Below are 71,933 nucleotides of genomic sequence, written 5' to 3'. Positions count from 1 at the left end.
CTGTCTGAATTTTAACCAGCTGCATGTATTACCATTTTAATTTGGGAAGGGAAAAACTAAAAGCCCCTTTAATGTGCCTAGAAGATTAGGACATGCTATGAAGCTACTGTACTGCCCAGAAGGTTAGTTTTCCCCAAGTTTTGGAATCCTTCCCGAAGCCTACACGAGAGTATCACAGCTGATGAATTACTCAAGCTCATGAGCCATTGATTTGATAGTCACATTTAATAGGGCACTCTCTGCAATGCTCAGGGAAACACTATGACAAACAGGAAATCCCAAGTCCTCGTTCTTATTGTACTTTTATTTTGGGGGCACTCTCTATGCCCACGTAATTGCTTCCTCCACTTCAAAATGGGTTAGTAATGAGGTAGAATATGTACTCAGTCACAGATCTCAGAAAGAGGCAAGGAAGCCTCAGCCAGTAAAACTGGAATAACTCTCCTCAGTGGCAACAAGTGGAAGGAACACACAGCCCAATGCGGGCAGAGGCCACAGTACCTAGCAGGCGCCTGAGAGCTACCCATTTCCTACAGCTCGGTTTCCCCGTTTGCAAAAATCCTTGTGACTGAGACTTAGCATACTCTTAGTTACCCGGAGATATTCTGTAATTCAAAAGGTATTTGAAAGCGAAGGTTCTGATGTCCTGAGAAGGCACTGTGTCTTAGGGAGTTCAGGAGTCTCAGTGCTGGAATGAGTGGCTGGGAAGATGCGATACGCTGGTGGTAACACAAACCAGTGGTGGAATCTAATTCTAATTGTTCTCTTTTTGCTCCTCTAGCTCTAAAAGGTGTGTGTGTGTGTGTGTGTGTGTATCCCCCTACTGCACACACATACATTTTTTGCTGACTTGTCCTGCTTGCATCTTCTGGCTCCATGGCCCTTTGTCTCTGGTGGAGTTCAGCTAATGAAAGGCACCGACAGGAGTCTGCAGGGCGGACTGAGAAAAAGATCAAGCCTTTGGTTCCCTGGGCTCCCTCCCTGTGGGGCTGTGGGCTGACAATAGCTTTATACTCCACCTAAGGCCATAGCTCCTCTCCTATAGCTCAGCTCTCCCTAAGTCCTGTGACCCATTCCCTCCCCCATCCCTTCAGGATGTGTGGCCTGCCTAATGTATCAAAGCTAGCCCTGGGGTGCTTCAGCATCCTCTATTAATCTCCTTTAATTCCACCTTTATAGTAATGCCTTTAACTCTCTCCAATCATTCCTTCTGAACATTCCATTTGTTTCTTGCCAATATCCTATGTGATACATCAATGGACCAAAATTTCACTTGGGCTAAAAAGATTAAAATGCCAGAAAGTAAATTTAGAACGCTGGTGATGAATCACTCATCCAACAAACATAAACATTTGTCCTCCTGCTTTTTAACACAAACCCTCTGGTATCAGTAAGAAATGCTTTCAGCTATAAGTGACAGCAAACTCAATTTACAATGGCTTAAACCACATGGGTATTTATTATTAATTACTCAAAGGATAGATGTAGGCAGTCTTAGAATTGGTTTTATAACTCAAGGAGGACAGCAAGGACCCTTGTTCTTACCATCCTTCTCCTTTGCCTTCCTTAGCATGTTGGTTTTAAATGTTCACACTTGTTGCCTCATAGCCACAAAATGGTTGCCACAACCCCAGTCATCAAAGGCAGGAAACAGTAAACAGAGTAAAAGGTGTTCTCCTTATGAGGCTTTATCTTTTTATCCAGGAAGAAAAATCCTCTCCAGAAACTTCCCCACAAATGTCCCTGATTGTCCCATTGGCCAAAACTTAGTCACATGGCCACCTCTATCTGTAAGAAGTGTGGGAAAGCAAGCATCTGACTTTCCAGAATCTATAGGGGGAGGTGACAAAAGAAAGGAGGGTTGGGAATAGAAATTTAGTAACCAACCAACACTGTTTATCACATCCTATGCTGCCAATGAATCCCTCAGCCCAACTGTCCCTCTCTGAGAAGCTGCTTATGCTGCCTCGCAATAAGAAATGTCTGTTACCTCTTCCCCACTGTTTCTCTAAATGGTAATGAACTTTAAGGCCCAACTCCAATTCCTTCAGCATCTATTTATAACCTTCATTGAATCACCCTGACATCTACATAATCTGTCTGGGATGGCCATCCAGAAAACTGTACTAACTATATTTTCTTAATTTCTTATTCTTGCTGCTCTGGTATCTGGGGCCTCATTCCTAGAGAAAGCAAACAACTTGCCTGGGAGCCTGCCTTTCATATGTACACTAACCAATCCAGAGTACAGCCCCCCCTCCCCCCATCTCTTCTCTCTGGCTCTTCTACTCCAGGCTAATTTCCCTGCCCTAATCACCCCAAGGGCCCAGTACCAGACAACTTGGGACATCCCCTCTACCCCAGAGCCTGCTCCAATTACTCAAACTAACCAATCCTAAGCCTGCTTACTCTGCCTTGCCTGTCCCTTCCCATGGAAACCACAGTAAAGCCTTTGCCCATGTTTTCTTCCCGCTGCTTCACCTCCTGACGGAACCTGGTGCTTTCCCATATGGCCTCTGGGCTGGGCAGTGTCTCCTCCTCTTGGGAACCATGAATAACAGTTTTTTCAATGGCAGTCTTATGTGTTGATCTCACCTTACCCGAATAATAATAAAAGGTACATTTTTAATGAGTTTTTTTAAGATGTTATTTATTCATTTATCTGAGAGAAACAAAACCCTTCTCCCTAATCTACTCCCCTTGGTGGTTTCCTACCTATTGCCCTTTCTATCCGGGGACCAGCTCTGTAGGGTTATTGTTCCTGGACTGCAGTTGGTCACGTCTTACTGTCCTTCCCTAGAATAGACACATATTCCCCATGGTCTTCCCACCAGAGCTCCTACAAGACAGATCCATCTTTCCCTGCTAATGTTGCCACTGCTGGGAAGTATAATTTAAGGTAGGTCAAGGACCACATGCTTTCAGCATTGTGGAAAAAGACACAAGGGGCATTATAGGAAAAGAACACCATCTGCTACAAACTAAATTATTTAATTTTACCATAACCCCAGAAATGATATATTGTTCTCATTTTACAGATGTAAAAATGAGACTCAGTGTATAAGTTTGCTACTGTTGCTGTAACAAATTATCACACACGTGGTGGCTTAAAACAGCAGGGATTTATTCTCTTACAGGTGTAGAGGTCAGAAGTCCAAAATCAGTTTCACTGGGCTAATGTCAAGGTGTTGGCAGTGCTGGTCCCTCCTGGAGGCGCTGAAGGGAGAGCCCACTTCCCGGCCTGTTTCAGCTTCAAGCGGCCATCCGCACTATTGGGTGTGTGGCCCTGTCTTCCGTCTTCAAACTATCACTCACTGGTCTCTGCTCTCCACATCTCATCACCTTCTCCTGTTACTATGGAAACATAGTAAAATGTCCCTCTGCCTCCCTTTTACTTTTCTTCTTTTTAATCGAAGTGTAATTGACACACAATGTTACATTAGTCAGTTACAACACGGTGAGTCCACAAGTCTATACTGTATACTGTGCTCACCACGAGCGTAGCTGCCGTCTGTCCCCATATAACGCTGTTACATTGACTATAAACCCTGTGCTGTGCCTCTCATCGCCATGACTTATGCATTCCACAACTGGAAGCCTGTATGCCCACTCCCCTTCACCCCTGCCTCCCTCTTACAAGAACACTTGTGATTACATTTAAGGCCCACCCAAATAATCCTGGATAATCCTCCCATGTCAAAATTTGTCATTTAATTATAATTGCAAAATCCCTTTTGCTATCTAAGGCAACATTCATGGGTTACAGAAATTAGGACTACATAGTTTTGAGGGCAATTATTCAGCCTATCACACTGAATTTCACTGAGCTGAAATCATAGTGTCAGCATTCCTGCATGCTGCAAGGACTGCATCATTCTGGAAGGTCTAGGGGAGAATTCATCTCCTTACCTTTTCCAGCTTCTAACGGTCACTTGCACTCCTTGGCTTGCAGCTGCTTCCTCCTTCTTCAAAGCCAGCAGTGAAGCATCTTCAAATCTCTCACTGACCCCAACCCTGCTTCCTTCATCACTTCCCCTTCTTTGACCTGACCCCCCTCCTCCATCCCTTTTTCCCTTATAAGGACCCTTGTGATTACACTGGGCCCAGGAAGACCTCACCTGCAAAGTCCCTTCACCATATAAGGTAACGTATTCACACTTAGGGGTTTAGGACCTGGGCATCTTTGTCTTTGATGGGGCCATTATTTCTGCCTCCCCCACTCAGGCAGAAAGCAATTCAGGGGTTGCTGGAGACAGGGGTGGAGAGGAACAGAAGAGAGGGCCTACAAAGGAGCAGGAGAAAACTTTTGGGGGAGATGTTTGTGGTCATCATGATTGGGTGATGGTTTCATGGGTATACACATATGTCAAAACTTATCAAATTGTATGCTTTAAAAAAGTATGTGCAATATGCTCTCCGTCCATTATCTCTCAATAAAGCTATTTAAACATTAAATGTGAAAAAAAAAAAAAAGCAAACCTCAGAGGCTTTGGCCAAGTGTAGGAGCTGGACAGTCATGTAGCCAAGATGCATCCCCAGTCCATCTGATGTCAAACCCCGTGCCTGTGATAGAGCACTGCTTCCTTTATCCTCTCTTCTGTATGTTTGGTACGATAATGTTTGCCCTTTAGGGCTATGAGTACTTGGTACTTGCTTGATAAATGGTCACTTCCTTCCCTTTCTCCGTTTAGGCTTACTGACTGGTCAGAGTTTCTGAGTATCCTGGCCCATGTTCTATGTCAAAGAACCTGAAAGTTGACGTTTTCTTTATGAGAGAGAGAAAGGCATCTGTGAAAAAAAATGCCAAATGGAGCCAACAGGATGGTAAATAGGCCTTATCTTCAGGGACTCTCAGCCACAAATCCCCCAGACTCTAACATGCAAACCAATGCCCAGGATCAGATGTAGGGTGTTATTTGAGTCTCCCAGAAATGTAGGCTGGTTCTTTTTGTTGCCTGGTAATGAGAGATAATTCCCATGAACAAGTAAGAGGCAGCAAGCATGTAGAAGGTGCCTGTGTTATAAACAAACAATGGCATGAGTAATGCTTGCTGTGCCAAGGTCACAAAGCCCTCCATGCTTGGTCCGTAGGGATGAAACACCACAGTCAAGATACCCAAACCTGTTTCCAAGGTTTCATCAAAAGAAGAAAATGTATCCAACTTTCCATCAGTTATGTATTTATGTGTTTAGGACACAGTATCCTCAATTCCTAGATAAATGAAACTGTTTTGAAAAAAGGACCTACGTTTCCATTTTCCCCTGGAATTCTTCATGGGACACTATAGACCCCGGGCCGCCCCACCCTTGATGGCACCTGTCGTGGGCTTCAGATTCAGGTTGTAGATTTCACCTTGGATCCATTTCCTTAATCTCTGTATCTACCATTTCCACCCAAGGCCATGCATGTCAGATGATCATATTCACCTTATGTTGGTCATATCCATCAATGTAGGGAAATAGGAATAAATAAATGAAAAGAGTGATGGGAAAGAGAATAGGGGAGAGAATAGGAGATCTGCAGTCCTCAGTTTACCACTGGGAAGCACCGTCCAGTTCACAGACCAGCAGTCAAGCTACTAACATGCAATGCATTTAATACAGATAGTCCTGGTTTCATGGTAAATACAGTAGAGAGCCAGACACGATGACTGAGTTCTGCTGCCACTTGTCAACCCTACGATTTGAGGCAAATGAGTTTAACTTCTTTGAGCCTCAGTTTCCCCATCTGTTACATGAGAGTAATAAGTAGTTTCTGGCTGTGGAGCTGTTGCAAAGAGATGCTTAGCAGATAGAAGTTGTTTTCTCTTCCCTTCTTTTTCTTCTGTCTGCCTTTATCTAATTTAGCTTATGAATTTGTTCCAGCTAAATGCCTCTGGGGAGACAAAAATGTGAATGTCAATCAACCCAGAAAGAAAGTGCTAGTACACTGCGACCCACGGTGAACCATTACTCCTCAAAAGCACTGAGAGTAGGCAGTTCTGGCCAGCAGCCATGTTTTGGCACTGAATCATGTCCTGTTTTGCATTGTGCTCTAATTGTTTCAAGTCATTTCCCCTCTCTCAGAGTCAATTTCCTAGCCAGTTGAAGCCTGAGCGTGAATAAGATAATCATATGTCCTGTCTAGTTCTTCTCAGTTCCCTCTCCTACCCATCTACCTCTGCTTGCATCATAAAAACCCTGCAGATAGTAATGGTGACAGAGAGCTAAGCAAAGCCCTTTACTCAGAGCAAGTTCTCTGCAGCATAAGGCTGAGGCCATGCTGCAGGCCTCTGGTTGCTGCCCAGAACCCCAGCTATCCTGGCCCATCCTAGTAGAGTCATGACTCACTACACTCAACTCAATGTCCACCCCTACGAGAGCATCTGATGACAAAAGAGGAAGCTCTGAGCTCAGGTAGCTCAAGACTGGCATTCGGAACAGTCCTGTTAGAATTAGGTGCTTGGCAGCTTCTGTTGCTTCCCCCCACCAAGGAAGCTGATGATCATGCTTTGTGCTCACTCTCAAGAAGCATGGTTCTCAACTTTGGCTACACATTAGAACCTCTCCCTCCCCCCTCCCCCCGCCCCGCCCTGGGGGAGCTTTTAAAACAGCAGAGATTATAATTGTATTGGTTTGGGATGGGGTCTGGGCCCTGGTATTTTTTAAAAGCTCCCCAGGCAATTCTAAATGCATTCAAGATTGAGAATCATTGATCTAGGTCAGAGACTGGAGTGTAATTATGGGGGCCGGTACCTGATTTTCTGAATACGTCTACAATAGACTAGTGATAAACCCAAAGTGGGATGGTTGAAAGAGTGAATGACTTTATGTCTAAATTCCCAACACTTAGCATGGTGCCTCCCACATAGTAGGTGCTGGTTGGACAAATAAATGGGTGAAAGAACAAACAAGTTTGAGATAGTATAATGGAAAGAGTATTGGACTACAGGTCAGAAAACCATGTTCCCTGCTGTGATATTGTGGTTCATAATAAGAAATATATTTTCAGTCTTCCTCCCTGTCCCTGGTACAGAGTTCCTAAAACACTTGGAATTTCCTAAGCGATGATAGCAATCTTATGTTAGTAAGGTGATTTTTGGAAAGCTCCTAGGTCACCTTTGGCTGGGGGCTGGTTGCCAGGGCAGCAAACCACAGGCTCAGAGGGTTGGAATTTTCAGTCCTAGCCTTCCCTCCTGCCCTACCTCTGGGGAGGAGAGAGGAGTTGGAGATTGAGTTCTATCACCACTGGCCAATTACTTAATCAATTATGCCTGTGTAATGAAGCCTCCCTAAAATCCCAAAAGGATGGGGTTTGGAGAGCTTCCAGATTGGTGAACACGGGCACATACGGGAATCGTGGCATACTTTGAGACAATGGAAGCTCTAAGCTCCTTCCCACACACCTTGCCCTCTGCTTCTCTTCCATCTTGCTGTTCCAGAGTTCTGTCTTGCAGCAGAGCTGTTCCTCTGGCCCCCAGTCTGATCCTGGCATGACAGCTCTTTCTTAGGGATCTTGAAACCATGCTGCCTGACCCACATCCCAGCCCTGCCAGCAAGCCCTGAACCGCAGGTCCTTGTCTGGGTCCTCCCTGGTTGCCCTTGCTCCCGACTCCCTGATTCCCAGCACAGTACTGGCCCAAAGTGGGTGCTCAATGGGTAAATGAACGAACAAATGTGCCTGCATTTCTGCCTCTGAGTGCAGCTTTAACATATGCATCTGTCTCTTATTTTGTCAGCTCTCTAGCCACCCATCTGATGGCTATGGACTTGGTTTCTTGAAAGGGGTGTGAGTGTGTTGGCTCCTCAGTTTGAACATCCCCCTGCTGCCACCTGGGAGACGCATCCGCTGTACCACCCACAGCTCTTTGGACCTCCCACCAGCCAAGCCAGACCTTGGCCCTTCATGTAGGGGTATTTGGAATTCAGACAAAACACATGGTGTTTGCCCAGGATCTTGCTGTTTTTATTTATGTTTTTAAATAACTTGTTTTTCTTATTATTACAAAATAACACATGTTCATTTGAAAAAAAATTGGAAAAACCAGGCAAGCAAAAATTAAGAAAGTACAAATCTTTCATAAATCTCTCAGTCTCAGAGAACCACTGTTAAATGTTCCTAGTTATGTATGCATGCACACACACACATGTGCGCACATGCATACATATTTAGAACAATGGGGCCATGCTCCAGGCCTCTGGTTGCTGCCCAGAACCCCAGCTATCCTGGTTCATCCTAGTAGAGTCATGACGTGGTCCGTGGGGATGAAACGAGTAATAATGGGGTCATCCTGTACTTACTTAGTGATTCGTAACCTGCTCTTTTCACTTACCAGTGTCTCACTGCTTTAAATTGTCATCTTGCACTATGACTTATCCCCACCCCCAAGGGTCTCCTTCTGCTGTCCTTAGCTGCTTACAGCTTTTTACAAAATGAGCAACTTAAGTCAGAACAACCCAAATCAATCGGCAATGCGGAGGACTTTTCCAGCTAACTAACTGATGCCAGTGGTGATCTGCTTTGACCAGTGGCGTCTACTCAGAGAGAAACCTTACATCCTATAAAATGTTTGTTTCATCCAGAGCTCCAGGGCTCAGGCTTTAATAGAAACAAAGAGTTTACTGAGCAGCCATAACCTTAAAATTGCTACAGTTTCTATGAAACTGGAAAATTCCATCACCACGGCCAATGTCAACAGCACAGGCAAGAAAGGAATGTAGGAATTCAAAGGAAGGGAAGAATTTGATTAAGAGCGACTACGGGTAACTGGCAAAAACTCTATGAAAATGACCAGAAGGCGCCGGCTTCCAGCATAGGCATCCAGAAATTAGATTATAGGCACTGGCCTCCCTGAGGCGGGTAAGGTGGCAGGCATGTAACACGCGTTTGTTTGTACAAAGAATGAACCTAGGCAGCATCCCAGGAAGCTCCTCCCCCTCAGGGGACTACAGGTCAGGGTCCCCTTGTGACTCCCACAAACGTTGTGCCTCCCAGTGGAGAGCAGGATGGCTGGCAGGAGGGCGGGGGCAGGGGGGTTGCAGGGAGAGCACTAGGGTTCAGACTGAAAGAGAAGTGAGGAGGTGTAGCTCGCGTCACACATCAGACAAGAAGAGCTTAAACTGCCATAGCTTCCAGGTCCGTCCTTCCCACCGAGAGTATTGCAGAGGACTCCAAACTGGGCTCCCTTCTTTTCTGATGCTGTTCCTACATGGCCCGCTCACCACCATTCTGCCCAGAGTAATTTTCATAGTCTAAGTCTACAGTTTCGTGTCTTAAATGGTCTCTGTTCTCTTTTTTCAGTTACAAAAAAATTTTCATATGAGGACGTTAAAGATTTACTCTATTCCCTTTCAAATATGCAATTCAGTATTATTAGCCATGCTGTACATGACATGCTCTTTCCTAATATTTATGAAAAGCAAGGAATACTTGCACACTGTTTACAAATCCAACAGAACCAAAAGGCCCATGGTGGAAAACATTAGTCACTTGTTTCGGCTCCCTACCAGTTCCCTGCCACCCTGCCCCCATTGTGGCTATTCTGTCGGAGCTGTGTTTCTCTCCTTTATTATCTAATATATTTGTAATGTAGTTATAGTGATAGACAGCATTTTCTAATTTACCATGTGCCAAGAACCGTGGATTATTTAAAGATTTATTTATTTATTTATTTATTTATTTATTTATTTAAAGATTTTATTTATTTGCCAGAGAGAGAGCATGCAAGCAGGGGAAGCAGCTGCCGAGGGAGAAGCAGATTCCCCGATGAGCAAGGAGCCCAATGCAGGACTCCATCCCAGGACCCCAGGATCATGACCTGAGCTGAAGGCAGACGCTTAACGAACTGAGCTACCCAGGCGTCCTGAACCGTGGATTATTTAAAGATTTATTTTTAAATTTATTTTAGAGACAGAGAGAGAGCTCATGCACACGAGTGGGGGGAGAGGTGGAGGGAGAGAATCCGCAAGCAGACTCCCTGCTGAGCATGGAGCCTAACACTGGGACTCACTGGGCTGGATTTCACAACCCTGAGATCATGACCTGAGCTGAAATCAAGAGTCGGATGCTTAGCCGACTGAGCCACCCAGGAGCCAAGAACTGTGGATTATTTAATTTAAATCTTATAAAACCTTACCAAGTAGGTACTGCTATTATTCCCATTTCACAGATAAGGAAACAGAATCAGAGAGGCTGAGTGACTTGCTCCAAATTGCACAGCTAGTATATGGTGGACCTAGCATTACTTTATATTGCTTTTATAATTTTAAGCCTGGACTCTGTGTGTGTGTTCTCCACATCTAATCACTCCAAGTTAAGCTTTATTAGGGCAAAATCTCACTAACTACACCCATCCTGCCAGCTAGCTCCAGCGGTCCTTAGATGAGAGAACCAGTGGAAGAAAAATTCAAGAAACTGAGGAAAGATTAGCTTTAAAAGACACTGTAGATCAGGTCTGTTTTGCCTGTAGAGGGGACCCCCTTGCCTTGGGGCCTGTAGTGTGGAAAGGTGGTTTCTTTTCTCTCTCTCTCTCTGGCAATTTTTTTTCTTTCTCTTTTTATTTATGTATTTATGTTTTATGTATGCATGTATTTAGTGCTTCAGAGACAGCAGAATTAATAAGACTATTTTTGATTTGGGGGAACAAAAGAGAAGCTGCAGAGCAAAACTCTTCCCTTGCTGATGAAGCCCACGTGGAGCTGCGAGATTACTACTATCGCTGAGGTTTTTAGAACACCTAACCCTGGAGATCGCTTCCAGGTGTCATTTTAATTCCACGAGTCCCCTCTGCACTCCAGGGTCACTCCTGCAATCAAGACAAGGAGACTGAAACAGAGTAAGATGACCTCTGGGGAGTCCTGGAAACAAACTCCTCGTATGGAGAGCGTGTTCTTTACAGAGTCTGTTTGAACATGCAAGCACAATCCTGCTCCTGAGAGTTACTGGTACACAGGAAGTGCACCCTGCGCTCCAGCACACCAAGATTCAGGAAGGAGAGAGCGCATTTGGGGGCTGCTGAAATTTACCATGACTTCAGTTTGATTTAGACAAGCGGAAAGTTCCAGTCTGTGTCAGAACACCCTCACGGGGACAGGAAGATAGAACTGGAACTTTGCGTTCTGACATGATACAATTACTTCACAGATACTGTCTGGTACTCAGCTCTTGAGACCCAAGAGCCGGCTTCAGATTGAAAGGAGTACATAGAAAAAGACAGGTTGGGACCCCTTGGAGATTTCAGGTGAACAAAACAAAAGCATCAAGCGTAACTTCTGACAATCAAATCAGAGAGGAGGGTGCGTGAAAGCAAGCAATGGAATTTCTCCATCATTTCTCATCATCCCCATTGATAGGTAAATAGCCAAACAGTTCTGTTCTGGTTCATCAGACTTTGAAGTGTACAAAAACCAAATTCCAAAAATCCTATCAGAGAGAATCTGAACATGAACAGGGCACTGAGCAGAAAGCAAAGCAATTCCACAAGGGACGAAGATGGAGGACTCAGATAGCATGTGCATGAGAGCTCACCTCATCAGGCAGACAGCTCTGGATCGAGATAAAGGAGACAGGGTAGTTATTGCCTGGACTTGGCCATCAAGATAAAGGCTGGTGGGGACACGGGGAAATTGCAAGCAAGATATTGCACCTCAGTGAGGGTCTCTGCCGGAAAGCAGGCAGGAGCTGAGTAAAGTAATAACCTCGTGACTCGCATATCAGGGCCCGAGATGACAATGGCCTCTGAGGTTGGGTCTGAGGAGCAAGAGAAAAATTGGCACCAGCAGAGCAGGGATTGGCCCAATGGCAGGAAACAAAGGGGAGCAATAAAACCAAACGTTTCAAGGTAGGAAGAGATCATCGGTGATGAATGGCGGGAAGAGATTTGTAAGAGCAACATTTTATTACTTTTGGATGCTGACAGCCAATGTATCATATCCAAGTTCCCTGATGGTAGAGTAAAAACAAAGGCAAAGCAATAATAAAGGACAAGGCAATCAAAAAAAAAAAAAAAGATTTCTTTTGCACGGTCACTAAGGTTGGCAAACGCAGACGTAGTGTGACGCACATGAAGGGTAGAGATGGATGCCACTGGAGACAAGGGGAAAGTGTGTGAGCCCGCTTGGAAATCCAGTTACTTGAAGCAGAAGGACAAAAGACAAGAGGTTAGAATGGGTAATTTGGGAAAAGAACAAGAAAATTTTTTGAGACACTGGAAAGTTGGAAGCATTCAGAGGTCTTGGTCCTTTTCCAGAAAAGAACCCTATTGTTCTTTATTGCTCTGTCTGTGAACACAGGTGGGGCTCCCAAAGCCAGGAATGATGGCCCACAGGATCCAATGACAGCCATGCCAAATGCCCACAGAGCACCTCAGCTTCTGAGGTCCCAAACCTTTATAGTTCCTGTGCAAGGACACGGAGGAACAGCGGGAGTAACCTCAGGAGGGTAGAATTGAAGTTGGGCTTCTTTGATCCCCGGAAATTGAACATATGAGACTTCACATGGACTTGAACTCTGAATATATCTGACTTGGTGTTTTTTAGATTTTGCCTCCCTCTCCTCCTCTTCATCTAGGTCATTGTTGGGCCCCTGGCTAGACACTGGATATGGCCTCCCCACACAGGCCCTGGACCCCATCCTTCTAATCCTGCCTTCAGACTCCACTCTCCCTGGACCCACTGGTGATCCATCCTAGGGTCCTCACTTGAGCATCTCCATCACCATTGAGTACTTACTGGGCAACCACAAGGTACAAGACCTTACTGTTTACACTCTGAGCTAGATGGAAAATGACTTAAGGTTAGGAAAAGGATATATTTGCAAACAGATACTTTCCCCCATGTTCCACAGAAAATCAAGGACTTCCCCCTCTTAACCATTATCATCATCATCATCATCCAGATATTGAGCACTTGTCGCTCAACTGGGTTAAGAGCTTTATATTTAATGTATTATGTGATCTTTATCTCACCTCTACGAAGAAAGCTCTGTTATCAATCCTATGGTTCAGATGAGGAAAGTGAGGTTTAGTTTGCCCAACTCAGCATCTGGGGGCTGGCAGATCTGGCTATCATATCAAGAACCTGCACTATATCCATTAGCTAACACTCCTGCTCATAATCCCTTTCTTCTCTGTATCATCTTTTTCCTAGCGAAAAAATGCCATGAATTCCCCTACAGGTTTGGGCTAGGTATATAGTAGGTGCTCAATAAATGTTCAATTTAATTGAAACCAGTGAGCCCTGAGCTCATGGTACTCATGGTTGCATTATGAACCCACTGGTCCCACAGACCTTGCTTTGGAGGATTTTATCTTGATTACTTCACCCATTAGCTCATGCTCTTCAGTCGGCCGCCAACCTTGTGTTGTGTGAAGTCACACTTTTCAAGCTTCAAGCCCTGGCCCACTGTGACCCAGTGAGGGGAGAAGGATAGGGTAAATTCTCATTACTGGCAGTTCAGTATTTTATCTAAAGCGGGAGGGGAATGCTAAGGCCCAGATGCTGGGAGGCAGCCAGCTTGACTCGGTGTCTTGGCATCCTCAGTGATGGTCGTGGAAAAGCTGAATCCAGAATGAACATCTGCCCAGGCTAGTCAGAAAAGAAACAGCTTTTGGTTAGCTAATTAACTTTTCATCTACATCAGATGATTCCATTTTAGCACAGTGGCTTGAACACAAGGGCCTGGGAGCCTGGATCCATTCTTTTTACATTTCCCAGGTAGTGCTAGTAGATCATTGTGCTTCCCAGCCCATGTCTCCTCCTCTCTGGCTGGGGCCTTTAGAGGAGGACCTTGCATCTGTCTGGGCTGACTTCAGGGCTGACTTACTCTTCCCTAAAGGCGTGGGCTTCAGACCTGGAGACCTTTCTAAGAAGCCTAGAGTTTCTGGTAGTGAGACCCACATGAGATGATTTCACTCATGACGTACCAGGCACACATCATACAATATACAATGGAGGTGCTCACTGCTCTTCAAGGGCTTACAACCCAGGTTGGTGTGTGTGTGTGTATGAGTGTGTGTGAGTGTGTGTGCATGTGTGTGTGTGTGTAGTTGGGGATGGGGCATGGTGGATAGATTAATATACATGAAACAATGTATGATCAAGGGCTAAATTGCTCTACTGTTGTTCAGAAATAGGAGAATTCCATTTGGACTGACAAGTCCTTGAAAGATGAAGGAAATTCAGAGAAACCAAGAGGACCTTTCTGGAGGGGACAATGTGTACAAAGGGATGGAGGTAGCAGTGAGAATCATGAGTGCAAGGAAGATTCAACTCTATGGTATAGTCCAGGCAGTTAGAAGACCAGCTGTAACGGAGCCTATGGTTCATGTCAGGGAATCTGGTTTCCTTCCTCCCAACATCTTTCCAGAGCCCCTGAGATATTACTGAGTAGCACACCCATGTGCCCTGCACATAGCTCTCTTGAGCTACTTCTGACACCTCGTTGTTTTTATCTCTTTATACCTGTGTTCCCCATTTCTAGACAGCAATCTCTTCAAAGCTGAAGATTAGGCTTCTCTGTCTTTGCGTGGCACCTAAAACACGCTCAGTAAATTTGTGTTGAATAAAAGAATGAATGAAGACATGATTGGAGGTGAGCTTGAATAAGTGGGCTGGTTCTAGAATGAAATGGGCTGTAGGTGCTCCACATTCTAACTGATTCTGCCTTCAAAGGACTAGGTGTGGCGAGGTGGGCTTACATTAATTTATTCACTCTTTTATTTATTCAACAAATATTTATTGAAAGCTTTCTATGTTCCAGGCGCCATATAGAAGCTTGGATACAACAATGATCAACACAGACAAAATCCAGCCCAGGCAGAGCTTACTTTCTAGTGTTGGAGACAGACAATTGGGAATGGCGACATCGTCTGTGAGGCCAGTGGAAATGTGGGGCCTCTCCTCCAAACAGTAGGAAAAAGGTGCCCTTAGAGGTATTCGTTATTTCTGCATTTGCCCTCTCAACTTGTCATGGCATTTTTAATTTACCATTTAATATCATTCTAAGAAAAATGATCACTTAAAAATTATCAGCATGAATTTCACCATTCCTGTTTATCTTGTGCAATGCCAACTGTAATCCCAGAGAATTAAACTCGTGTGTATAATCATGAAATCACATAATGTGTATTTTATAGCTCACACTTGCATACCTACTTAGTTCTTCCAGAACAGGGGAAATGTGGCATAACTCTAATTCAATTGTTTTTATTTTGTTTCTTGATACATGACATTTTGCTAACTTGCTCTCCCTTCAGCTTCCTGATGAGTAAGGAAGGACTCTAAGGAGAAAGACCTATGGGTTGCCCTAGGTATCTCTTTGTCAACTTGTGTGTTATGGGGTGGGGAGGGGGCGCTAGCCCACCCCCACCCCAGAGGCCACACCAGAACTTGCTTTGAATGCAGAAATAGGCAGTGGTGTTCTAACAAACACAAAAAGCCAATAACCCTATCATATCCTTTCCTACTCATGTTACTTCCCTGTATTAAGGAAGTAACTATATTAGGATTGGGTTGGAATGTGCCTTTCTAGAAGTGTTGTATACTTAAAAAGAACCACAAAACCTTTGACCTTTTTTCCACTTTGTCTTTTCCATTATGCTTTCTCATAAAAGGGAGCTCTGTAAAGCTCATGACAGACTTGCAGATGTGCATCAGAAAAGCTTAGACCCAGAAAATATTTGCTCACTCCCCTGGCTCAGTGGTACAGGAACTGCAGGTTTCTTGATTTAAAATAATGTTTGTTTGCCTTTGTGGTGACATCTTTGGGGTGATGCTGGAGGATATGTGGTGATGTGTGGGTGGTGAGCATGTGGTGCGTCTACAAGGTTTAGAGGGGGTGGTCAATATGTGTGTATGTGTATGTGCGATCTTTGTGGCACATGTTTTGTGTGTATGTGTGATTTGTATGTAGGGTCTGTGGTGTGTTTGTGTATGTGGGCAACGTGAAATGAATGTGAGTTTAAGTGTTCTCAGCAAACTTTTCCTCTGGGCTGTAGAGCGCATATCTTCTGCTTTCCCCCAAAACGCCAGTCTGTTCCCATGTTCTTCTAAGTAAAAGAACATGCAGTTTTTTGACATTCACAAACAAAACCCAGTGGTTTTTATCTGAGTCAAGTGCTCCCTGGGGCTTTGTTTTTTTCCCCTCCTCCTTCCTGTAAATCCATTTTATGCGTTGGAGTCAGAAGATGACATCTTGTTACATCATGTTAGACAGCACCATAATTTTTTCCAGCAGACCATTTCCAATCTGGCAAAGCAGACAGAACTGAACAAAGACAGACAACCCAGCATAAATAAAGGATCAGTTCATGGCCCTGTGGGATGGACCCAGAGGAGCCTTGTCCCCGAATCCCAGGCCGACTTGCCATTTTAAGTTTTAACTCCTTACACTGGAATGGAGAAATGAGTCGAGCTTGCTATGCTTCCAGTGAAACTGTGCAGTCCCCCTGCTGGAAGGAGGGTGCCTGTGGGGGAGGGGTACTCAGCAGCAGGAGGGAGCAACAGAGGGATTGATGCTCTGCCTGAGGTCCTTTCTAGACTACTCACAGGTCAGGCCTGTCTTTTGCTTTCCAGCTGCAGCTGCTATTTTTAGTCCCCTCCCTGTTTGCCATTCTGCCTGTGACCTGTGGTCAGCTCAAGGCCTGTATTTAAACAGAGCTGTTCTATGCTCAAGTTCAAGTCCACCATTCTGACTTTCCTTTAGCAGTCTGCCACCTGAAACTCAACGATGAGGGCTCCTCAGGTGCCCTCCGCAACCCCTGGTATGTCGCCTATCAGACTGGGTGTCTGGCTTCCTTCAGCCCTGCCACGTACCTATAGCCACAGCTTGTGCTGTTGTCAGAACTAGTTCTGGGTGGGGAATGGTGCTCTCTCAGATCTTAGTGGGGGTGATCTGCCAGAATGTTCTAAGCATCTTGTCATTGTCAGCCTATGGCCAGAAAATACTGACGGGCTCACAGGCTGTACCGCCTAGGTAACTAAGGCACAAAACTCTAGGATCTATAAAATCAGGAAGTTGTTAAGAATACTGGACTTAGAACAGGATGATTCAGATTTGAGTCACAATCCCAAACTGTGTGACCCTGGGCAAGTGGGCGAAACTCTCTCAGTTTCCCCTTCCTCCATGGAAAGAGAATGCCTGCCTCTTGTGTTTGTTGTGAGAACCAAAATGTGATCCTGCATGTGAAGCCAATCTGGAAACGTGCCCACTCTCATATTCTATTATTTCAACTTCTCACACTTCTCAAAAGAATGTGGCAAGAAATGAAGGTGGGAAGGAATCGAGATGCTCGGGAGATAATAGAGAAAAAGACTCCGAGGTGTCACTCAAGTCAGCCAGGAAAGAGAGGTAAAAATTATTTCTTCTTTAATTAAAAAAAAATACTCTGGATTGAAATTTAGGATGGTGTTAGTATATAGTATAAATTTAATATGAATAAATATTAGTTGAACATATACTACATGCCAATCAATATAGTTGGCACTGGAGATACTAAGATAAACAAAGAATTACAACAGTGATTTTTATCGTTAAATAGGGAAAAGAGATAATACAGAAGAAAAGAGAAATCAGCACTCCATCTCACTATATAAATGTGATATGTGATAAATAAGAGAGTAGAAAGAGTAACCTAGTAACTAATGTGGGTATCACTGATCATAAATTTAGAAAACGTTTTATTTAGATCAGTACTTTATATTATATTGTATCATAAAGGAAACTCCAGTCGGGCTAAGAATTATATATAAATAGACAATTTATAGGGCAAAACTACACAAAAAAATCAGCATAGACGCTTTGCTGAACCAATGGAGAAATAGCTTTCTCAATTTGGAAGCAATAAAGGAAATCATTGAGACACAAATAATTATTTTAAGAGTTTTAAAATAATGAAAAATGAAAAATAAAATAACATAATGAAAAATGGTAACTGTAATATAAAATGCCATGAGAAGGCTGGAGAAATATTTTTAGCAATCATGGCAAAGAGTATATACTTTATAAGTATGTGATACTTTATGAGTAACTCATTAAAAATTTAAAACTAAACATTAAGATTTCACTAAGGGGAGAACAAGATGAACAATTAATTTACAAAAGAGAAACTATAGATTGCCTATAAACTGAAGGAAAAAGGTTTCTCTTTATAATTAAGTAAGTGTAGATTAAAGCAACATTGACTCAGCGATTCACATTGTTAAACTGGGAGAAGTTAAAATGTGACATCCAACGCTGGTCAGGCTGTGAGTGACATTGGCAATTCGTATATTACTGGTGGCAGCGTAAACTGTTACAACCCGTTCGAAAAATAATACGACAAAGCATATCAAAACCTATAAAAATATTCATACCCTTTAAGCTAGATATTGCTCTCCTAGCAGTTTATCCTGAAGAAAGAAATCAGTATCAAAGAAGCTGTATGATTGATGTTATTTCAGTTCTGTGCAATAATCAAAACTGATAATAAATATGATGATTATGAAACCTCAAGGATACCAAACAGGTATTAAAATAATGAAAATAAAAGATTGATGTATAGAAATGTTTGTGATAAAAGGACAAAAATGAGAATATGAAATTTAACATCGTATCAACAAAATGATTGAATTCATATAGTCAATTATATATTTTAACAAAACGAGAAGAAAATATGCAGAAGTTTGAAAATATTTGTTTTAGGGTATTAAGATTGTGACTGTTGTTTTAATTAAAAAAGTGTTTTAGGCTTTGCTATATTGGTTTTTGATTTGGAAAAAAAAGGTTAAAAAGAAGGGAAAAACCCTTCCCGTGTTGATTTGAACTTTGGGTAGATTCCGATTATAGCGCTTTCTCCTTCTTCTTTGACCTGCTGCTTATAGTCAGATCCCCCACCGCCCATGCCTAGCTCTACTATAGGGCAAACTCCAAATACCTGGCTGCCTATCGGCTTTCTGATGTTGCTTTTTTTGTGTTTTTTTGTGTTGCCACTTCTCTGGCAGGAAACAAGGAAGGAAATGTTTTCTTTCAATCCCAGCCCAGACTGCCCATTTCTATTCTAGAGCAGCATCCCCCTTGGCCCGACCGCGTCCGCTGACGCACATGCATCTACTCCTTGTAATGCGCTCAACTGTCTCACTATAGTGAGAGTAAAGCTCAGGCTAGCTGATTACAAGTACAGTCTAGCATATACAGTTAGCTTGGAACAGGTTGAAAGAGAATACCAGAGCAAATTAAGTGCTTCCCTTCATTCCTCTCCCTTTCTAGTGTCTAGATCCCTTCTTAGGGCCGACCCCTCAGTCACTGTTCTTTTCTGTAGGCTGACTCTACATTCATTTGCAATTCAGTTTGGCAGTCTTTGAGTGTCATACACTGCTCTCAGTCCATGGCTTACAAAGATGAGTAAGACATGGCTCCTGGTCCCAAGGAGCTTACTAGCCAGTGCAAAAACACACATTGAATAAAAAATGTTCCCTGTATTAATGTGCTAAGTCCCAACTCTGACATCTGGCAGCATACTCTGGGAAACATAAAGAGAGTGCTAGCCCAATCTGGAAATTCAGAGATGCCATGGATGGGTTAGGTAGAGAAGGAAGGATGAGGTGGGATCCGGTAGGGTAGGGTGGGATGAGGTGGAGGATGCTTGAGACAAAGGAAAGAGCATTAGCCAAGACCAGCCTGAAAGACAGCAAGCAGAGTTGGCTGAAGGAGAATTACCTTTCAGCTTCCTGGTGCTTTTTAAAGATTTTATTGGTTTATTTGAGAGAGAGAAGGAGAGGGGGAGAGATCACAAGCAAGGGGAAAGGGCAGAGGGAGAGGGAGAAGCAGACTCCCTTCTGAGGAGACAGCCTGACATGGGGCTCAATCCCAGGACCCCAGGATCATGACCTGAGTGGAAAGCAGATGCTTAACTGACTGAGTCACCCAGGTGCCCCTTCCTGGTACTTTTTAAAAAGCAAGTTATTTAATCATCAAGTATACTAGAGAAGCCTTCTTTCAAACATCACACTTGGGAAGCCCTCAGTTCTTGGTCTGCTTTTTCACTCTTGTTTTCCTTCTTACTACTTCTGTCATTGCTCTGCTCTTTTCTCCCAAGGGCTGCTTGCCTTTGCTACACATTCTTCTCTAACCCCATACCCTATAGCTCCTGCACCCCCCAACCTCAAGATATACTTTCTCACTCTCTTTGGTTTATACTCTCAGTCTAAAAATCCAAGTGATTCCCACATTTGTGAAAATGTGCAGCCTTGAATGTTGTTAACTTTTCCTGGAATGGATTCTGAGTGTGTAGAGGTAAGACAGTTCGATGTGATTGCTGTATTTAAAAAAAATCTTGACATTATCAAGTTTTTCAAATCCTAGGACTGAACGAGTGACCTTATTTCAAGTGATGATTTTAAGAAAGTAACAGTGTAAAATATGAATGAAAAATTGATTCCAACAAGAGTGTAAAAACCATTCAACCGGGAAAGAACAGTCTTTTCAACAAATGGTGCTGGAACTGGATATCCACATGCAACAGAATAAATTTGGACCCGTACTTTACACTATACACAAAAATAAATCAAAGACCTAAATACAAGAGCTAAAATTATAAAACTCTTAGAAGGAAATATATGTATAAACTTTAGGACCTGGGATTAAGCAATGGTTTCTTAGATATGGCAACAAAAGAAAAAAATAGATGAATAGGACTTAATCAAAATTAAAGTTTTTGTGCATCAAAGGCCACTATCAAGAAGGTGCAAAGAAAACCCACAGAATAAGAGAAAATACTTGCAAGACATATACCTGATAAGAATCTAATGCCCAGGATAAAGAACACTTAGAATTAAATAACAAAAAGACAAATAACCCAATTAAAAAATGGGCAAAGGACTTGAATAGACATTTTGCTAATGAAGATCTGCGAGTGGCCAATAAGCACATGAAAAGATGCTCAACATCATTAGTCAGTAGAGAAAATGTAATTCAAAGTCACAGTGAGATACCCACTTCATACACATGAGGATTCCTATAACAAAAAACAAAAATAAAACAACAACAAATGAAAATAACAAGTATTGGCAAGGATGTGAGGAAATTGGAGCCCTCCTATATTGCTGGTGGAAATGCAAAATGATGCAGTTCCTTTGGAAAAATTTAGCAGTTCCTTAAAATGTTAAATATAGGGTTAGCATATGTATGACCTACTAATTCCACTTGTAAATGCACATACCCTAGAGAATTGAAAACATATGTCCACACAAAGACATGTAAACAAATATTCATGGCAGCATTATTCAGAATAGTTAAAAGGTGGAACAACCCAAATGTCCCTCAACTGATGAATGGCTAAACCAAATGTGTGTATCTGTACAATGACATAGTGCAAACACATGCCACAATGTGGATGAGCCTTGAAAACATTATGCTATAAAAGAAGCCAGATACAAGAGGACACATATTGTATGATCCCACTTATATGAAATGTCCAGAATTGGCAAATCTATAGAGACACAAAGTAGACTAGTGGTTCTCTAGGGTCCAGGAAGGGGACAATAGGAAATGACTATTGAATGGGTATGGGGTTGCTTTTTGGAAGGACAAAGCATTTGCAATTAGTGGTGATGGTACACGACATTGTGAACTGACCTCTATACTTTTAAACGATTCAAACGATGAACTGAATATTTGCAAGACATATACCTGATAAAAATCTAATGTCCAGAATAAAGAACACTTAGAATTAAATAACAAAAAGACAACCCAATTTAAAAATGGGCAAAGGACTTGAATAGACATTTTGCCAAAGAAGATCTATGATCATGGCCAATAAGCACATGAAAAGATGCTCAGCATCATTAGTCAGTAGAGAGAATGGCCACTGGTCTGAGTAAAGCATGGGCTCTGTCCTCGAGGTGCTCACCCTCTGTTGGAGGATACAGACACATACTTCACTAACTAGAACACGAACCTGAAGATAGTACGCATCGCCACAGAGAGAGAGATGGTTCTGCTGGAGTACGAGGGACAGAAGGGATCCTGGAAAACCTTACAGAAGAGGAAACATTTGGACAGGATTTTTAAGGATGAGTAGGAGTTTGACAAGTGGAGTAGGTGGTTCATTCCAGGCAGAGGAGCTGCTTGAATGAAGGCCTGGAGTTGTACAAAGTATTCAACGACATGCCAGGTGGTATGATTTGAGTTATGGTTTCTCCTTCTAGTATTCTGCCACTGCTTTTTAAATTAAATATCACAACCATTTCCCCTTTGATCTTTGGTTCTTGCCTCATAGAACATGAGCCTTCAATTTAAAAGTAGAGACACAGATGGGGCACCTGGGTGGCTCAGTCGTTAAGCGTCTGCCTTCGGCTCGGGTCATAATCCCGGGGTCCTGGGATCAAGCCCCGCATCGGGCTCCCTGCTCGGCGGGAAGCCTGCTTCTCCCTCTCCCACTCCCCCTGCTTGTGTTCCCTCTCTTGCTGTCTCTCTCTCTGTCAAATAAATAAATAAAATCTTAAATAAAATAAAATAAATAATAAATAAATAAATAAATAAATAAAACTAGAGACACCGAAATGGGGCCCGTAAGCCTTGGTGGGGTTTATCAGTGTCCCCTAAATTCTCCTGCTGTGTCCAATCCTACCTGGAATGCATTCGGCATGTGGCTCTGCTCCTGCTCTCTGTTTCTCCCATCTGGGAGCCCCTCTCTGCAGTAATAGCTAGTTCCATCCATCTGCCAGATGGACAGGCCCTCATTCCCTCATCAAAAGGTTCTTGCTTGATGGCGGCTTCTTCACTCCAGCCCTGCTGTCCCTCTGGCGCATCTAGAGGAGGAAGCGAGGGAGGAGGAAATGAGAGGCCCATCCCATTCCCCTGGGAAGATTCATCCTGTTTGGCTCCTTTAGTAGCTGTCACCACTTGGCTTCTATTTGGGTTGTGAACCCATTGCCTGGAGGGGAGGTGGAAAGATCTGTGCTCAAAACAAGTAGCCTGTAGGAGGAGTTTGGTGCTTAATGAATTATTCAGTGAGGGGTGCAAGCAAAGAGCATTCTGGAAGAAAAACATGTTTTCAATAGGAAGCTCCAAGACCCCCGGTGCCTCCCAGATGAAAAGCTAACAGAGCAATGCTCTCGAGTGTGACTATTTGCTCCCCGATGCACTAAGCATGAGCCTGGCTTATTGTGTTGACAATTTTGCATCTTCAGAGCATAACTGATTCATGGCAAACATTAGTGCACTGGACAGGGGAGGCGTCGCTGAACAGGCTCTCCCCTAAAGCCAGGAATAATCCCCTGTGCAAGAGATCCAGTTTGACGAACTAGTCAGTGTTCCCAAACCTCTATGCTTGGGGGACATCAGGACAGGGAGCCATCTGGTCCTAGGCAGCTCGGCTCAGGAATATTGTCCTTCCCAGAAACGGATTGTGTTTAGCACATGAGGCCCGTGGGGCTGCCTGAGACTGGGCCTCCTGCCCTGGACCCCCATCTAGGGTGGTGAGGACCAGACGGCATTGTAAATATGCTCCCCAAAACTCCACATAAAAAGAAACATGGATTTAACACTGATTTCTTCTTGAACCACTTGCTTTTTTTTCTTTCTTTTTTTTTTTTAACCAACTTGTATTCCATTGTCTCCAGTCTTCCAAGGGAGGAGGGCTCCGACAGGGCAGATAAGGACCAGCTGTGCAGTGGGAGGGTCAGTCTGCACTGGGGGGGGGGGGGGGAAGGGGGCAGAGGGGGAGATGAGGAGAGAGGAGGGGAAGCAGGCCTGAATGTCCTTACTTGGAGGGGTCGGGGGGTCAGTGACAGGAGCAAGGAACAGATTTTTCCAGCCGCTTTCAGGCTGAGATTGCACTGCATAATCTGAATGCTTTTATCTGTTTCTGAAAATAGACAGGAATTTTTTCCACAGGCTGCTCCAATCTGGCCATGGAGATGTGAGGGAGGATCATGGGGAGACAGTTGTATGTAGTCCAGTAAGTACGTTTTGTGACCCCCTGACCCGCAGCTAGCCCTTCTCCATATTGGCTCTGTGGAGCCACATTGTCTTAAAGCCCCTTCAAGTGGGGAGTCAAAGATGCTGGAAATACTTTCCATCCTGACTTTTGTATAGCTTCTGCTCTGCTGAGCTATCCATTCCTACTTAAATATACATGACCCAAGAGCCCCATGGTTAATATAAAAGGCCCCTGTGAGGTCATAAGTACCTATCCAGAGGGAATGGTTCGTTGAGTCTGTCCAGGATGACATACGTGGGAAATGTAAACAGGACAGAAAGAAGAAAATGGTTTGATCAGAAATTATAGTTTATGGTTGTTACGCATTCCGCAAATCATATTCTCCACCTTTGTCCTGGATTTAGACTACAAAGGAGCACCACAAATTATCTACAAAGAACTTCTGCAAGGTTAACTCTGGATTAAATCAGACTCTATCTCTCAGCAGCTGGTCCCTCTCATCTCAGATCAAAAGGATCTTGAACCTTCTAAGTGAACTGCTATCAAGCAAACAGCAGGGGAATCTCTAATATTATTTACATAACATTTTTTCTTTTCCAATTATGTATTGGTTTCTTCTTGGTACAAGCCTATCTTATAAATATGGAAACCAAGACACAGAAAAAGAAAACAATGTTTAGGGTCACACAGAGAGTCAGAGGTGGAACTGGAGAGAAGACGAGAGCCTTTTAACTTCAAATCAGCATATCTAGATACCACTTCTGCTTATTTCAACCATCCTTTATCATCACTATCCCCCCACTTACCAAGCACAAAAAGTTATTTGTGTTGAGCATGCAGGAAAGCAGGCCAATTTTACTGGTTTTTCAACCTGGAGAGTTTCTTGGGGCCAGAGGTAACTGGGATAACTTTGAGGCCGGTAAGGTTTGGGGGAGCTTCTTTGCAAGGTTCCTCTAAAGTAAATCTTATTGTGAATGGAAGCAAGAGAAGAATGCCAGTTGGTTTTGAAATGCTGCCAATGTCTTATGTCTCTGGGACTCCTCTGTTGTCCTCATGACCAAAGCACCCCATGGCTAGCTCATGTTCCCAGTGAGGAGGAAAGAAAAAGAACAGAAACGTGAATCCCCATCACCTCCCGCAGGCTGAGGTCCCCTCTTGGACCCCTCTCCTGCTGAAGGCCGTGCCTGGGAACTGCAGTTCGTGAATTAAGTTCTTAATGAAGCAGTTCTCTCAGCGACAGACCACGCTGAGTGTCCAGCAGTGTGTCCCCTTTGCCGGCTCTCCGGAACCTCACGCGTGGTACTGCAGTGTCACAAAGATTGCTGTAGTCATGGGAAGGCAACTGCAATTGGGGACAAGGCTGTGTGTCTCCCCAATGGTTAGCTCCTTGTCATCAAGGAAAACAAAGAACAGGAGGAAGAAGAGGGAGAAGGTCAAAGAGATATGGGAGAGTGACTGGAAAACAGAAAGGCAGAGAAGAACATCATGGGGGGTAGCTAAGAGGCTTTGAAAGTCACAGGAGATGCCAAAGGTAAAGGGGGGAAAGGGGCAGCAGAGAGAACCGACGTACACCTGGGCCTCTGCCGGCCGGCACTGCAGAGCTCGAGACGGGCCCGGCAAACAGCCCAACCCCCTCAGACTTCGAAGCACCACCACCCATTGGGCTTCAAAAGAAAGAAAAGCAGGAAGTTGGTTGGTTTCGGGTCCTTGAAAAGAAGTGCGCTGGCGGTTGATTCATCCTCCTGTGGACCGAGCACCCAGCACACACACAAGCTTTCCAATGCCGTCATTTGACCATCACTTGTAAATTACTCTGATTTAGTGGCATATGGGGCCTGGTGCTTTATCAACATTATTCCTGACTTGCCCCAGCACAGCTCCTGGGGAAGCTATAGGCAGCACTGCAGTGGTTTTATAAGAATTTTGTGGAGCACAGGGAAGGGACAGACTTTTTAAAAAAGATGCTCAAAGTGGAAAAAGGAACAAAGAGGAATTATTCTCCTTGATCCACTGAGAGGCGTGTGTATGGTGTGACGAAACACATGGGCTTTGGCATCAGAAGGATGGAGGCTGGGATCCTGCCTTTGCCAGTTTGTGACCTTGGGGAATTGGTTTAACATTTTTGATCTTTGGTTTCATCATCTACACACTGAGAGAACATGTATTTTGCAGGGCTCTTGTAAGGTTTGATGGGAAGATGTGCACAGCGCCTGGCGTTCAGTAGATCAATAACTCTTAGCCGTTGTTATTCTACTCTCTGTTAGCTTCCACCACTGGCGTGAGGACTAACTTCTCCAAGGAGCATTTTTTCTAGAAGCCCCACCTCCCCAGTTATACATATATTTTTGTGCTACTTTGGAAAGGAACCGTGATAATTTGGTCCAATCCATTCCTTTCTTTGTGCAGAGAGGTGGCTGGTTGATTCAAGATCACAGTGGATGCAAACTAGCGGCAGAGCTGGGACTTGGGCTCCTGGCTTCCCAGGCGGTACTTCTTCTTCCTCACCTGCTGGGCTACATATACAGGTGATCCTGATAGTCCTTGAATGCAGCCAAGTGCATTTTTTTCCTGCTAAGTTACTGACTGGATGGTACTTCTTTGTGATAACTCCTCAGAGGAGAAGACACAGGTAAAAAGAAATGAACCTGCTGTCCCCTCCGAGTACCAATTTCCCCCCATCCCTTTACCATCTGGGCCATGGTGCAAAGCAGATAAACCCTCCATCTCTTGGGTGCTACCAAGGAGCAGTAGAGAGGCTCCTGCTTCCAATGTGCTGGCAGCTCCTTCAAGACTTCGTATGAGCTTCTCCTGCTTTCCTGGGAGGAGTAGTAGGCATTTACCACCGTGGGATGCTTTATCTGATAGTCTTGGCTTGTGGGAAGCCATCCCATGGCTGTGCAGGAAAACATCTAAACCCTCTCTGCCAGTAAGAAGATTCAAAACTGCCCAGAACCTCAGTGACAGCTGAGCTATTAATGGCAAGTGAATCAACTCTTAAGCCCACAGAGTATAAACTACATTTCCATAGACCCTGCGGCCCATCTAGAGAGCTTTGGGGAAAGAAGGAAGAGGTAGCCTCATCCTCAGCTGTTGATGTTAGTTCTCATCACGATGGGTAGTTTATGCATCTTTTTCAGGGCTGAGACATCTGCAGAGGTGGAAGTTGGAAAGGCAGGGTATTTAAGATGGAAGGATAGAAGAAGACTTGAGACTGAGAAGGAAGACTGCCTGGAGTCACACCCTGGGCCAGTCTTGCCTCGGGGCTGAGTTCAGTGCAGCCCTCCCTCTCTTTCCCTTCTGTAGGAGAATGAGAGCCAGAGATGGGTGAAAACGAGGGGAAACCTCTTCTCTGTCCCTGGCAAAAAGGGCGCATGCGAAGGGGGCTAGGCAGGTGTCTTTTTCCACGGCCAGGTAAGATTTTGTCTTTTAGGAAAATGGGTGCTTAAGGTGCTGACTGGAGCAGAATCTATTTTCCATAGGCCAGCGCACCTGGCCACGGAGGCCTTCATGCGGCCAGATGTTTGCAAGGCTGTGATAGCAAAGCCAAGGGCACCTGCAGCCTGCCAACATCCCACGGGGTCTAGGACATAGGCGGCTTTGCCCTCAACCCAGGAGGAGTGTCTGTGCACATGCAGGGGCAGGTCAGGCCACCGCGGGGTTGGGAGGGGTGCTTCATGAGCCCAGGCCCCACTTGAGTCCCAGGCCCTTTCCTCTCCCTCACCCATCCCCCCACGACTGCCTCCAAGCTGCTTCCCTCCTGCTCACACAGGGCATCCGGCACAGCTCTTGCACCTCTGCCGGGACAGGGCCAGCCCACCCCTCCTCCGTTCCCTACGCGCACACGCATGCACACGCACTCACATCACACACACACACAAACACACGCACGCTGCGCACACACACACCTGCACTATCCCCACGCCTGACTGGCTCAATCACCCGACCTCAGCGCCTTCCACTGCGGGGCCCTCGGAGCCGGGAGCCCTGCGCCGAGCTGGCGTGCGCTCTAAAAATAGCTGTGTCCGACGTGATGAATGGGAAGGCATTTGCTCTCCTTTTCCTGCCTCAGCTTCGGGGCCTGAATCATGTTGGGAAATGACATTCTGTTAACACAAGCACTTTTGTTTCCTCCCGTGTTCTCTCATCATCCGGTGGGGCCGTGGCCAGGACTGGGTTTCAGTGTTGAAATCCTCCCCGGGGGGCCATCAACACCCCCAAACACTGACATTAAGGAAAGCCGTAGGCACAAACGGAAAGAAGCATCCTGGGCCGGGGCACTGATATGTTGCTCCCCGGACTCCACCAAGAGCACCCCGAGCCCCAGACACCCAGGAGGCGGGGGGCTCGCGAGCAGCTGGAGCTCACTCCCACCTGGCTCAGGGGACCATTGAGTGAGAGTCAAGTGGACGGGACCCAGACGGGTGGCTTCGCAGCCACCTGCTTCCACGAGAGGGGCTCTGGTTCCACCTGCAATCAGAACTGCTGGGGAGCCAACTTCTCAGCAGTGCAGGGGGAGAATTTGGGGAAACTTTTTAAAACTAACCAAACTTCTGCAGTTCGACTTTTCATCACCCTTGTTCTAAGTTCTGTGAGGCCAAGGGTCCTGCTCAGCTCATTTTTGCATCCCCATAAGCCCCAGCCAGGGTGTTTGGCTCAGAATAGGTATTTGATTAAGTTCTTTCTTTGGGTTGGAAAGAAATGAACAGCACCTAGAGGGGTTCTAGAGTGGGAGAACTAGAGTCATATACCTTTTAAAGAGTAAAAAGTGGGGCCTCTAATATCCGGAAATTCTGGCAAAGCCCACACACTAGACCTTGAGAAAGATAATTTCGCACGGCCTGTTCTCCAGCCTCGATTCCATCCCAGCTCAGGGCTACTTGGGAGCCTGTGGTTCTCCTAAGCGAAGGATTTGACAGCTCATCCCGCTCAGACAGAAACCAGTTCCTCCTGCAAAGCCTCTCTTCTGGTCCCTACATCTTGCTTCTATTTTTCTGCTTGGATGTACACAGAGTCTGGGGCTAATGGAACCTGCTTTAGAGGACTTTTTTGAACATCCTCTTACCCTTTTAACTGGTTCTCAAGCAAAGTGACAGAAGCTTTGGGCTTAAGCAGTAAACCTATAATCAGAAGCCTCGGAAATTCACATTTCCCAGTTCTGAGAGTTGCATTGTTCATTGTTTAGACTAGGGCAGAATGTCACCAGCATTCAGACATGTGTAACCCATAGGCCTGCATGTGATCATCTCTCCCAGCTGTGTTTGGAAATGTGCAGGGACACTGGTCTTAGTGGCTGCTCACATCCTTCCCTGGTCTTCCCTGCTCCCTGTGCTTCCACACCCCACCCCTGCCTCCAAATCACACACATGCCTGGCCTGGGTGGAGACGGGCAACTTGTGCACCCAGAGCCAAGGCCAGGAGAGGCTCCAGGGCCAGCAGTTAAAGAGAGCCGCCAGCAGACCCACAGCACCTAGCAGAGGCTTAATGCACACTCGCGACCTCAGGGGATGCTGATTTGCTACCTGTGGCATGAGGTTCATGTAAGCAAGAGCCTAAGATGAGAAGATCTCTAGAGCAGAGAGATGGGCAGACCCGAGAGACTCTCAGATTCCAAAATGGGGGCACAGAGATGCACCCTCTCTGGGTGCCAGAGATTGAGGGAAGAGTGGAGAGAATGTGGGCTTGGGAAGGAGGGGCTCCAGCCGGGGTTCTACCACCAGCTCTCAGGGTGACCTTAGGTATCTTTATCGGTAAAACGAGACAGGATTGATCTCTAATTCTGCGATGCTGACACACTTTTGTATTCACAGGTGTGGGAGGAATCCCTCAACAGAAGGAAGAGAATAGCCTCTCTGGCTCACCATGTTGGTGGCGGGATATTCCAGGTAGTTCCTAAATAGAAGGCTTCCCTTTGCCTTTTCAATTTCTTGACTCTTTCTCCATAACCCTTTGCTCTTTCTTAGGGGGACTGAACACCATTTGGGTGGTTAGAGCCCCATTAAATTCCACCCAACACCTCCTCGTCAGGTGCCCCTCCTTCCCTCTCCTTCTCTGTCAGCTGCCTTAGACTTCCATGGCTGCTGAGCACACGGAGAGTCTTCTTTCTGGGTTGTCTGGGCCTTCAGTAGAGGTCAGGTTGGACCCGGTGCCCTGACACCTGAGCAGTGTTCTTCCCTGGTCTCCCACTCACAGACATTTCTTCAGAGGCACATTCCGAGTTTGGGGCATCCCTCCCTTCGCCAGCTTTCTCTGAGGGTCTCTGTGCTCTTGCTTGCTCTCCAAACTTCTTGAAGACCTTCCCTGAATCAACTCATTCTCACGCTGTCCTCATTATTTCTTTTGTTTGGACATGTAATTCTTTGCCTCTCTTTTTGGTCTTGGGCTTTTCCCAAGACTTTGATTTTCTATTCTTTAGCTCTTATGCTGATCACCAGAGATTATGTAAAAGGCATCGCCAAGAGGCATCACCCACTTGTCTCTTTGGAGATGGAGTTACCATGCAATCTCCTAGAGTCTGGGGAACCTTCCTTCTTGTAGGTTAAGATGGCTAATAGATCCCAGGGAATCTTCAGGATATTTACAGAGGTGACCAGAAATCTCCAGCACTGAACAATGTAATGCATTTTCACATAGTGCGTGTTCACTTTTGCTAAATCCTCTCTATTTGTAGATGTCACTTCCTTGCTGAGGGTTAACAGCTCAGGAGGTTTTTGATCTGTATGTGAAAAAGAAACCAAAGTTAATCCAGCAGGCAGGCCAGTCGGCTAGCTCTCTCCTTCTTCTCTGTTTGTAGATGACATCCAAATAGCCCTGTTCTGGCGGGTGCCAGGGAAGTAACTATTCTCAAATTAAAGCGGAAGGAAGTCTTTTCAAAAAAAATTTTTTTAAAGCTGGGCCCTGTAACTTAACCTTTCCCTCAGTGAGGCAGGCTTCTAGAATAGCTGGTTTCATGTTGTAAAGATAAATGAAAGGCCGAGTAGGTATGAGAGCACCTCCTGGGGCTGTGGCTGGTGACCGGACAAGTCGTATATTCCAAGCTTCTTGCCGGGCACTGCAGTGTAAGCCCAGCCAAGGAGAAACCGAGGGGGGTGGATGACCCCCAGCGTGGGTCCTCTGCTTCCCAGCTAGGGCCTTCCAGCATCTGGTGGATGTGCACCATTTGTAATGCTTTTGAGGATAATGATTTGGTCTCATGGAAAAAGGAGAAATGGTCCAAGATAATGTCTGGTAAACTTTGACATTCCACCCTCAAGTGATCTTGCACTCATGTAGAATCACTAACCAGCTGCGCGATCGTATTACAGAATCTTCCTCAAGGGCCAACTTGCTGTTGACTCCATCCCCAAATTCCAGATTTTCTCAAACAAAAGGAGTCATGATGTGGAAGGAGCTGCAATCAGCCAGATGGAAGAGAGGTATAGATTGCCAAGATTGGAAGCACCCTTTTAGCTGTTTTGGCCAAACCCCTCTCCCCCACCCCTCCCCGCATTTTGCACATGAAAAAAACTGAGACTCAAAGAAGAGAATTTCCTAAGGTCACTCAGTGGAAGAAGTGGGACAAGAGAACAGGATGCTCAAACCATGGAACCCCCAGGCCAAGGTGCTCACTCAACTCTTAGGGCTGCACAGCCCTCCTTGACCCCATTCCTTAAATTATGTCTGAGGGTGAGAGTGTAGGCCAGAGAAGTAGTGATGGAATCTCTTTAGTGCAAAGACACGAAGCTGTGTTGATAGAGTCTGCCAAGAGGAGATATCTTGCTGTTCTCAAGCGGGGAGGAGGTGGTGGTAGCAAAGTCCTGCTTTTCCTAAGCCATACATGCAAAGCTAAGCAAGATGAAGCGAGCTATCTGGGTCCGTGATCCCACTAAGACCCCGTATCAGTGAGGTCTTTTCAGAGGATCAAACGGCAAAGAGCAAGTAATGTTAGTTATTCAATGGCAAGTCTAAAGCACCTACTTTGTGTGGGACATCGTGCTCAGTGCTACAAGGGACGAAGAGAGTAAAGTGTGGTGGAGAGTTACAGTCTCAGGAGCCAGCCGGGTGCCTGTCAATGACACACACATGTATGCACACACTCATGGTAAGAAGTGAGTCTTTTTTAATACTCAATATATTTGCTTTATTCTGAGATTGTGTCCTGTAATTTAACTTTCTCAATTTTTGACAATATCCTCCCAGTAAAATGTTGGCAACCCAATCAGGGTTCTCTTATTTTTGAAACAATATTGGTTGATGAAATCCAAAAATTTGGCAAATGTAGATGTGGTTAAAAGGACATGGGCTCTAGGGACAGAGAGACATAGGTTCAAATCAGGGTTCAGCTATTCGTTAACTGTGTGACCTTGGGAAAGTTTCTTCATGCTGAGTGTAAGTTTTCTGCCTACAATACAAAAAGTCCCCAGAACAGCAGGGAAGTGCACACCTGTAGAAGTGCTCACAAACGTGATTGCCCATCTCGGAAATAGCTCATGTGTGTTTGTGCACACAGGTGCACCTACGTTGTACCAGGTGCTGTGCAGGCAGCAGGAGACCTTTAGTCTTTGCTGTCAAGGAGTTAAAAATATTGCTGGTAAGACAGTCAACCTCACCAGAAATCATGGGAGAGACATAAAGTCTAGCATATCTTTCTCCATTCTCTGAACAGTTTCTTTGGTTTGGTAACAGTGACAGAATTTTCAACTATTGCTTTCCACAGTTCACATTATATTGTTTTTCCATGGCTGGTTTCAGTTTATACTAAGGCTCCCTCAAAACTCATAAAGTTCCCTTTAAAACCTCATAAAATTTCACCTGTGGATGTTTATTGCCCACAGGATGTGAGCTATGTCCGTTTGGTTTTGATAGATTTACCCTTATTAAACTTGGGCCCCCATTTTCCACCAGTCTTATGAAGATGGCTACCTCCTGATTTAGCACAAGGGGCTCTTCCCTTTGTCCTCCAGTGAGTAAATATTTCAGCTCCCTGGGATTGAGCTCGGCTCATGCACAGGGATTCTTACTCCCAGGCTTCTAAGGTCCAGGGATTTGCTCCAGCTCTGGGAAGTGGGTATTCTTCATGAAGGTGCACTCTAAGCTTACTCCAGCCTCCCCAGGCTCTCCTAGATGTCATTGCCAGGAATCCATCCAGAAGTGTTTGCTGACCCGCACAGGGACTGGCATTTCAGAGATGACAAGGATGTTAAAGATGTTCTTGCTAAAGTCAAGGGCAATTCTCAAGTGCATAGAAACAATCCAAAATAATTTCTTCTATTGACTCTAGATTTATCTCCTTGGGACATTCTTCCATTGGCTCTAGTCCTATATGATAGTCTTATAAATATTTGCAGAAAGACATCATGTTTCTCCTTTAACCTTTTTTCCAGGCCCAATGCGACCCCTTCATTGCATCTAGACTCCTTGCCATCCTGGTTAGTCCCTTTTGGGTTTCCCATTTGGGTGCATGTCTGAATCATACTAGAGTCAAGAAGCATCTTTAGGGGTAGATCTCAGTCTTCATGGCTCAAGACCCTTTTTCCCAGGATGGGAAGACCTGGCTGTTGGGGTGCACTTCAGGGGTAGCCAGCGAGTGCTCAAAGTTCACAGTAGTTCAGACCCTGGCCAGGTAAAGACCAATTCTGGGAGGTGCAAACAGGCGGGAAGAGCCCCAGACCAGAGAATCCAGAGCAATCTGGGAGTGTGGGCCACAGAATCAGAATTAAGGAAGAACTACAGAGTTACCAACTGGGATAATGTGGAAGGAGGAAGGGGTCACCTACAACTGGAAGTAACTCAAGTTCTTAAGCCTAGGGGATTCTGGGTCTTGGATATGATTGCCATGTGGGAAGATCAGGGAAGAAGCTGGAGGAACAGTCTGAATTAAGAATTATTTTTTAATTCTAAGCTTCAACAGAAGTTAGGGTGAAAGCTACTGACCTTTCTGTATCGTCAGGATTCCTTTGCTTAGAAGGGCAGACACCCAACTTATCCTGTTTTAAGCACAAAGGAAACTTACTGGTTCATATAACTCCAAGCTACTGGTCTGAGGGTAACTCCTCCTTCAGGAACTATTGGACCCAGGAGAATCTATCTCTTAGCTCTAAGCTGATGTTCCTCTTAAGCAGATGTTTCCAAGTGGTTGCTTCTAGCAGCTTTCATTCACTTCCTTCTAGTTTCAGATTCAGCTAAAAATGAATGTGTTTCCTAAGAATTGTAACAAAAATTCCCAGAATTGGGTTATGTGCATGCTTCTGGAGCTCAGAGGTGGGCAGCTGACCATGTGAGGCAGAGAATGGTGGAGGGGTGATTTCCCAGAAGGAAACGAGGGTGGATCGGGGAAGCACAGATGGTAGATGTCCAACACTCTGCCCCCCTCCAGATTAGCTCTGGGGATCTGGAGACTCGAGGCTGGAAATGGGACAGTGAAAAGAGCTGGCAGTGGCGATGAATTGGGAGTGTCTCTCAGTTGGAAGACCTCTTCTCTGTGAAAACTCAGCCCAGCACCTTAGACACAGTCCTACCGGGGAGAGGTACAAAGGGGTCATCTCCATATTCAGGGCTCTGTTCCTTAACAAAAGCCCAGACCTGGATCACATGTGCTATTCTGAAGCTTCAATACTCCTACTGGATCCTCTGCACATGAATTGTCATTAAGGCACTCCATGTTCATCCTTTCTCAGCTGTGGTGGTGTATGTTCAGGATGTTGCATTTAGCTTTGTCCCTTTCCAACATCAGGGGACATGTTCCAGGATGAAGAAAGAACATTTTAAGGCATTTTGCTTCTCTTCATCTTTCTCTTCCTCTGGAAATAATCACAACAAAGCCTCATCATAATTTTAAAATTCAAGGCTTTGATGGGTTTGGTAAGCCAGGGTCTGACTTGGACGTCAATGCCAGCACCAAACTGGGCTCAGCCTGGATCCTTGCTGAGTTGTTTATCTTCCTCTGATCTTAATCTCAACATTCTTGTGAAGGCGTTTTTGGGAGAGAGGCACTCCTCAGAGCAGAGGCTTCTTAGAGAGGCTGAGTGACTTCATCCCTCACCCCTCCCCTTTCTTCCTCCCTTTCTTCCTTCCTTCCTTCCTTCCTTCCTTCCTTCCTTCCTTCCTTCCTTCCTTTCTTTCTTTCTTTCTTTCTTCCTTCCTTCCTTCCTTCCTTCCTTCCTTTCTTCTTTCTTTCTTCTTTCTTTCTTTCTTTCTTTCTTTTCTTTCTTTCTTTCTTTCTTTCTTCTTTCTTTCTTTCTTTCTTTCTTTCTTTCTTTCTTTCTTTCTTTCTTTCTTTCCTTTCCTCTCTCTCTTTTTCTTTCTTTCTTTCTTTTTTTTTGGACATCAAGAATCTTGTCCTTCCCTGTCCTCCCTTTCAACTCTTACACTCTATGAGCTGGGAACTTTCCTGACAAAGTAATGTCAGAGGTGAAAAATCATATATGGGTCCTATCCCCCTGTCTGCTCCTCCTCTTGGCTACTTCTAAGCTAGAAAGTCTGGAAAATGTCAAATGATTTAAAAAGTGAACTGAATGGGTTCTTCATGCTTCTCATTTCGTGCCAGGGAGCAGAGCAGTTGCTGATGCAAGAACTGGACAGAGTAGGAGTTGAGCTTAAAAAATAAATGATAAAAAGAACCCAACTGTAGCTAAGGACTCCCACACAAAGTACTTAGGAAGAGCACTCAATGGGGAACCATGCAAGGTTGTGGTCTTCTGTTAAGGCTGGAAGACAGGCAGGGCAGGGCTCTGCCTGCAGGATGTCCTTGGTCAGTGCTTATAGGCTTTGTACCTGGGGTCACTGAAAAAGGAATGATGACATTGGGCAATTGGAGCAGCTGGGATGGGGCTCAGCAAAATCTTAGTGTATGGACAAATGTGACACTTATCACATCCACAGGTGGAACAGGCAGCTATGGAAAAAAGGTCCTCATGGGACAGTGACTTGCACCCCTATTGTTGAGCACATTCAATAGGCTGTCACACTCTAGTGGGGATGGCAGCCTACAGATTTGGTCTTTAGAAGCATGCAGCCCCTTCAATGGTGAAGACTCACCCAGTTACTGCTGACTCTACTTTTCTCCATGAATCCCCCACAACCACTTTTCCACCCCCACCTCATACCATCCCAGCCCACTGGTTTCCAGGGTCCTGCTCTATCCTGCTGCCACCCAGGAGAACTTCTCTGGTTTTGTGGGGGGGGGGGGGATGTGCAGTGGCTGAAGTGGAGTAGTCTGGTCTTCCCCCATGCTCTCCCAGTCAATGTTGAGCATAAACGCTCTATCTTGTTTCCCTCAGGGCTGCCTGCTTTGATGTCATGAACCTTTTCTTTCAACAAAATCCTTCTTGTATAAATAAAAAAAATTCAGCTTTCAAAATTTTTAAATTTGGAAGTGAAGAAAAAAAACATTGGCTTTTCCCCCTTTGCATTCCTGTTTGAATAATCCTAATTATCATTAAATGACATAGATGTCTTGAGGAGAATTAAGACCGAGAAAGCATAGAAAAGCACAAAGATTAATATTTCAATATGTAATTACATTCATTCTCATTGGTTCTTTGTAGCCACAAAATTAGGTAGCAAAAAACTGACCTCCACAGATAATCTTTTCTTGTAATAACGATTGTATTGAGATGTCTTTCACATACCATACAATTCACTCATTTAAAGTATATGATGCAGTGGATTTTGTTATCATCTTCACAGAGTTGTCACAAATAATCTTTCAAAACAAGCAGTGCTTTGAGAGAGTAGATAGTGGGATGATGGGGTTTTTTTCCCCCAAATTCTGCAGAAAACCCAACTCAAACATACTACTCTGCCCCACATAAAATCCAGTTCAGTGTATCTGTGGGTACCAGCCCCACACCTGTTCCACGCTGGATTAGGGGAAAGGGAGCTTACGTTTGCTAATGAGCCCTTGATATAGATTCTATTATGTAATCTTCACACACACACTCTTCCTCTTGGGGAGAATATTATCCCCATTTCTCAGATGAGGTAACTGAGATAAGAGTCACCCTACTGGTGAGCGTCAGGGCTGGAGATTTTAGTGAAAGTCTCCATGCATCCAAAGCCATTCTGTCCAAAGCTCCTTCTCCTGCCTTAGATTGCCTCAGAGGGTAAAAGCATAAGAGCTGATCTTGAAAAGTATCTGAACTTAGATTCTGAACTTCTCTAGTGTTCAGGAAACTCTCCATAGAAAGCTGTGCCACAGACGGGTGTTCTCGAAATGTGGTTTTGAAATCACTGGTTTGTCTGCTGTAGCCCTAGGTTGAGACTCCAGAGGTTTGGGGAAGACCTTGCCATGGGCTTCCCTCAAAAGGAACAGACAACATGGCCTAGTGGCCTAGTGCTGTGGGCTCGGATCATGAGACCCTGAGCAATGGATGCTTCCAGAACCATCTTGGTACTGCCCTTGGTGCTGAAGGCCCAGTACCCTGGGCAGAGGGGCAAACTTCTAGGGTTTGACCAGAGCAGAATAGGGACAGGTCTGCCTGCATATGGGACAGTCAGCCCTCTGCTCTCAACCTCCCCCTCCTTTCTGGGACTTCTCGAACCCTTGGATGTATTTTCTTTTGCTTCCCTGCCTCCCTCTTTGGCCTTGCTCTTGTTCCTTTCTGTTCCAGTAAAGCCCTCATAGAAAAGATCTAAAAGACTGATGGTGCCTCGTGTTGGTAGGTAGAAGGGAAGTCTCATTTACCATGGGTGGGAATTTAAAGTGGTGTGCCCCATTTGGAGGGCAATTGACAATATCTGTGAAAGACTCTAATAGGCAAATTCACAGTCTCAGCAGTTTCAGTTCATGAAATGACTAGTATAGAAATAACTGCACAATTGTGCAAAAACATACGTGCAAAGTTGTTTGTTAGAGTTTTGTTTATAGTTGTGACTATTTAGAAATAACCCAAACATGCATCAATAGGGGACTGGTTACATAAACTGGCATAGTCGTATCAAAATAGTATGTAGCCATGAAAAAGGTAGTGCTCTCTGTATTTTCATGGAGATGAGCAAGCTGATTTATATGTAAGTGGTTGAGAGCAATATGCATATTATAATGGTTAACATTTATTAGCGACTTACTATATGTCGGACATCTGTGCTTTCATTTGTTGTCTTACTTCTCAACACGACCCTATGAATAATATTGTCGTTCCTATTTTCAGAAAAGGATTACCAAAAATTTTTTAAAATCTTGCCCCAATGTCATACAGCTAATAAGTCATCAACCCAAGATGGAAACCCGGATCTCTCTCTCTCCTGAGCTTCCCAGTACAATCACATTTTTGTAGAAAATATGAGGAAACTCTACACACCCATTAATGTTAGCCTGAATGTTGAATACAGAAAAGTTTGCTTGGTGGACTTATATTCCCCTCGTGTTCTCTCCTTCCATCCCAGGCATAGTTAAATCACCCCTTCTGGGGGTTTCCAGAGCTGCTATTCATACCTTGAATCCCCTCCACCAACCTCCACCTTAAACATTGGTTTCTATATTTGTCACCGCTATTATTATGCTCTGTCCTTGGGGGCTGAGTCTGACTTATTCGGTTTTATAACCCTAATTCCTGGCACAGAGTAGATAGATGGCCTCAGAACATCTGTTAAAACTGTACAAGGGTGTCATGCACACTGAGCCAAAGTCAGGGGATCAGGTTCAGGGTCAAGGTGTCAAGATAGACGGTCACTGCTGCTATTCTGGGAAAAGGGCCTGCCGAGCAGACCAGGAGCTACATCTCCATTGTGCTAGGGTTACCTGAGCAGAATACTGAGCCCCACAAGGAAGTCTTCCACAGGCCAGAGCAGATTTGCTGGGAAGCTAGTGAACCCTAAAGCTGCAGGACCTCTCAAGGTCTGATACCTAATTTTGCAATCTTTACCTTAGAAAGGTATCCACCCCTTCCACAATGTCTCCTTCCTTCTCTCTCTCAGGTGTACACTTCCCTCCCCTTTTCCTGAGCTGATCCATTCTTTCCTAAGTGCACCTTTAAAGGCCAGATTTCTCCGTTGAGTGTCCCCCTCATCAGTCACCTTAACTGTCATCTTCTGTACCTCAAAGCAATGTGCCCCAGGAAGGCAGATTTCATGTCTTGGATCTCCAATGGTGTTCAAACATTTTGGGAAGCCCAGGGGAAGAAGCACATTTATCTGCCACCAAACCTCAAAGGTCAACTGAAATGTCAACTGGCCTCTTGCACCGAGCTGCAATGGTGCCTCCTCAAGTGGGGACGCCGAGTGCTCGCGCTCACTGGAAGCCTGGCTGGCAAACACATTCATCTATGATTCCTTAGAACATGGAGAAACAAAGTCCTCTTAATGGGTCATTAAAAAAAAAAAGTCATTTAAGTGGTTGGAGACCAAATCTTTCAAAAGCAAATGTTTAGGGAGAGGCACTTGGAAGCAAAAATACGGGGATTCACTCTTGGACACCTTCAGTCTCCAGAATGATTAGACGTCTCCAAAGCAGAGCAGATCCTGGAGCTGGGAGCGAGCAGTTCTGAGCACATCAGGTGAGAATAAGCAGAAAGCCCATGCACGTCCTCACCACCGCAGGCCCGCCACTCCCAGTGTGGGGCTCCCAGAAGGCTCCCTGCAAGCGAGACTTTTTCTCTGAAGGAAGTGATTACTGAATGGCTCCTGCGAAAATCCCTTCATGACCCTGGACTCTGTTCACACGGCCTGCCCCTCAGGGTGGTAGACTGGAGAAGCTGCCTTTGTGTGGCGCCTGGTTTAAGATTGATTGATTGATTGATTGATTGATTGATTGATTTGAGACAGAGCATGAGCAGGGAGGCAGAGGGAGAGGGAGAAGCAGACTCCCCGCTGAGCAGGGAGCCCGATGCGGGGCTCGAGCCCAGGACCCTGGGATCATGACCTGAGCCAAAGGCAGACGCTTAACCGACTGAGCCACCCAGGTGCCCCAAGAGTGGGTCATCTTTTGAAAAGTCTCCCCTTAGCCCATCTCAGCCCAAGCGACACCCAAAAAACAACAAGGTCTGTGCGAGCAAGGTGGCTACAAAAGCAAATCACGTATCTGAGAAACCCTCAGGAAAGGAAACCGTTGTCTTCCCTACAAATGGGAGATGCCTCCTCCGCCAGGTGTCCTCTCCTATCCTGGAGCCCCAGCATGACCTTCCTTCATTTCCAGAACTGACTTCTCCTGCATAGGACCAGGCTTCTTCCACCCCATTCAGGGGCTCCTGTGGGGTGACTCAGGTCTCTTAGAGTCCTGATGGGACTTTGCAAACCCCAAGCAACACATAGCAGAGCAATTGCTCAACTGATTCCTTAAATATCACCACCTGGGGTAAACGTGGGCCACCTGTTGAACAGCTGTACCACTTGGGCACTCAGCGCCAGAGGTGGGGAAGAGCTGCAATAAAACAAGAGGAAGAGGAACGTCCCAGGCAAGACATGCACAAGGAGAGCTGCGGCAGAGCCCAGCAGAGTGTCAGCTCAGCCCCTTGGCCTGGCTCCTCCTTGTCCTTCCAGTTTTATTATAAATACACTCGTATGAAACTAAGTACCACTCTGCTTTTGTATATCACTGTATAATTTAAGCATTTCTCATGCATTATCTCATTGGATCCCTTAGCACTTAAAATTGTTTAAAAATTAGCTAAATTTTAAATGTATTTATAATTTCCCCTATCCAACCCATGTATTTTTTGCAAACATTGTCTATCACTTTCTAATGAATGCGTGTACACACGCATGCACACACGCATGCGCACGCACACAGACAAATCCCTTTCACCTTTTTTCCCCCTCTCTTTTCTAAAGCAGCCATTCCTCCTCTGGCCAGTTCTCTGGACACCATAATTACAGGTTTTTGCAATTTTGCTTTCCTGTCTGAATCTCTAAGATGGTAATCCTTTGTTCCTTTTTCCACTCACCTTTGGAAAAAGTTTGTTCTTTGTACCTGTGGCTTGCTCCTCTACCTCCAGCTCCCACACAAGCTTAGCCAACTGTCTGCAAATTCTTTCATGACCAAAGGACATTTAGAGGCACAAGGATGGGGGCCACTGAATCACCTCCTCCCTAAGTCACTCTCTGGCATTTGCCCTTCTGCCCCTAAATATTATATTGTCTTGAATCCAGCTCTTTCATTACTGGTCAGGCGGCCTTGGAAACCTGACTTAAGCTCTCTGAGCTTCAGTTCCCTCATTGTAAAATCAAGATACTAGTGGAACTGACCTTATAGGCTTATGGTTAAGAACTAACAAGATGATGATGCCTGTGTATCACAGAGACCCATGCCTGGTGTGGCCTTGGTGCCCACAACCTTGCATCCTAAGCTGTCCACACACTGAGAGCGGAGCCCGATGTGGGGCTTGACCCCAGGACCCTGAGATCATGACCTGAGCCGAAGGCAGACACTTAACTGAGCCACCCAGGTGTCCCTGGAGATCCTGGATTTGAACTGGACAAGACTTTGGGTTTTCATTCTTGGTGATGGGGATTGGGGGTGAGCATATGTAACAGAATAGGGCATCCATGACACTGAGGAGTCAAAGGAGTTATGGTGGCCGATATCATTCAATATTCATTAAAAATTACTTTCTCTTGTGCCTTTCCCAGTATAAAAGTGAAAATACAGTTCTTGATTTCCCAGCTTCCTTGCTGCTGGGCATGACCATGTAATGCAGTCTAGTCAATGAAATGTAGGCAAAAGTTCACTGGGGCAGTCTTAGCTTTCAGAGTAAAAATACAAAGCCTTGTAAGGAGAAAGTCCTTCACCCTTTCCTGTCCTCCTGCTTTGAATGTGGATGCAAAGTTACAAGGAGAGTAGCTATCTTGCAACCATAAGGCAACAAGCAAGGAGTGAAATCCAGGAGGCCAATCACGGAGGAAAAGGCCCCGGTGGAATGACTGAGCAATCGCCCCCCTCAACCTGCCTATGTCTCCACGCTTAAACTGTGACTCTCCTACTTTTTTAAGCTATAGTTGCGCTTTCTTTTGTAGTTGATTGTAATACTAGCTGGTATAAGAGCAGGGATAGTGCAATTTTAAAAAATTTAGTAACTATGCCCTGAAATGGGGTCCCGTGAAGCACTAGGTGATGTGGGAAGGATTGGCTATGTGAGCAGTGAAAAACTCAGGTGATTGTGGAACTGACACAGAGGACAATCTGTTCACACAGGGCCTGGGAGCTGCAGAAGAGGATGAGAAGTTTGTCTAGAGTTAATTTGAGGATACAATGCTCCTCGGAAGATGCCCCAATATGACCCTGTGTGAGAAAAGGCCCAAGACAAGTGTAGAAGAGTAGATGCACCAACCAACACTGGGACTGACCAACTCCCAACTGCACTTCAGAAGAGTTGGACAAGATGGAGTTGAGTTGAGCTGTGGATAATTCTAGGATGTTGCATGCTCCTGAAACTAAGCTTTAGTTACCTATTTTCATAATTACTGCATTTTGAGTATTTGGGGAAAGGGGACTGTCTAAAGGTCTAATTTTAGGCATGCTGTCTAATGTCTAAAATGGGGTTTATTTTTCTCAAATATTTTTGGTCTTCTTTATAGGTTTCATTTGAAAAGTGTCAATTGTTTCTTTTTGCTCTGAAGATGGGCATGGTGCTGCTCATGACTCTCCCATGTAAGGAAGAAGAGAGGAGCCAGCTGAGCTGGAGCAGAGGTACGGAAACTCTAAGGACAGGGAGGTTGCAGAGATTCTGTCAGCCTCAAGTTTTCACAAGCTCTCCCTCCTTGAACCATTGATTTCCTTCCCAATAGCCCTACATTGCTTGTTTTTTTTTAAGATTTATCTATTTTAGAGAGAGAGAAAGCACACGAGCATGCAGGGGGGAGGGGCAGAGGGACAGGGAGTCTCAAGCAGACTCCTCGCTCAGTGTGGAGCCCGATACAGGGCTAGATCCCACAATGCAGAGCTCACGACCTGAGCTGAAACCAAGAGTCAGACGCTTAACCAACTACATCACCCGGGTGCCCTACCTTGTGGGTTGTTTTTTTTTTTAATGCTCAGTTAGCTATTGTATAGTACATCATTAGTTTTTGATATAGTGTTCAATGATTCATTAGTTGCATATAACACCCAGTGCTCATCACAACACATGCCCTCCTTAATACCCATCACCCTCTTACCCCATTGCGCCACCCCCCCCGAAACCCTCAGTTTTTTCCCGGGGTCCATAGTCTCTCATGGTTCATCTCCCTTTAAATTAATACCACTTTGAGGCACCGTTGATCACTTTACTATTTTCCCATGCTTTGCTAGATTTGTAGGACGTTGTGTGGGTCCTCAGCTGTGAAGTTACTGGGCTCAGGAGCATGCCCCTTGTCATCAGGCTGATGGGTGCTGCTTTCTTGCTTGATCTGTTGTGGTCATTTGCAGGGCTGTTACCTGAGTGGTTCTTGGGAGGTAAACTGAAATCTGGCCTTCTCCCCACTATGTGCCACAGGCATTTTTCCCCTGATCCTCTGAGGTATCGACAGATCTTGTCCTTTTTCTTGATTAACCATCTTTATCTTCACCCATCTCCATGATCCTGTTGACGGAGACTTTCCTCATCTGTTCTTTGATGTTTGCTATTTCCGCTTCACTTCCTTTGCCTTTACAGGGGAAAAAAGACTCCACATTGATTGCTTCTGAGCAAGGGGAGAGCTATTCTGTTAAAGTCTTTGGCATGGTGCCTCCCTCTGAGCATTTTTTATGTATTTTTAACATGTCCTACTTCTTCATGGCATCTTGAAAAGGGAGTAAGTCTCCTCTCCCCTTAATAATCTTTTTTATAGTTCTAATTTCTTCCTGTTCCACTAGGAATTTATGTATTCTCTATTTGAGTTTGCCAAGTTTCCAAGACTTTGAGAATTCCATTTTGATCAGGAGAGAGGATCATGGTCATCACCCCACTTTTATGAGCCTTGTGACTTCGGGACAGTCACTTAGCTCTGTGCACCTCTCGTTTTCCATTTACATGTAAGGATAAATATACTTTTACTGAAAGGCAAGGGATGAATAAGATAATTTCTCGAGCTTCTTTATTTCTTTAACACTTGGACTTCTATGATCAGGAAAGAGATGGTTTTCATCTTGTAATAATCTTTATTTCATGCATGTCCTGTCCTTTTCATTAGCCTATTACTCTCTCACTTTTCTTTTATTACATTTATGTCATACTGTGGGGTTGATAAAATTTGTGTAGCCCTTACAGTGTTCAGATACCCTTCATATGCATTATCTAGCTTTGTTCCATGGCTAGCACATGTAACTAATGAGATTTAAATTCTGTATCCTTAAACATTGTCACACAGGGATGCCTGGGTGGCTCAGTCGGTTAAGCGTCTGACTCTTGATTTCAGCTCGGATCACGATCTCAGGGTCGTGAGATCAAGTCCGGTGTTGGGCTCCGCACTGAGTATGGAGCCTGCTTGGGATTCTCTCTCTCCCTCTGCCTCTGCCCCTCCCCTACCTCACATGCACGCTCTCAAATAATAAAAAAAAACATTGTCAACAGAGTGTGATTGTGCTATGCTTCCTCTCTGCCACTCTACTTTCTCCCATATAACATTATATCAGGAACTCAATGCAAAGTTAACATATGTAGCTTTACCTTATTTTTTTTATTGGCTGTCTAATATTCAACTGTATGGATTAACATAATATGTCTAATCATTCTCCCACTGAAATAATTACATTGTTTTCAATTTTTTGCTATCACAAATAATATTGCAATGAATGTTCTTATACATATATATTCATGCAATTATTTCTGTAAGATATTTTCCTAGAAGTAGGATTATGGCTTCTAGGATATGCTCACTCTTAGTTTAATAGCAACACATCCTAAATCATTGCATCCATATATGACTTTTTAACATTTGGCTCAGCTCTGTCCCTTTTCGTCTTGACAACTCAATTCTTTTCTTTACACTTAAAATATGGCATTGTCCTAAAAAAAATATATATATATATATGTATATATATATATATATATACATATATATATACATATGTCCTTCCTTTGATGCAAAAATCCTGGAGATTTATCCTATAGAAATAATTAAGGATGAGTCAGAGATTAGTTATAAGGATTTAAAAAGTTATCATCATTAACTACCTATTATGTGCCAGGCATTGTATAAGGTATGTTAAATATATTATTTCACTTAATTATAACAATAGGCTTTGGTGTAGGTACTGTTTTTAAACTCATTCCACCAATGAAGAAACTGAGCCTTAATAAGATCAAGCAACTTTCGCAAAGATATGCAGCTGATATACAGGGAATCTGGGAGCTGACTTGAGAAAGTTTGTCACCAGAACCCACAGGATTAACCACACACGAACTCCTTCTAGCACAGTATGCAATAAAGAAATGTTGGAAATAACCAAACTATCCAAAAAGAAAGGAATGGTTAAATAAGTATGATATTTTTATACAACAAATATTATATACAAGCATTAAAATTGTGTTTCCCAAATTTATTTCTTATTACCTATATGACAAGATATTCCTGACTTTGGGTGATTTAAAAAGAGATATTGCAAAGTGGTATGATGATGGTCCCATATTTGTTTTTTTAAAAATTGAGTGAACCCAGTTCCTTCTATATGCAAGGAAGAGCAAGAAGATCATCTTGGGGTTCATAGGATTGAGAGTGATTTAATATTTTAATATTATCTTTTGATTTTTAAATTTCTTCTGACTTTTTCTATAATAATTATATATTACTTTTGTAAGAAGAGTAGATTAAAACTAAGTCTTTTTTTTTTAAGATTTTATTTATTCATTTGAGAGAGAGAGAGCATGATAAGGGGGAGGGGCAGAAGGAGAAGAAGCAGGCTGCCCACTGAGAAGGGAGTCCAACTCAAGGTCCAATCACAGGACCCCAAGATCATGACCCCAGCTGAAGGCAGATGCTTAACGAACTGAGCCCCCCGGGTGCCCTAAAACTAAGTCTTTTAAAAGTAACAAAAAGGAGATCCAGTTTTGTCAAAAAGGTTTTTTGTTTCTGTTTTATGTATTACAGAAAGAAGTTTGATATTATTGAAGTGGGTTTGAATTTCCAAGAAATTTACTTCACCTATTTGATATTCTAGTTTATTTCATCTATCATCCATAAATTGACATAAAATAATCAATCTTTCCCTTGTATATTTGCAAGTCTATTTTTTTTTTACTTTCGCTTTTATTCTTTGACTTTCTCTTTTACATTTGTACATCTTTCCAGTCTGCTCCCATAGCTTCTGAAAACCCACATTACTTTCAGGGCCTTCCTTCTGCTTTTGGAGATGTTGGGCTTGGACACAGCTTTGGCCTCCCACCCCTGTCTCCTGACCGAGTGGAGTTTCTGTGGAACTTTTTAGTCCATTCTGTAGGAAGTTAACTCCAACCACTGTACCTATTTAACTAGGGTTTTACAGTTTAAAAGTGCTTTCGCATGCATACCCATATTTGATTTTCCCAGTAAGTCTTTATAGGAAACAGGAAAAGTCTTATAAATCCCATTTTATAGAAGAGAAAACTGAGCTTCAACAAGTTTGACCTCACGAAATCCACACATCTAGCAAGTGGCAATGCTTAGGAGCAAAACCTAACCTCCTGACTCTAAGCCCAGTACTCTTTCTTTCTACCACCACATACCACCTCTGAAGAGAGTTATCAAAGACCACCAGATAGATAACTATTTCCCAGATTTAAAGACTTATACCTTAATTGGGCAAACAGATCCTTTTAATATCCAAAATGGGACCTACGCTGTGCTTCCAGTCAAGGTAACTCTGGGTTAAAGGCCACCCTTGTCCCAGACACAGCAGACACAGAGCTATCCATGGTCCTGAGATCACTTGCCTTGAGCCCACACTGACCCTCTCGCTCGTGCCCATCTGACTTGTTCATTACTTGGTCATTACTACACCACTCATTCTTTCAAATCTCACTGACTGTTCTGTCTCATGTGGCCTCTATTTCTCTTCTTGGTTATTCATTTCAGCAGGTCTCTGGCTCAGTAGTGTCTACTGGTCCAGAGTTCCATATATGCTCCATAAAAACTTTTCCTTACATGGTTGTTATCCTTAAATCCAGGAGTAAACCCAACTCCTTGATAGTAAATTTCTCTACTCATCTTCAGCCTTGAAAAATGAATATCAATCTGATTCCAATTTTTCTTTTTAGCCTTCTGCATATTTAGGCCATCTGTTTCATGTGTATCTGCCTTCAGTCTTTGTTTACCTATACTTTATTAATGTCTTTTCTTATTTTTTTTTTTCTCCTAAATTTGCCTTGTCTCTTTCTTGCTTCTCAGGCTTTATGCAATGAGCTGTTTCTATTGCCACTTTCCCACTTCTGGGGTTTCTGGTCCAACAATAGTTAACCAATATGCTTCTTAGTTTTAATTTGTCTGATCTCGATCAGTGTCTCTCAAAAAAAATGGCCCAGAGTCTATGTAAGTCAAAAATCCTCTGTGGCTATCACTAACATTTAGATTTCCAGGCTCTGTCTCTGACTGATTCTTCTGCTTTGGCCTGGGGCCCTTCTTCTTCTGGTTTCCCTTATTATGGACTGGGATACCCTTGTTCCCAACAAAGCCCTGGCAAGCACATGACAAAGTCGATCTGAGCTCTGATTTCCAAGACCCCATGCCATCATTTATTTCAGTGGCTATTTCTACTCTTCTGTCCTTTGCCCCCATTGGACTGTGTGTGGTTTGTGACTACACCATGCTCTCATATCTCTCCTCTCCTGCTCCTCTCCCCTTCTCATCCTCTACCTTAACTTCACTTTTCTTTATTCTTCTTCATGGGTAGCCTGCTGGTATCTCCTGTAGCTCTCGTATCTAGCTTGAATAGCTCTAGTATTCCGATAGTATTTCCTCACTCTTCTCTCTCTTTTTTTAATCATTTCTGAGGGACATGTGTTTTCATCCCAGAAGCTGCCATCTCTAAGGACAAATCTGTTTGGTTCTAATGATAAAGTTGTGAGTGAAGTTGAAATAAGGATTATTACTCCTTTCCAGCTAAGGGGACTGAGATCTAGAAAACTTCAGGTTCAAGGTCAGTGACAGAGGTGAAACTAGAAACGTGGTCTGAAGATTTTTATATAGCAATTCAATTCCACAAATATTTCCTGACTCTCTACTATGGACAAAGCACTGAATCAGGCATTGGAAATACATGCATGGAGATAAACTGCCCCTCTGGTTTCATGAAGCTTCCAGTGGTCATGAGGAGGTTAAGAAATGCCCGCATAACATAGCATCAGCAGTTGTGTGCAGTACTTCAAGCTCTAATACATTTAATCATGAAATAGGACCTAGAGAAAGGAGGGAATGCTTGAATGCTTTTAACTAGGAGCCAAGAAGTGATGGCATAAGAATTCTTGGCTGTGTGGAGTTTGAGATGGGCATTAAAAGCTATGTAGAATTTCTAGTGGAATACGTTGCATGTTTGGAGAGAATACCCTGGGAACTTCAGGCTTGGGGGTTAAGAGATTTGAGAAGTAGGAAAGTTTAGGGAGGTAACTTGAGGTCACATCATGTAAGGACTTCAATGTCAAACTAAATTTGAGGTGGGAAAATCTGTAACTCTTATTATTAGACAGGCAGCCTTCACACATGAATGGGAAAAACACAGAATCCTAAATATTATTTTACAAATGATAGTACAGATTTGGGCATATAAAATGGAGAACTTTAGCAAAAACAGAGGATGAGACAAGCACAGAGACTCTGAGCAAGATGGTGACAGCAATTCTGAGCCTCAAGTGGGGGATCAACACTCAAAGAGTAGCCCTGGAGAGGGCAGCCTTCCATGTCAAAGAGAAAGCTGACACATGCTGCCCAGAGTTTATGCTGGCTTCCCTATGAGTGTCCTGAGTCCAAAAGATTGCCTGAATCTTGGGGTCTTTGCGATGTCTTTCACATTGTAGTAATGGTAAATAAAAACTCCTATAAATGCAGCAAGCCACTAGGGTGGTAAAATAGGGAGTGTGGGAAAAGGTGATGTTTAAGTACAAGCTAAAGGCTGACTTTTCTAAAGCATGTATTAGTGGCATGTAGCTAAAAATAGCCACCTGTTCCAGGTCGGATTGCAGATTGGGAGAGCTCTTCACATACCATATTCAAAAAGCATCTGTCACCCAGTAGCCATGGCAACAGGCATCCCTGAATTGTTGTGGAGAGATGTTTTTGGAATGGAGCTGGAAAAGGAAGTGGACATAACTGCCTCTGGGTAAGGGGTGAGACTTTCTGGTCCTCCCGTGAGTTGAAGCCTCATCCTTCTTTCCTACTTCCCAGCCCTTCTCATTTTGCACAGCCATTGGTTCTTATTTTTTCTGAAGAAGTAGCCTCTAGAGTTAGTGCCTTTCCAATAGACTGGACAGGGAGAGGAGATGGGGAGGACATGAAGAGATGGGATGGGAAGCCAACCTGCTTGGGTGAGCCTGGGTGAGCTCCAGGGAACTCCTGGAGAAGGAAGTAGCTCAGAATCTAATGTGTACTATGTTATTTTGCTATTTGCATATTTCCTTTGTCAATGATCCTCTTAAAATGTATTTGTCACTTCATGTTGACAATATTAAAATGTCATGGATCCGTCTTTTTGTTTCTATTGCTTTTTATTCTTTGTAAATGCCTTGAGAATAGGGAGTCCTCTTGTAGTTCCCCACGTAGCACTAGAACACTCCTTCAATCTGTCAGTGCTGCTTGTCAGATACAGCAGCATGAAGTTCTCTTAGGGCTCAGAATGTCTACCCAAAAGTTGTGTTTTTCCCTCCACCTGTCAACTCCCAGGAACCCCAATTCTGACAAATGGTTGAACGTGTTGAGCAGGACTCTGTTGTGCCGGTCCTCCTTGAAGACAGTCATAAATTATGAATGAGACCACTCCAAATAATTGTGCACAATAAACACTCTTAAGTGCATGAATAAACATAAATGACTAAAGATGCTTGGGATGACTTTGGTGGTAAGGGCAGAAATGTGAGGATGAAAAAAAGCCAGAATCTCTTGAGTGTGTTCTCCAGGTGACTGACAGCCTGAATAAGGCAGACATTTGAACTCCAGAGAGACAGGACCAAAATCAGATTACTAGTCAGGTGAGGAGTCAGCATATATTTTCTGAAGACACAGTCAAGAGTCCTTGTGGCAGATCTGCATGAGATCTGCACTGGGCAGGATCTGAAAACTATCTAGGCTCCTCTAGGAAGGGCTTTTTGCAAGCACATATTTCTAAATCCTGGCTAATAAGGTCGCTGAAGGTCACTTTTCCCTAGTAGTCTCCTCAATGCCCTCTTGCTTGCCTAATGAAGAAAATATTTATCAAATACCTATGCCTGTGTGTTTTTCAGAGTGCACAAAACTCTAAACTCAGCAGGCATAGGACCGTTCATTCATTAATTCATTCAACAAACCCTTCTTGAGTGCCACTGTGTGCTGGGTGCTACACGGTCCCTGTGGGACATTGTTGTTGCTGTTGTTGTTATAATGGTTCCTGGTGATGATGATAATCATTCCAGCTATGGCAAGAGCACTGCACAGGCAGCCCAATTAAGCACACAGTGTGTTAGCTGCAGTTGACCCTTGAACAATACAAATTTGACCTGCCTGGATCCACTTACACATGGATTTTTTTTTCAATAAATACAGTAGAGTACTGTAAATGTATTTTCTCTTCTTTATGATTTTCTTAACACTTTCTTTTCTTTAGCTTACTTTATTGTAAGAATACAGTATATAATACATATAACATATAAAATATGTGTCAGTTGACTATGTTCTTGCTAAGGCTTCTGTCAACAGTAGGCTATTAGTAGTTAAGTTTTTAGAAACTCAAAGTTGTATGCGGATTTAAAAAAAAAGTTATATGTGGATTTTTGACTGCAAGGGGGTTTGGCACCCCTAGCCCCTATAGTGTCCAAGGGTCAACTGTATATTTTGTTTTCTCTATTCTTGGTGCTCCAGCCTAGGGCATCTCACTAATACTGGAGAGACAGCCTCTCCCAGGGCTAATTCCTAAAGATAGCAAATGACTCCCCTGTGAATCCGTGTTTCATATGCAAGCCAACCAATTCCGAGCCTATACTTGCCAACTACTTCCTTTATGGAGCTCTCACAGGTTGAGCCACTATCCCCCTGCCACAATCACTCCAGGGCCAGGTACCAGGCAACTAGGGGAAGTCCCTATACCCCAGGGAGCTTGCTAAAATTATTCAAACTAGCCAATCCTAAACCTGCATTACCTGCTTACCCTGCCTCACCCATTCTGTCCTAGGAAAACCACTCTAAAGGCTCTTGCTCATGTTTTCCCTTCACTCCTTCTGCCTCCTGACCAACCCTCATGCTTCCCTGTGTGGTGTGGAGTGCCCCTTCTCTTGAGAACTGTAACAAACTGTCTTTCCAATGGCAATCATCTCCTGATCTGTTGGCCTCATTCTACCCGAATAATAATAAAACTTACATTTTAAAAAAAGTTTTATTAAGTAATCTCTACACCCCACATGGGGCTCAAACTCATGATCCGGAGGTCAACAGTTGCATGCTCCTCTGAGTCAGCTAGGTGCCCCAATAAAACCTATATTTTAAAACAACAAGAGCTCAAGGGCTGGAGTCAGATCACCTGGATTCAAACTCATCTCCAGCATTTACTGGCTATGAGACATAGCCTTAATTTCTTATCTCTAAAATAGAAACAGCATCTAACCCATTGGGCTCTTAGAAGAGTTAAATGAGATATTCCTTATGAAGCACTTAACCTATAGTAACTGTCATATATGAGTGCTGAATAAACATGAGAACTAGATATAGATTTGAGAGGAAATAGAATGCAGGGCTCATGCCTCTTTGAAGTTTACAATCAAGTGGAACTTTCTAGAATTTCCAAAAAGGCTTCATATTCCTTATCTTATTTCATCCTGACAGCTCTGTGAAGGTAGATGGGTAGGTAGGGCACCCAGGTTTTACAGACAAGGAAACTGAGACTGAAAGTGAACTAGCTAGTCAATGGAAAAGGTTGGACTAGAATCCAGCTGTCCTGACAACTAGTTTCTTCCACCAGGCCTTTCTACAGAGAGGACGGATGTGGTGTGGATGAGGACTTGGCAGTCAGGAGGACCAGGCTTCAAAGCCAGCTTCACCACTCCTTAACTTGCTCATGCTAAGAAAGGTTAGAAGTCTCTGATCCTCCATTTTTTTAAATGCTGAAAAGGGGGAAATAATTTCTTCAATCAGACTTTTAAAAAGGAATTTAAATAAAAAAGCTAGCTGGGGTATGGGGCAATGAGCACTCTCTTATGTAAAGCACTCTTATTTTCTTATAAGGAAATCTCAAATATAGAAAAAGCTATCTGCACAGGGTTGCTTACCATAATACTATCCGAATACAATTTGGAAGCAAATGACATATTCAACAACAAGGAGATAGATAAATTATAGTATAGTCATGTGACAGAATAGTATACAGCCATTAAAAATGATGTTTCCAAAGTTCATAACAAAACCTGTATTGACTGTTAGGTCAATAAGTCATGCATTCTCTCCCACTTTGGTATCACAAAAGTGCTGAAAGGGGCCTCCCTGAGGCAGCAAGAGTGTCGCAGAGTGAAAATGTTGAGAAAAAAACAGATCGAGACAGCAGCATATGAGCCCAGAGACTGGACACTTGCTACCCAGTGTTTCAGTGAATGCCATAATGAGATCAGGGCAAGGTCACCATCCGTCCCTTGTTTTCCTCATGTTGGGGCCTTTGTCCCTCCCATTTATATCCTTATGCTTCGAACTGAGGAGGCAGCACTTACTTTCTGCATCAACTTTACCCGCTGTTTAAACCTGCTTTCTTCTGCACCTCTGAGTTTACCCTGCCTGGATCTTAGCTTTCCTTCACGTGGCTCAGCTTAAACTTACCCTTCCTGGTCTGTAACCAGATTGGCTGCACCTACAGTATGCTTCCATTTTGGCTGAACCTCCCGGTCCTCGCACTCATCAGTTTGCATTGGAACTGTGGGGCAGCTGCCCTTCCTTCCCACCAGGCAGAAAGCTCTGCCAGGGTAGGGCTGGGCTCCTCTTTCTCATGTTCCTCATAGTCCACAGTCAGAAGCTCAATGTACTTTGGTAGATGAATGGATGAATGAGTGAATGAGTGAATGATTTATGTATGTATGCAGGTTGTTGGTGTGTAAGGAGGATTTCGGGCATGAGTTTCTGGAATTCTGAGTAACAGGCTGCCACACTCTGCCAGCCGACAGCTCCCCCTGTCCCTGCTTTTACTTTTCTCCCCAGTTCAGGAAATGGCCAAGTCAGCGACACTCCCCCCCACCCCCACCCCAGGACAGCACAGACAGCCTTGCGAGGGAAAGAGGGTTGTCACTCCCCTGTTCCTTTCTCCAGCCCAGCAGAAGTCCTAGGACAACCCTCCAGGGGCTGGTGCTGTGCAGCCAGTCCTGAGCACAGAAACCAAAGAGGCTCTAACAGGGAGGGTTTGGGGGTCGTGCTCTCTCCACAAAACCTGCGTGGAGCCTCTGCTCAACACTGGTGCTGTTTGTGTATCTTCCTGCTTCCTCCCAAACAGCTCGTCCCAACTGGATCGTAAATAAGAGAACAATATAGCCACATATTAATAGTCTCTGTGAATCACTGGTGACTAATTTTTCCCATTTTGTAACCCCAAATAGTTTTCTCTTTGGGCTCCTAGTGAGGGCAAAAAACAGCCAATCATTTAGATGACAATGCACATTTTTATTAAAAATAAAAAAATCCCTTTCTTAACATGGGACAGAAGGTTGGCAAGTACAGATATTTAACCAATGACTACTTTTCTTTCTCTAAAAGTGATATTTTTATCTGTACCCAGCTCAGAAACTTTTTCACTGAATCAAAGAACTTTTTCCACTGAATCTTTAGGCTACGAGGGCTTTTCGAGGCTCTATGGTCTGTCCTCTAACACCCAGAGAAGATTGAAAAGTCAAAAAAAAAAAACAAAAAAAACCCCCAAACCCAAACCCAAAATACAGAAAACAACAAACCCCAGAGTGAAAGGTATCACTCCTGTTTTTCCATTGTGTTTGTTGGCTGGGTCTCCTTAGCAAAGAAATGGTCTTCCCGTATTTTGGTTACATATCATTATGTTCCATTTAGTAAACCCAACTTACAAAAGAGGCAGAGACAGCCAGTTTCTAATGCCCCAGTGCCTCTGACATGTTCTTATTTAATACTAATTGCTCCCTGTAAAATTTGGCCTCTTGAATTTTGTTTTTCCATGATCAACATTCTTCAGTGTCTCCTACCAAAAGGCTCTATCAGTCATGCATAGCTTAGAGAATTTATTGCATTGCCTGTGAGGATTTATTTCTATGCAGTGTTTCTCTAGAAAACTTGTCTGACTCCTAAATCAAACAATGGAGGGAAATGAGGGTTGGGGAAAAGGGTCAAGAGAGGCAATCTGGGGTAAGAGGAGAAAATATCTAAAGATGTTTTCTTTATCCAGAAAGCAAGATCGTCTGCATTCAGCGTTCTAAATGGTTGAGAAATTAATTGACAAAGGTGTGTGGCTTAGAGGTGTCCTGTGTGTGTGTGTGTGTGTGTAGAGGTGACAAAATGTGGGCTGAGCAGGCATGGTCAGCTGAGTGGCGGGGCCCAGGCAGAAGAGGGTGGCTGGAAGAAAGAAGAGCTGGGAGGCCCCCGGGCTTCTGAAGGACGAACAGGGTGGGTTCTGGGGAGTCTTGCTCTCCTCCAACCTGGCTGAGGTCCAATCATAGCGCAAGTCTCAAGTCCTACCGCTTGCCCCTAAGGACTCTGGCTAGGGCTGGCTGCCTCTTCTGAATATTCCCATTGATTGTGAAATAATGCAAGCAGGCAGCCTGTAATAATTTGAGGCATGCAATGTCCTCTTGCCCTGGAGAGCTCAGACCTGCTCCTTTGGGTTTGAGTCCGTTTCTTGCTCCCAGAACCAAATGACTTTTCACTTCCGGATCTCTACCCAAGGCATGTTTTGACCATGGACCCAGCAGGCTTCGAGGAGCCAGGTTTTCCTGCCTGCCAACTGAGATTTGCCAGTGCTGATTTTACACATTCCTATCAGTTTTTAACGAGCATTTTGTTTTAGCTATAAAATCGCAACTGCAGGGCCATAAACTTACAGATCATGTGATTAGAAGTGCATGCGTTTGTTTTCCAAGGGTCTCTACATACAACATAAGTTCCTAATCTTTCATTTACCCCTCTCCTTGGTCAACTACTCCACAGGTATTAATTGAGCACTTGCTGTATGCAGAGCCCTATTCTAGATACTATAGAGGGCATGAAGAGAGTCGCAGCCTCTTCTCAGGATTTGAAGCTAGAAAGGAGTGAACAGATGAGTACTAAGCAATCAGCTCCATCAAGCCAGGTGCGCTCACCCTCCTATTTCTGGTGCCCTCTTCTCTCTGAAGCCTCATTCTCCTCTCCCACATTGCCCTCTGTGCCCCAGCCTTCAACGTCTCTCAGTGTCCGTAGGGTGATGTCCTCTCTCTCTCCAGTCACTGGTCATTCACACCTGCTGTCTGCTTGACATAAAATACCAGTCTCCCCATAACTGTCACCTTTTCCAGGAAGCCTTCCCTGACTAACCCAAGCCCTCCCCACCCCCCTCCCCTGCCAAGTACTCCCCAGGTCAAAACATCCGTCAGACTCCATTGTTGTTCCTTATTTCATCATCTGTCACTTATTTCATCATCTGTCACTCCTGCGAGCTCTGTGAGGGCAGGGCCTGCGTCTGTCTCCTGTCTGTACCTCCAGTGCCTAGCTCAGTGCCTGGCCCTTGTAGAAGGATATATTAGAAGAGGGAAGAAAGGCCTTCCCCCCACATAGATAGAGAGAGGCCCTGGAGCAGCTCGCTTCATGACCCGTCCTGCTTTGGAGGCACCTTCCATTTTTGTCTTACCCACTTTGAATTCCGGATGGTGACAACACACTTCCCTCATCATACCCCATGGCTGTGGGAACCCCAGACAGGGCTTCCCCAAGCCTGGATAGGTCAAGGCTATGAGAATCTGATACCTCAGCCGTTGGCTCAGACACTAGTGACCAACCCTCTATGAGAGTTTGCACAGAGTTATGCACAAATCTTTAGTTCTATGGGCCGGACAAGCCCTGATGAGTACCGGGGCTCCACCAGCCCTCTGCTTTCTCACAATACAGGCAAGTCCCTCATCGTGGCTCAGCAGTATCTTATTTTAGGCCTGTTAGGGCAGATAGACAACTCCTGTCTTTTCTTCCAGCAAATAAAATTGCTGTTTGGCTGGCAGAAAATGGTGACTATTACTGAGGAGAAGTTGGCTCTGGTTGACTCTCATTTCTCTGCCAGAGTCATTCAGGGCATTTCAGCAATCTTGGGAATTTATATATACACACACATGGATATTCATTACAGCATTAGTTACACAGGCCTGGGTAGTAGGGACATGTGACACTAGGGCAGGGATTGGGGTCAAGGGTAGGAGTGGGGACAGCTAGGAGCCAAAAGTTGGGGCCAAGCTGAAGAGCACAGATAGCTTCCACTTGGAAGGCCAGAGGTAAGACCTGAGGTCGGAATAGTAGATCCAAGAGTGGGAGTCAGGTGTCCGTAGGGGCAATGGGACCATTGCACAAGAAGGTTGAGAGTAAGGGGGTGGCCCTGGGCAGCTGCCTGGAACACTGAGTAATGGTTGGTGAGCCAGCAGGGATGTGGCGCAGGGGTGGGTCAGGCTGGTTGCAATGACTATGGGCAAGATGTATAAAACAGGATAAAGTTCATGCCAGCAATTTAAGCTTAAAATGTCACAGGTGAAGAGGAGTCTTGTGCATAAATAGTCTCCTATGAGAGGGGCCAGGGAGCCTCATCCTGGTCCCTGGAGTGCTTCCTGGAGGTGGTAGCATTTTAGAGGAGGCTTGGTGGTGGAGGTCACATACCGTCTATCTTGTCTGGCTTAGGAGAGAGAGGGACACTTGAGTGGAGCTAAGCCGTGAAGACAAGGCTGTGCTCCGTTGGCTGGAAATTGGGTTGGAAGAGACTGAGGCCCTATGAAACCTGCTATATGCCAGGTTCTGTGCTAGAATTTACTTCTAGTTAAGTTTTTATTAAAATCTATTAACTTATAAATTAGAATTATCATCATAGCACAGGGAGATCTGAATGATTAATCCTATTTTAAAGATAAACCAAGGCCTTGATGAAGGAAATTTGCCCCAAGGCCTGCAAGGTTACAGTGAGGAGAGGTTGGGGAGAAGCAGGGGGTGGCCTTGAGGAGGAACACCTAAAAGTCCAGGTGAAGGGTTTGTACTTTGGATGGACTATAGAGGGTTTTGGTGGTTTGATTATGTTTTTTTGGGACTAGCAATTCCAGATGATTGATTGTCAAAGGCACTCTAGAGCCCAGAACCAGCTCTGACCCTTTGCCCAACCTTTTCCAGAGGCTTTGATAGGTATAGTGTTAATGCTGTGTGATTCTTTCCCACTCAGACAGTAAAAGGTTAGTTGTCTTAAAGGAGCTGGACAGCAAAGACACCAAGTGCTTGGCTCTGGGGGCCCAAGGTCTCGGTTCTGGAGGCCCAAGGTCTCAGTCCAGGTATGAGGAGAGGTCAAAAGACGGTGAGATATAAAACATGTACACTTCTGTTTTGGACACTCCTCTCTACCTCCTACCCCACCTCCAGATTGATACCCTCTAACCTGGAGAAGAAGAAGAGAGTTTAAAAAGGGAGATGCACCCCCAGGGCTTTATGGGGCCCTGTCTCCTCCCAGGGCCCAGGGTGGTGGAAATGGCAGACGCCCCTCTAAGGATGGAGGTCAAGCATGGTGAGTACTTGTGCCTCTGGGAAGTCCAGGGAGGAAGGCAAGCCTCGGGGGGTCCCCTCGGCCCCCAAGGTGTGTTCCAGAGACCCAGAGTAGAAGGAGCAGTGTGGCATGCCTAGGCAGAGAGCACCTGCAACCCCACCCATGCCTCCTCCCACTCCCCACCCCCTGCACACACAGGTTTCCCGTGGCTCTTGCAGGGGGAGCAGGAATGAGCTTAGAGAGCATGGCCACAGGGAAGCCGCGGGCCTGAAAGGGGCCTCTGCAGGAGGGCGTGGTACAGAGAGGCTGGAGCAGCTTACAGCAGCCAGCCAGGGTCCAGACGAGGCCTGTACACAGGCTCGGGGGTGGGTATATTTGATGACCAGACAGAGACACATTACATCTCACTCGGACTTGGAACAGATTGAGCCGTGATGTTGCCTCCCTGTCTGCACAGATGTAGCAGAGTCTGCACTCAGCATCAGCTTCAGGGAGGAGTGAGAACGCAAATCCTGAAATGATTGAGAACATGACTCCAGTGACCAATTTACCTGGAAACAGCTCTGCTAGTTTTTCTGCATCAGCCAGAAGGGGGGCTTGAGACGGAAAAGAACTCCAATCACAGAAAGAGAAAATGACATTGTACACACCAGTCTTCTGGGGGGCGGGGGGCCGACCCTCTGTGTTCGCTTCTTGCCTTCTTTCTCCCCTTCCCCATCCTGCACCCCAACCCATCTGCTTCAACATGCTGAACTGGGCCTCCTGTCCACAGCACACGGTGGGCCTGGTGAGAAAACCAGGACTTTAGAGCCTGAAAATCGTAAAGCTAGAAGGGCCCATAGAGATGGGGTTGTCCACTGCCTGCATTTCACCGGTAAGGAGACTGGGGCCCAAGGAAAGGACGTGCCTCGCATAAGGTCTCAACACAGTTGAGTGACCGAGGTGAGAAAACTTGGTTCTTGAATGTTTCCCACCACCTTTTCCCATCCAGCTCCTGTCGAGACTGGTCACCCAGGTGAGGAAAGCACGCCCTGGCCCCACAGCCACAGCTCATTGGGTCTGAGCCACCTCTCTTGCTGGCTGGCTGGGTGATTTAGAGCAGATGTCACCCAGGACAGGAGGGGGGGGCATGAGGGGAGAGGGGCACTGCCCAGCATAGAGCCTTACGGGTGGCCCTCCTACAAACTGACCTCTTGGCCCCAGAACAAAGCAGTTCTCCAACACGCCATGGATCATGCCTTGTGGGGGACGACATGACACATGCCAGGGATTCTTTCCAAGCCACAACTGCTTTGGAGTCATGGCAGCAAGTCTCTGCCTGCTGGGGCCTGCGAGCTCCCCCCAGGCTGTGGGGCAAGAAGAGAAGTCTTAGACTTCACCGAGGTAGGAGTGCCGGCTGCCAGGAGACCACTGGGAACATTGAGGACTCGGGGGGACAAGCAGTTGGGCCTCCCTGTCCTGAGGGTCGGCTCTAAATCACCGCCAACCTCGTGCAGAGGACAAGCCCCAGTGTTGTGTTTACTCTGCCAGGAGCTTTTGCTCACTGTCCTCATTTACTCCTCACAGCCCAGTAGACAGGGGTTACTCTCTCCTTTTTAGAGATGAGGAAAATCAAGTTTGGAAAGGTTAAGTGACTTGAGGTTGAGGTCACACTGTTTTTAAGGAGAGGCTCTGGGATTAGATAAGATAGATCCTTGTGTGTCTTCAGCTGCAGAGCGCCCCCCCGCCCCGAGCCTCTCTCCTGGGGATCTCTTTTTCCTGGGAGTCCTTCCCAACAGAGTCTAAGGGGGCAGAGAGGGAGACTGCGAACAGCCCAGCCTCGCAGATTAGGGGCTGGGAGTCAGGACACTCAGGCCCTTGGCTTCACCTCTCACTGGCCCCTTTCCCTGACCACACACTTCCCTCCCAAGGAGGCTGTTCTCTGGGCAGTGACTGGCACTGGTTCTCAGGCTCTCCCACATTCCCTCAGGGCCATTTTAAGTTGTGAGCACCTCAGCTTTGTGTCAGGAGCAACACTCGAGGAAGGTCGCTCACCTTACGAGCAGAGCTTACCATAATCCAACAAACCTACGACGAAGTCAGACTTACATACAATGGAATGCCGAGCATAATCATTATCGAAACTGGGGCCCAGGCCCCTTCTCACCAAGTCTCGACCTTGGAGATTATGGAAATGAGACCTAAATGTTGAACACTTCCTAACATTGACTGGAGTGTTCTTTTACACAACTCAGTCAAATTTTTACTTTTTCAGTCCTCACTTGGTTGGCTCTTTAGTTATAATCTGCACTGGGGCTTGAAAGTTTTCCTTGGGGCGCCTGGGTGGCTCAGTCGTTAAGCGTCTGCCTTCGGCTCAGGTCATGATCCCAGGGTCCTGGGTTCGAGTCCCACATCAGGCTCCCTGCTCGGCGGGAAGCCTGCTTCTCCCTCTCCCACTCCCCCTGCTTGTGTTCCTGCTCTCGCTATCTCTCTGTCAAATAAATAAAAAAAAAAAATCTTTAAAAAAAAAAAAAAGAAAGTTTTCCTTGGTGTCATGGCTAGTTTTATCCTCATTCCATTCCCCACTCCTCATACCATATGCGCCCTGATCCCCACACATATCGAAAGGTAGAGGCTGGTGCCTCTGCTCACTGATGGCAGGGCCCTTGCTAACCCTATCATGGTCCAGGGATGAGATTCCTGGGGTCCCCTCATAGATTTACAGAGGATTCTAGTTTCTCCTGCACCCACATTCTTGCCCAATTGCACGTGCACACACACACACACACACAGATGCACCTAAGCATGCCCAGAAGGAGGAATCCTTGAAATACCATCTATTCCCCACCCCAAGCTTTGGGTGCTAGGTGGACTCAGGTGCAGGAATCGGGCCCTGAGGCTGTGGAAGGTTGGAAAGATCTCCTGAACCCTCCCTCCGGGCCTTCAACTGCATCTGCTCCCATTCCCTGAAGGGTTAAGGTGTCCCTGGGTGACCAAGTGGGGCCAGAGCCTGGTTCCCACTCGGCACTGGTGGCCTGACTCAGAGAGCAGTATGTGGTCCCCTCTGCCAAGTCCTGTTGGGAAGGATGCTGTTCCCTGTTTCCGAGGACCTGCTCTACTTCCCAGGCAGGCAGAGGAAGCAAGAAAAGGTGACACCCACTGGGTTTACAGAAAAGCCTGGCCCCTGGCCTTTTCCTTGTGTGGTGGTTCCAGGGCCTCAGGGGCAGTGAGCCGTGGGGGAGCCCTCCTGGTGGATGCCAGAGATCAAGGGGAAGGTAATTTGGGCACGTGCTAAAAATAGGCCTGGTGGTTATTTTAGAGCTGTTTTGCTTGAATCAGAGGAGTAAATTTTGGATTTTGCTCAAACTTCCTGTCAATCTCACCAGTCTCTTCCTCCTCCGCTCACTCCCCAGGCTGGTGGCATTCGAAGGGTTTTGACTATGACCCATGGTCATTTTACCCCAGGCTCTATACACACACACAGAATTGAAAAAGAACCGTGAAGCGTTACTTCCCTTTACTAGATACAAAGCATTCTTATGTTCTAGCCTGTCCTATTTCACTTTTTAAAACGACTGGTTATGACCCACTAATGAATGTAATGACTGGTGAGGAGCACCCGCAGTTTGAAAAACATTTAAACAACCTATACTTCCTTTTTTCTTTTCTCCGATGGTGTCACTAGTCAGTTATGTGGCTTTGGGCAGATGGCCTCAACTTTACAGAACTTTGTTTTTTTTTTCATCTATGCAGAGAGGGTTGGTCAATCAAATTGATTCCCTGAGGTTGTGTGGATTTGTTGCATTCTTTCTTTAAAGGGAATCAATCAGCTGTGGCATTTTCTGGGCAGGCCCGATTTGGAGTTTAAAGTGTCAAGTTTGAAAGGAAGGGAGTTGGGCATCTTTCTTCTATCAGTTTAGCCTTGGCTTTGTGAAGAGTTGAGCTTTGGAGGTGGGCAGATCCATCCCCAACTCCCCATGGGTCAGTCATATAGCTTCCTGAACGTCTCTGTGCCTCAGTTTCCTCCTCTGTAAACAAGGATGACACTGTCTCACAGGGCTGTTTGGGGGTTAATATGACAACGACAGTGAAATTCTCTCCCTTCCTCCCCTCCCCTCCCCGCTCAGATTTACTAAATTTCCTTGTGGATCTCCTTCATCAACACCATTTCTTTTACCCAGAGCTTTGTAGAGCAGTGTCCCCTACTGTCCCCTTGGTCCTCCCAAGATCGCCATGGCTTGGTTGGGTAGGTAATGTTGCCCATTTTATTGATTAGAGAAAAGCTTCTAAAGTGACTTGTTCAAGGTCACTCAGCTAGTAGAGGCCATAGGCTCAGGGCTGCTCCTGCCTGATCAATGGTTTGCTCTGCAAATCTGTTAATTTAATATAGCCCTGGGGAGAGCCTGTGACCTGGGAAAGGGCCAAGGGCATGATTATGTGGGTAACCAGATACCATCCCAGGTGTCTGACTTCACACACAGGTGTTAGTTGATTTTGTGAACAATCACCCAAAATCGCTTACAATAAGCATAGAAAAAGTTTTGACTCATTACGACCTTTACTATTGTTTCCAATCATCATATTTGTTCATTTACTTATTTTTATCTTTTCCCCTTTCCAAAATATACAATCCATCTGGACAAGGACCATGTTTGCTTCGTCATCATTGTATCCCTAACACCTAGCACAGTATCTGGCAAAATAAATATTTATTGCTTGAAAATAGTTGTTGAGTAAATGACTAAACATGTCACTTGTGGAGAGACTGTGCCGGAGACCTCTATGTTTACACAGCTTATTTCATATCTGTGCTCTTTGACCTGGATTCTATTAATGTTATGTCTTAGACCCACGAAGGGGTGGGGAAATGGAAGTCATGACATGGGTCATTCGAGCAAGATGGACCACCCACTTGAACCTTGATGACCTGGTTATTTTAGGTAGAAGTATTTTAAAACCTGAAGAACTGAGATAATTGTAGGCAGATGTGAAAAGGCTTCCTCATTAAGAACCTGGCCCGACAGCAGGCACACGGCATGTGCTCACACACGGAGTGTGAAGGGGAACAGGAGTTTGAGAGAGAGACTGGAAACGGTACCTAGGAGGCTCACCTTCCGGCAGGAGAAAGCCTCCAAGCCTGGCCCTTCTGCAGAGCTCAGTTCCCTCCCCCAAGTGTGCATTGCTAGAACCCAGGTAAAGACTCCTTGACCTTGGCAAACCAGACTAGCTCCAAACTAGACCCTCACGGGCAGAAAGGCCCTGGCTGACAGGCAGAGTTCTAAGGAGATACATTTTTCAATTTGGGGTTTAAAAAAAGAACAGAAAAAATTCAAGCCTAAGCCAAGAAGTTTGGTTTTGTCATGTCAATAGCATTTAAAGATGTTATTTGGCTGGAGCTGGAACTGTGATTGAAAAACAACTTGGCCCCCTCTCTCCTCTCTGGCCCTACCCTCTCCCTGTTAGTTCCCAGCTGTCCTGAGCTCCCCGCTGAAGACCCACCTCCTTTTATTGGGAGAAATCACCAGTGCTTTTGAGCCCACCGCCCCCCGGGGCCAGGGTCCGTTTTCATCCTTGTGCTGCTTGCTTCTGTGGAACTGGGAGATCTTGGTTATCCACCAGTCTCCTGAAAATGGCACTGGGTGGGGGCAGAGCAGCTTCTTGGCATTCTAGGGAAGGTGAGGTGGAGACGGAAGGGAGGAAGGAAGGAAGGAAGGAAGGAAGGAAGGAAGGAAGGAAGGAAGGAAGGAAGGAAAGAAGGAGGGAAGGAGGGAAGGAGGGAAGGAAAAGGAACAGCGGGAGACATAGTTCTTACTCCCTACTGTGAGCAAAGTCGGCACTGGCCAGTTGCTTTACGTGACGTGATGATGTCCTTGACGCTCAGACAACCCTGTGAGATGGCCAATGTAGGTGGGGCCATCCGCATTTTACAGTTGAGACCACTGAAGCTCAGAGGGGTTGAGTGATTTACCTAAGGTCACAATGGGTAGTATGTGGCCACATCTTTCGGATTCCAAAACCCATGTTCCTTCAACCCCATACAAGGAAGGGACTGGCGCTAAGTCAGGGAGCCATTTGAGGAATCTATCAAAATGTAATTTGGCCTTCATTTGTTCCTGCCTGCCAGGCTTTGTCCACAATGTTCCCTCAGCCTTCCATCAACCCTCCACACATCTCTCAGGCCAAGTCCATCTCTTCCTTCCTTCACAAAGCTTCGCTTGCTTCCCCAAGCCAGAATTAATCTCTTTCTCTGTCCCCACAGTGGGTCTGTTAAGTAACTCCTGTGCTGAAGCCTCTGTCTGGGTCTGCCTGGCGGTATGGTTGCTGGGGCATGAGGGTGATGCTTAGAGAGGCCTGGGCATCCTGATCCAGCCTGGCATCAGCTTGAGAAGGCACAGGATGGAGACAAGGTGTGGGGCGCATGAGGCAAAGAAGAATCTTCTCCACTCCCAGGCTGAAAAACCTGCCCTCCTCTGGAATTTGCTGCACTGGGGGGGTACTCACATCACACTCAGATTTCAGGAGACGGCCTCCTCCATCTTGCTGAGAAATGGGGAGTGTGAGAAACATTGGGGGGAAGATTGAGATATAAGCTCTGAACTCCCCCCAAACAGAATGCCCAACCATGCAGGCGTGACCCGGGCACTGGCTGGTCTTCCAGGTTCTTCCCAGGCTGAGCCTGGTATTTTGCTCTCTCTTGGGTGCCTCTGAGTCTGTGAAAAGCCAGATCCCCACACCCATGCCTCCTGACTTGCCTCAGGGTGGGTCCCCATCCTCCTCCTCTCGGCTGCATCCTCCATGGTCCCACTCTCCACCTTACCACTGGAATGATGCAGAGCCCAGACCAGAGAGTGGCCCTGGGCCTCAGTCCTTCTCTCAACCTAAGGGTAGCAGCCAAGAGGTGCCCAAGGCTAGAGCAGAAGCCCATGGCTTCCCACAAACACCAGCTCCTTCCTTGAGCTCCAGGAAGAAAATGTGTGTGAGCCACTGTTCACACATGGGAGTGGGCACACTCGTGCATGTACAGGTGGTTTCTCAGCGTCAGGGGATCTAGTGACACTGGGTTGTTCTTGGAATCGGAGTTCAGCCCATCTAATCCCTTCACTGTATAAATAGTTTATTTTAGTTAATAGGAGTCTTTACCTGAAATGTGGGCCATCAAAAGTATATGGGCAGATCTCATGGCCACCCAGGAGGAGAGACACCTGTTCATTCTGACCTTCTCCCCTCCACCACCACCCTGTGTTCTAGACCCTTCTTCTCCTTATAGGGAGCTCCTCTCCTTTCCTCAAGCCCTTTATTAGAAACAAAACAAGCAGAAGACGTTGTTGAGGATGCCAAGATCCTTTTCACTGTCTGGGACGCCCACCTGTCCTTCCCTGCCCTGCCACCGTGTGGCTCAGGCTACCACCGCAGGCCACCCTCTAGGACACACGTTTGTGCCTTTTGTCCCTTTTTTCTCATAGCCTTGCAACAACCTTGTGAGCACGGTATTAGTATCCTACGTGACAGGTGAGAAGACCGAGGCCCGGAGAAGTGCATCGGCTGGTCCTAGCGCTCAGCTGGTTCCCCGCGGGAGGGGGATGGGAACCTCCGCCTGCGGCCCCCAAGTGTGTGCTTTCAACCAGCAGCCCCGGGACGACTCAGGGGCGCAGGCACAGTGTTGGGCTGCCTGGGAGGAAGTCAGCTCCTCTCCCTCTGCCCTCTCTCCACACTCCAGAAGCACTCGGCCTGAGCTGCTGCATGTGGCAGGTGCAGACGAAATGGCTCTGACACCTCGGGAGCCCTCAGCGGGGCCGGCCGGTTGGTGTCTGCAGAGTCCGGAGCCCCCACGCCACCCTGCACCACCCGAAGCGCCCCTCCTGTGCTAGGACCCCTGGCTCCCGCCCAGCGAGCGGCCTCAGAGCCCCAACTCCCAGCTGTCAGCACCGGCCCTCCTCGCTCAGGAGCTAAGCCCTGGCACTCCCCAGGCCTGCATGAGGCCAAGATTCCCTTCCAGAGAAATACTTCATCTGTCTTCCAGCCTAGGGCCTTGTCCCCGGGCCAGTGTCTTCATAGTTCAGATTCCTGTGACTGAAGCAGCTAGCACCCACGAGCAGGACTCCTTCCAGCCGAGTTCCATGAGACAAGTGATGCCTTTTCCATGAAATACCAGGCTCTCTACTCCTTTTGGCCATTACGGGATTAGAAGAAACCCCCCAAATTCTGGTGGCCTCTCACCCAACCCAGATACTCCAGGGGTCCCCTGTGATGGAGCACTTGGCTCTCCATCGCAGGCAAAGGCCTGGGCTCGGGTCAGAACTTGGGGATGAGGGTCTGGAGCTGGGTAGAAAGAGAAAAGAGAACAAAGGAACGTTGGCAGCAAATGAAGCAGGAGCTGGGGATCCTACAACTTGCAGGGAGTTGCATTTTAGACAGGGTTCCTCTCTAAAATCGGTGCACAAGGAGAGACTGTGCGTGGCCAAAAGGCCCTTGATGCCTCTTTCTGAAGGCACCACGTCGGAGACTCTCAAACTGTCTCTCATTTAGTTTTACCAGCCGGTGTTTCCATCAGCATGGGAGCAGATGGGACTTTGGCTGAGTGTTCACCAAGGTGGCTGGCTTATATTTAGGGACCATGTTGTGTGGAAAGTGTGTACTTCGAGCACTAGACTCATGCTCACAAGTGACCCAGGCCGACTCATGCCTTCTGGCACCCGGGGTGTATGCTCCTGACATGGACAGCTGGCCCGATGCCCCCACAACAGCCCCTAAACTAACGTGATGTGATCCCACAGCATTCTGCTAAGCATTCCCATGCGTGGCTGTGTCTGGTTGGGCAAAGCAGCAGGACCAGGGTGAACACCACCGAGAAGCTGGGAGACCACCCCAGAGGCTTGAATCCTGCGCACCAAGGCCACCTTCACTTTGCTTTTCAGGAAGTTGCTGTTTTGAAGAGTTCCCTGTTGCTGTCTCCTCACAACATCACCCCTGGGGACAGCCAGGCTTGGGGCTACTTTGGGGTACAGAACAATAACGTTTCTCTAGCACAATCATATTTTTAAAGCCTCTTCCTTCTTCCCCCTCCTGCACAGAGAGTTATCACTTGGTAAAGGGGTGATTAATCCTACACCCTGGAGGCAGGTGTCTTCTTGCTGTTGAGGCACGAGAGGTGACAGGTGAGGGTCTCCAATGTGACTGTAGCTGACAGAGCACCAGGTGTGGGGTGGAAAGGCAAGGGGTGCTCTCGATGGCAGAGCAATAGTAGGGACAGAAGCTGACTCGGTCTGAAATGCTTCCTTCCCCTGAGAGAGTTGAGGGTCCCCCAGGGCTAAGGAAGCTGTCCTTTAAAACAGCTAGGATAAGGGAAAGGGCACTAAATTGCGCCTAGGTTGCAATAATTTAAAAAATCTTCCTCCAAAGGACTGTTGTTCCCCAAAAACCCATTTGAAAGTGTGGGTAACCAGTGTCCTGCAAATACTGATACAGATTTCCCCCGCTATCTGAAAGTAGAGCCTTCTTATAAAACCTTTGTAAGCCATGCTGGCAGGAAAGCAAAGAACCCATTACCATTTCGTAAAAGCAAAGACCCTCTTCGAAGTTCTTTCGGTTAGGAAAAACGGGTACAACCACAGCTCTTTCGTAAAAGTGAAGTGGCGTAACGTGAACTTTCGAAAAGCGGGGGATACTCATACCACCATTTAAAACTTCACTATTTATTATAACAAAGGTAGCGCAGAGAAACAGATGACCAAGAAAGTGAAAGCCCCCTCCCTCCCATCAGTCCCCTGTGCTGGAAATAAACACTGTTAACAGTTTAGGATATTTATACTAGGGTTTTAGTCAACCAATTATTTATACAGCAAAGGCACGTGCAGGAGGAGAAGCACGTGTTTTAAGTTGCCTTTCAGCTGTCCCCAGCTGGAGAGCACCTTGCCAGGGGTTCTCGAAGACAAACCACCTCTGTCCACCTGGTAGTGCCACCTGCAGTTCCTGGTAGGAGGAGCCGGCTCTGGGTGGCCATTCCAGTCCAGAAGCAGCCAGCTCATCCCGCCGCCTCCTCCTTCTCCCTCACTGCTGATGGGTCTGACCCCTGGGTCCTTCCCCAGGACTCCTCGGGGGCAGGCAACACACCTCCACGGCACCCCAAGTCCTGCCCTGTCCTCAAGGCTCAAGGATGGTCAGATTCTCGACCCCAACTTTGCTCACCAATTTCCTTGTCCATTGTTCTATAGTAGAAATGGGGCTGGGGCGGGAGAACACTCGAGTTCCTTGAACACCCATGCCATCTAAGGCGCTGAAATACGTCTAAGTCTGTCATCATGAGGTTAAATGACTCACTCAGGGTTACGCAGCTAGCCGGCGGGAGAGGGGGCGGGAAAGCCAGTCCTGGCTGATGGAGACTGAGAAGACCTTGCTTGGGGTCCTCACTGATGTGATGGGCTGCACGGCCATGGGAAAGCTGTTTCACCTCCCCGGACTCAGTGTCCCCATCTGTAAAGCAAGGAGGTTGGTGCTCAACTTTGACCATGCACTGGAAACACCTGAGAGTCTTTAACAAACAGATGCCTGGGCTCCACCCGGGGACTCAGATGTCCCCCGTGCAGGATGGGGTCTGAGTATCTCGCCTTCTGTGGTTCTGCTGTGGTGCTCTGGGTCCTTGGGGCCCCAGTGAGGCAGGGCCAGAGCTGGACTGCCCTTCACGGGTGTATGGGTATTGCTTACCCCCACTTTTTTTTCTCCCCCTGGGTCTGGTTCCCCAGACTCAAAATGCTCCTGCCTAAGACAGTGTTAGAGTCCGAAAGCTGTGGGTTCATGTCTCTCTCTTAGAGACCTCAGGCAGACTGTTAACTTCTCTCTGACTCGTTTCCTAACCTGTAAAATGAGAAGGAAAATAGTGCTTGCCTCACAGGACTTTTCAGGAGAATGGGATGATATGGGGCCAAGCGCCACCGGCAGGCCCGGCGCTGCAGCTCAACGGAATGAACCCCATTGTCTCCTTTCTCTCTGTAACTATAAGGTCTGAGTTCAAAGGATCACACTGAAGAGTCTTGAATGTCCCAATGAAGAGAAAGTAGGAGAAGGTCCAGAGGGAAGGCAGGCAGAAGTCCCCGAGGGAGATGAACCCATTCTTTGGCTGCTCGGGGGATTGCTTCTGTGACCTTACTCATCCTCGGGGGACCTCTACCCTCATGCCCAGACACAGGGCTTGCTTTGTAACAAGGAAATGGGCTTGCCCTGCCCGGCCACCCAGCCTTTAGCAGAAGCTGGAGGAGTCGCCTCTTCAAGATCCAAGAGCTTAGCATCCAAGATGCTAAGAGACCCTTAGCATCTGAGCTCTTCTCCCTGGTGGCAGGCAGCTCCTCGATGTCTGCCCCCCAGAAAAGCCCTCCCGGTCACCCCCTCACCTCCACACACTGCCCTTTTTTTCTCCCGAGGCTTGGGTTGTGACTCACTGTTTTTTGTGACCCTGTGGTTGAGTTTTCCAAGGTTTGTCTGGGGGCACGGCCGGGCTCCTTCTTCAGGATTCACCCTTCGAAAAATCTCTGGATTCAGCTCTGCCTGGTGTAGGAGCTCCGCCTCCAGAGAGGGAGGGAGCCCCGAGTGCTGGAGCCAGACACACCTGCATTCCCTCCTTCGCTTCACACCTTGTCAGCTCTGTGATCTCAGGCCTGTGGTTTTGCCTCTCGAGAGGGGTCTGAACACACGTTAGCCTGTTTGACTCCATCCTCCTCCTGTCATGCTTGATCAGAGAGCATGGTGACTGCCTCATGACTGGGAAAAAGAGCTGAGGAGGCAAATGGATCATGGCTGGAGTTTCACCTGTGGCCCTCCCAGCCCAGGACCTTGGAAATAGCAGGGCACCCAGAGTCTGCAAGCCTGACCCCGGGCCCAGCCCAGCCACCAGTTGACTGCCACCTCGGGCAAATCAACAGCGTCTCCTTACCTCATTTACACAGCTGAGCTAGAAGGCAGTTGGTCTAAATCATTCATTCCCAAAGTGAATTAGTTGGTACACTAGTTTTTCAAGCTGCCTCTCCAAAAAAAAAAAAAAAAAAAAATCTCAAAGGCCAAATAAGTTTGAGGAATACTGTAAACTCTACTTCCCAATTAGCACATCATTATACACACATGAACCTGTTAAAGGCGCCAAGAGAACCAATAACAAAGAGGCCAGTTTGACTTTGTTCAACTCACTTTTTCCTAAACTCCTTTGACCATGAAACTTTTTCATTCCTGTTAACATCATGGAGCATTAGTGAGTGGAGAAAACCACGTGAGAAATGATGATCTCATCCAGAGCCAGGCTTCTCAAACTGGGAGGTGCAGACCAAACCCCAGGGGCTCAGGTTGAAATGCAGATTCTAACTCGGTGGGTCTGGTGAGGCTTTAAGCCAGCAAGCTCCCAGGTGATACACACCACCTATGGAATCCCTGAGGGCAGATTCCCAAGGACCTTTCAGCTTCAATATTGGAAGCAGTGCAGAAATGGTGACTCAGGGAACCTGGACTCCTAGAGACCTGGGTTAGTTAGGGTCCTAGCCCCATGACTTTGCAGCAATGTGACCTTGAACAGGGCTCTCTACCAAACTAAGCATTAGTTTTCTCATCTGTGAAGTTTCTATATAAATAGTACCTGCTTCATAGGGTTATTTGAGGATTAAATAAGACTGTTCAAATAAAACATGTGGTGCCAGACCTAACCCGTGATAGGAACAAACTATATACTGCCTGTCATTAATTCAATAGAATCTACGAGGGACGCCTGGTTGGCGCAGTCAGTTGGGCGTCTGACTCTTGGTTTCTGCCCCGGTCGTGATCTCAGGGTCGTGAGATCAAGCCCTGTGTCTGGCTCTGTGCTCAGCGCAGAGTCTGCTTAAGACTCCCTCTCTCTCTCTCTCTCTCTCTCTCTCTGCACCCCCCCTTAAAATAAATAAATAAATCTTAAAAAAAAAAGTCTACGAGCCTGTCCCGACCCATAGGCTGCTACCACCTTCGCTCACACAGCTAACTGCTGCCCCCAGATCTCTCCTCCAAGCATGATGGCACTGCTATCTCTGTTTATGGGCCTTTACATGACTTCTCTTCTTAGCACATTCTAGTAACTTCTCTTGCAGGGCATCAGAGGAGCTGAGAGACAGCCGTTCTCCTCTGGGGATTACAGGCAAACTGTACCAACAGCCCACTGAGGAACAGCACAACCCACTCCAGCAGAAGCAGGGTGACACGTTTTCCATGACCCTGTCCAAAGGGGTCCTCATCGATGGGGGAAGCATTGTCCCTTCCCACAGTCCTGCGCCTGGCCCCGGCCCTGCTTACTGGAATTTGTATGTCACATGGAGCCACTGTGAGAGTATAACCCTCATCATACCCACCTCCGTGGCCCTGGATAAGTGCTTTTGCAACTCAATCACATCAAAACCTTTCCATAAATATGTTCTCGAGCGCTAGCAAGGCCTACATTTGGGCTCTATTCAACTCCTTTCTTGTGTGTAGACAGTGGATTAGGACCCCATCACCCTGTCTGCCCAGATCTCGCCCCATCTTGGAAGCTAAGGAAGGAAGAGGCAAGGAGGATCACCATTTACTGATCGCCTTTCGGTGTTTGGCTCCTGATGTACATTCTCATTTAAGCCTTGCAGCAATCCCATATGGTAGGCATCAGTATTCTGATCAGGCTCAGAGAGGCTAAGTAATTTGCCCAAAGACACACAGCCAGTAAGTAGTGGAGCTGGGCTTACAGTTCAGGATGATTTGGCTTTATTCTCACTTTGCTTTCTCTGCTCCCAATCTTCATGGCCAAGGACAACTGCCCACAGCTTCCAAGTTTTACCTGTTATAGGAACATCTGGAAAGAAAATAAATCCTCTCTCAGTATGATCCCTGTCTGAGGTCAAGTTCTATATCTGGACCGATGTCACCACTGGGACAGTGCCACACTGTGCAAACATGGCAGCTTCTGTTCTATGTGGGTGGGAGTAGGGGCAGAGGAGAGAGGGTTAGTCCATGCCTAGAACAGGGTGCTAAGCAGGGTCCACTGTAGTGGGCCAATCTATGAAATACCCCTTCTTAGGGGCAGTAACTGGCATTTAAAAGGCAGACGAGAAGGGAAATCTCACCTTGAGCAGATCCAGGCACCATGCTGGTCATCGTCTGACCCTGGTGCAGGCCAGCATGGCCAGCTACTCCCCCTGCAGCAGCCTCGTCCCCGGAGGGCCCCAGGGGTGGAAGTAAATCACATCCTCATTCCTGACCTCTGGCCCACCCCTAAGTCACGCTTCCACCTGGTCACAGAGCCTGGTGCGTGGAGAGGTGTGCCGGGCTGACCACACACTGTTGCACACGTCTGGGAGGTGCTGGACCTCTGGATCCCT

General features: G+C 45.9%; 1 long non-coding RNA gene across 7 annotated transcripts; it reads left to right on the top strand.

Annotated features, from left to right (window-relative positions):
* Nucleotides 1-16,986: 16,986 nt before the first annotated feature.
* On the top strand, nt 16,987-60,316 carry LOC123850444 (uncharacterized). 7 transcript variants are annotated; one of them, XR_010405500.1, is made up of 9 exons: nt 16,988-17,326; nt 26,304-26,526; nt 29,705-29,779; nt 42,001-42,192; nt 42,384-42,495; nt 48,902-49,050; nt 55,056-55,197; nt 57,483-57,624; nt 58,061-60,314. It is a non-coding gene; the product is annotated as an uncharacterized LOC123850444 (long non-coding RNA). The 7 variants fall into 7 exon arrangements; XR_010405497.1 differs by having other exon boundaries at nt 16,987-17,326; nt 42,001-42,495; nt 58,061-60,316; XR_010405498.1 differs by having other exon boundaries at nt 26,304-26,422; nt 42,001-42,495; nt 58,061-60,315.
* Nucleotides 60,317-71,933: the final 11,617 nt, after the last annotated feature.

This window comes from Mirounga angustirostris, unplaced genomic scaffold, assembly GCF_029215605.1.
Source record: "Mirounga angustirostris isolate CCGP_5_RB_7025 unplaced genomic scaffold, mMirAng1.0.hap1 SCAF_10, whole genome shotgun sequence".
Lineage (NCBI taxonomy): Eukaryota > Metazoa > Chordata > Mammalia > Carnivora > Phocidae > Mirounga > Mirounga angustirostris.
Note: the sequence above shows the minus strand (reverse complement) of the source record. Positions and strands in the feature narration are given on the sequence as shown.